Here is a 62,438-nt window from a genome sequence, read left to right on the forward strand (position 1 = left end):
TCCATGTGACATACATTTGCCTGCAAAATAATATGAGATGCTTTATAGTTGATTTTACACCCAAAAACAATGTAAAACGTTATGTGAACGTTTTGAAACCAATCGGGACAGTAAATACATGCTTACTACTCTGATTGACATGTAGAAAGTTCCATGGATATACAACTTGTTTGATAACGGCGTTAGCAGCTACACCACCGGGAAGGTCGCTTACATTAATAATAAAGAAGTGAATGTATATCCATAGACCTTTCCCCATCGTTGAACGCATGCTTCACTCAGACCAGTACACTCCGTTAGCCCACACACGTCCTATTACCTGGCAATTAAGGACGAAGAAACATCCATTTATAGGAAAAACGAAGAGCCTGGCTGTGTAATCAACAGATCGATTCAAAAACGTTATAATTACCTGTAACCGTGAGTTCAACAAATAAGTAATCCAAATCTCGTTGCGTTGCAATTGTACATCTTGGCGACCCGTACCTTAAACCGTGTCCCGTTAAAGCGTCAGTCTTACAATAACCCGTAACCACCCCTAGTATACACTCAAAGGAGACACACTGAAAAGGAATCCATTTGTATGGAATGAATACCACCATTTACATTTGCATTGACGATACATAGAATAGCAACACCACACAGGACCAATGTTCCTATATACAAGATTAATTTGAAGTTAACTTTTAATATATAGGGCAGTGTGTATTGAACTCGCACCTCCAGTTGTGGTCCAAGTCAAACGTCACGTAACTTTGAATGTGAGAAGCCAACGAGGCAAAAAGCGTCGATTGAAGATTGTTTTGTTGACAGATACGCAGAGTGATAAAAGGGTCTGTGTGCCTCATTATATTCTCGGTGGAGGCTATAAACTCATATATGCTTGTCACTGTTTTTATTGTCGTTTTGTAAGTTCACAAATGTGGCTAAATGGTGCTGGAAGTCAGCGACCTCGTTTCTCTGTCGGTGAATGACTTCGTTCAGACGCGGGCATATTAAATGTGTAGATGTGTGGTGGTTGACAAGCATATGAAGAGTGAAAAGAGTTTTCAGCCGCTTTCGTGTGACAATTTCCCGTCAATATCACTGCGGGGAACAGTATGTTTATCATGTAAAAACATATGAAGGGTGAAAAGAGTTTAATGCGCTTTCTTATGACAATATCCCGTTAATATCACGGCGGGGAACACCATTTTACCATGCAACACATATGAAGAGTAAAACGAATTTTAAGCCGCTTTCGTATGGCAATATTCCGTCAATACCACGGCGGGGAACACCATTTTTCCCTTGTAAAAACATATGAAGAGTGAAAAGTTTTTTTCAGCCGCTTTCGTGTGACAATATCCCGTCAATATCACTGCGGGGAACACCATCTTTACCATGTAAAAGCATATGAAGAGTGAAAAGAGTTTTAAGCCGCTTTCTTATGACGATATTCCGTCAATATCACGGCTGGGAACACCATTACTACCAAGTGTATCAATGTGGGGAGTCGAACCCATGTCGTGTGTGTTAATCCAGAAGGCTAACTGGCCGCTTTTCGCACAAGGAGAATGCTTAATAAGTTTTATATTAGTGGAGACATCTTGAATTTCATTTTCAATAACCGCTGATATGATCTGGCAAGTGGTTATAGGCGTATATGCCTACATAAGTATTCTATCTGCTAATGCTTGTCGTAAGAGGCGACTAACGGGCTCGCTGACTTGATTGACACATGTCATCATATCCCATACATCGATGCTCATGTTGTTGATCACTGGATTGTCTGGTCCAGACTCTATTATTTACAGACTGCCGCTATATAGCTGGAATATTGTTGAGTGCGGCGTAAAACTAAACTCACTCGCGACTACCGGGATGGGGTGGACAGGCTCGCTGACTTGATTGACACATGTCATCGTATTCCAATTGTGTAGATCGATGTTCATGCTGTTGGTCACTGGATTGTCTGGTCCAGATTCGATTATTTACAGACCGCCACCATATAGCTGGAATATTGCTGAGTGCGTCGTTACACAGCAAACAAAGTTTATGTACATATACTCATGCCAATAATAGTTGTCACCCCCTTCAATTTTTTTAATTGGAGAGGGGGTGTGGGTGGGGTGTGGGTGTGGGGGTTGTGGGGGTGGGGAGGGGGTGACAACCATTATTGGCATGAGTATTTTACACAAAGTAAGCGTCCGCATATTGAATCATTGTTTCATGGTGGCCTGAAACGATGTCAAGACCAAATCATATCGATAAATCTTTTCCAATCAGTATGCTGAATAGGACATTTTAATAGTTTTGTTGTTCGTGCTATAACAGTGTGAGTGAGTGAGTTTAGTTTTACGCCGCTTTTAGCAACATCCCAGCAACATCACGGCGGGCAAGACAAGTGATTACATCTTTATAGGGACGACAGTTATAGTACTCATATCTCCTTTAAAACGATTGTGTCATTGTGTGAAATTAAGCTGAATTATAAGAACACAAAATTACAAAACACAAAACTGTATTTTTTTAAAGGAGTATATTGATATAAATGAAATATGCAGAAAACGTGGTGAACTCTTTGTTTTGTTTTATATTTTAATATGTTTGACTGCACACTCGAATTTAACTACATGTACTTGTGTCTATATCCTCTGATACGCGGGTAGCCATTTGTTGCCTACGAACTTTGTCGGAAGTACCATGGTACCAGCATACCTATGTGTGTGCTGTGATATATGAATATAAGGGGATATATAAATAAATACATGTTATATGTAAACGCCGAGAGAGAACCAAAGCCTGGCTAATCATTCAAGAGTTAAGCTGGCTTTTGTTTACGCTATGAGAGACATACTAGCACCACGCACGACTGTTTTCAGCCCGTATTGTTGTTTTGCTCCATTCATTCGTAAAATAAACATGGCCGTTCAGTTGACCCTTGATCACAGGCCATCCTGGATTATCTCCCCTTGAACACATGACACCGCGGGGACTGTGTAATATGCATGGGCGTAGTGAACAATAATTAATTTATCAACGTAAGGAACATACTTTAGTGATTGGCAGATATATAATAGACCCGTGAAGATCCGGGTTAGAGTTGGTCTTCAGCAACCAGTGCTTGTCGTAAGAGGCGACTAACCGGATCGGGTGGTGAGGCTCGAGACTTAGTTGATACATGTCAGTCCCAGTTGCGTAGATCGATGCTCATGCTGTTGATCACTAGCTTGTCTGGTCCAGATTCGATTATTTACAGACCATCACCATATAGCTGGAATATTGTTGAGTGCTGCATTAAACAACAAACAAACAGTGCATAAACATGAATCATCTGAGGCTTCAATACTTTGATTTATGGATTATAATAATAATAATAATAATAATAATAATAGCATATTTGTTACGCGCATATATCCATGCTAAAGCGTGCTCAAAGCGCACAAGATAAAGATGAGATTAATGGTAAAGAGCTACAGTTCAAAGGCTATCTTGAACATGTGTGTTTTTAGATTGGATCTAAAAGAATTAAAGATTACTAACTAAAGTATGGATTTGACATCGTCTGTGATATTTCGTCGATGTTTTGTAGTAATATTATAGATGAAACGCAACAGACACGCACGCACGCACACACGCACGCACGCTCGAACCGAAACACCTACACAACAACACTAAAACATCCTCTGATTAACTCACTCACTCACACCACACAAGCAAACACCCACAGATCCACTTATAAATTCATTCACTCAAATACTCCAAACTCCCAAACATCCACACACAACCAGTTAGATGGGCCGTAATTGTTTCTGAACAGTCAAGCTCGATAGTCCTAGGTTCGAATCCCATATTTGCCCCTGTTTGCCCCTGTAGCGCACGGACCTCCTCCGTGGTGTAGTGGTTAGAGCGTCCGCCTGGAGAGCGGAAGGTCGCGGGTTCGATCCCCGACCGCGTCATACCAAAAGACGTTAAAATATGGTACTTGTTGGTCCCTGCCTGGCGCTCGGCATTAATGGGTACAACAAGGACTGGTCGGCTCGGAGTCAGTATAATGTGTCTGAGTGGGGTATTCATGCCTTAACTGTGGCATGGTATCTCAGTGAGCTAGTACTATAAACACAGCTTAAGCCTGGGCTAGTACAAGCAGCCACACACACACGCATGCACGTCGTCATATGAGCGAAATATTCTTTAAACCCCATTTCACCTCACCTCATCTCACTTCACCTGTAGCGCACGTCCGCGGACTGCGCCACCATGAGTCTAAAAAATCAGATCGGCTTTGACATATCTTAAAATCTCTTTCAACATACTCTGTCTTCAAATTGTACAAATTACTCTCCAGCTGACGATAAGAGAGTAAAGTAATCAGTTCAGCATAAAAAACATAAGCGTCGCGATCTCTCTCCTTCAGTCGTGGAAATTACCGAGGACAGTCGACCACACATCTCGCCATCATGGCCCAACGCTGTTTGCTTCTATGTATTCTCCTCAATGTCATTGCATCCTTGGACGGAAGTTTGAGATACGCACAAGTGGTGAGTTACAGCCTAACAGCACGATGATATTTATCAAATACAAATTATATTATTTCAATACCACTTCAGAATAAAGTTAGGAACATTAAATACACAAGCCATTTATTCTAATTCATCTGAGCGGTGGGGTAGCCTAGTGGTTAAAGCGTTGGCTCGTCACGTTGAAGACCCGGGTTCGAATCCCCACATGGTACAATGTGTGAAGCCCATTTCTGGTGTTCCCCGCCGTGATGTTGCTGGAATATTGCTAAAAGCGGCGTAAAACCAAACTCAGTCAGTCAGTCTAATTCATCTTCATTTTCTCTTAATACCAGCCGGGTGGGGTAGCCCAGTGGTTAAAGCGTTCGCTCTTTACGCCGAAGACCCGGGTTGTGTGAAGCTCATTTCTGGTGGCCCCAACCATGATTTTGCTGGAATATCGCTAAAAGCAACGTTTTCATAAGAAACCCCATCACTCACTCTTCATTACAATATATGTTTTAGACATACGTCAAAGCTTTTAATATAAAAGATAAAATTATTTATGCATTTTAAAATATTTTTCAACACAACTCATTAATTAAAATAATTAATGCATATGTCATTCACTCTTTTGTCTTCAATTTTCCCTTCAGTAGGATTTTTATCTGAGGCACTGTATTCAAATTCTTGAATTCAAAATTTCAAGTAAATTCAAAATTTCAAGTAAATACACCAATCCAACACAGACGGGTCGCGTTGTGCGGTTGTAAGGCTAATTATGTTCACTATCTCCGCCTATCTTCAGCATGGTTCCCTCGTGTCTTCAATACGTCCATATTTCGATATGGTTGCCGTCGGGTAATGATCGAAATAGGGATCGATCCAGGGAAGTCTCTTGGGTAGACATTTCCTTCTGTGCAATATCGGTCTAGATGAAAATGAATGTAATTTCACAATCTAATGTTGTGCTTAATTTATTATGATAAGAAGACAATGATTCGATGCCGATTACTGGAAAAACAAATTGTACGCTTGTAATGTTATGGTCATAAAACTAGTAAGGTGAGGTGAAAATGGGTTTTACGTCGTGCTTGAGAATATTTCGCTCATATGACTACGTGCATGCGTGTCTATGTGTATGTGCGGCTGCTTGTACTAGCCCAGACGTAAGCTGGTTTTATAGTGCTAGCCCATTGAGATACCAAGCCGCGGTGAAGCATGAATACCCCACTCAGACACATTATACTGACTCCGAGCCCACCAGTCCTTGTTGTACCCATTAATGCCGAGCGCCAGGCAGGGACCAACAAGTACCATATTTTAACGTCTTTTGGTATGACGCGGTTGGGGATCGAACCCGCGACCTTCCGCTCTCCGGGCGGACGCTCTAACCACTACACCACGGAGGCAGTCCATAAAACTAGTACTTTTGTAATGTGTTACATTGTGTAATATTACGCAATTAAATTGTATAAGTTTCTTCATCAGTAATTGCATTTCAATAATGTTAGTTTAGTTTTAAATTAATATTTTCATGAAAGGATTGGGCGCAGGTTATCACAACGCAACATTCATTGACGTGAGTGTATATTTACAATGACACCCGTGAAGATCCATGTTTGAGTTTGTCATCACCAACCCGTGCTTGTCGTAAGAGGCGACAAGCGGAATCGGGTGGACAGCTCGCTTACTTGGTTGTCACATGTCATCGTATCCCAACTGCATAGATCGATGCTCATGCTGTTGATCACTGGATTGTCTGGTCAAGACTCGATTATTTACAGACCGCCACCATATAGCTGGAATATTGTTGAGTGCAGCGTTAAACAACCAACCAACCAACCAATTGCATAGATCGATGCTCATGCTGTTGATCACTGGATTGTCTGGATCAGACTCGATCCTTTACAGACCGCAGCTATATAGCTGGAATATTGCTGCATGCGGTGTAAGCAAACAAACAAATAAACAAACATGACAGTAATACATGCACATAGCTCAGATGACGTTGGTCTAGATATTGCTTCATAGTCCTGTATGTTTTAAATTGTTTTTTTCATATCATATATTGCATATGATAAATTAGTTGTTTTTAAACCAGACTGAGTATTGTTTCATGAATCCTGCGGCAGACATAAATGTATATTTTTCATTTAATGTAATTCTCTGCCATGGCACGCCGACAATTATGTACACATGACTAAGCATTTCAGTTTCATTCTTAAACAGCATTAAACCTGAAAGACAAATGATTTGTGGAGTACGTTAATGTGGTTCAGCAAAACGTTTATGTTTTGCACAATACATGCTCTCCTTTAGAAATCCGACGATTTTAAGACGTCCCCAAATACTTATCCATGGGTTATCCTTTTAGTTTAAAGGATTCCGTCCTTCATTTGACCTACGTTCTTTGTGCAACCTATGTTTTAAAGGATTCTGTCCTGTGTTTCATTTGACCTATGTTCTTTGAGCAATATATGTTTTAAAGGGTTCCGTCCTATGTTCTATTTGACCTATGATCTTTGTGCAACATATATTTTAAAGGTTTCAGTCTTATGTTCTAGTTGACCTATGATCTTTGTGCAACATATATTTTAAAGGTTTCAGTCTTATGTTCTAGTTGACCTATGATCTTTGTGCAACATATATTTTAAAGGTTTCCGTCCTATGTTCTATTTGACCTATGTTCTTTAAGCAATATATGTTATACGTGAGTGAGTTTAGTTTTACGCCACACTCAGCAATATTCCAGCTATGTTGCGGGGGTCTGTAAATAATCGAGTCTGGACCAGACAATCCAGTGATCAACAGCATGAGTATCGATCTACGCAATTGGGATACGATGACATATGTCAACCGAGTTAGCGAGCCTGACCACCCGATCCGTTTAGTCGCATGTAACTACAATAATGGGTTACTGAAGAGCAATTCTAACCCGGATTTTCACGGGTCCAGTAATGTACATATTCTTGCACAATTCTACTGAGAAAGCGTAATCCCAAATATATGATATGCTGCATTTGACCTCTTTCTAAATGGCATTATGTATTCTGGGTTCTTTGTCGTAATTATATCCCTGATCAAGGAGACGTTGGCGGACTATTTCTAAAAGCGGCATAAAACTATGCGAACTATATTTCTGTTGCAGTTGTTCCGCCATGGAGATCGATCACCCGAACACACCTATCCGAATGACCCCTATCAAGAAGACACGTGGCCACAGAGGTGGGGAGAACTCACACAGGTAAGTATCTGAGGGGTAAGGAAGAGGTATGGACTTCAACTTAGTCGCCAATAGAATCGACTTTTAAATCGACTTTAAGCTACTCTTATCTCTGTGCATTCCATTGCTACTGTCCCAGCAGAACCCTTCGGTCTGAATTCACTTCCATTGTCTGTTTACCCTTCCAAAATTGAAACATCTTTATTTATGGGAAGAAATCGTTATGGAAGAAATCGTTTGCATATGCTGCAGCCATTGCCTGGAACAATCTTCCCCTTGATGTTCGCCAGTGTCAAACCTGTTCTGCCTTCAAAACAGCTATCAAAACCCATCTTTTCCGCCAAGCTTTCTTCTGATCAAATCTCACTGCGCTTTGAGCATAATATCCAAGTATGGAAAAGCGCAATACAAATCTACTATTATATTATAAATCTTCTATTATAATAGCCGCACAATTGCTGACGTGGCTTAAAGCAACATTTATTCACTCACTCACTCACTCACTCACTCTACGTCAACCAAAGGGAGTTGTCTTGTCCTTGCAGGTACGTTGCAAATATAATGTGGGGCGGTGGGGTAGCCTAATGGTTAAAGCGTTGGCTCGTCACACCGAAGACCCGGGTTCGAATCCCCACATGGGTACAATGTTTGAAGCCCATATCTGGTGTCCCCCGCCGTGATGTTGCTGGAATATTGCTAAAAGCGGCGTAAAACCAAACTCAGTCAGTCAGTCAGTAAATATAATGTACATTGTGAGCCTCTTTATATGTGAGCAAATTTATTTTAAGAAAGAGCATACCCATGCTTTATAGCAGCTAAGCATGAAACAAACAACAAATGGTTGAGGTACTTGATACGAGTACCATGTTTTTAAGACCATAAATCTGTCGTGTTTCGGCGCTTGTTTTCAACCTGATAAAATCTTCATAAGGTTTGCATTTGTTCCGTCCAGATCTCAGGACATACATTCTTTTGCCGGGTTGTTTAGAACAATTTCCGGACGTTTCTACACTTAACACTGCTTTTATTTTATGTGCTCCCCCGGAGGAGGTTATTATCGATCATCCAATGCAAACGTTGCTTTTCCCACAACGAGATTACTATTAGGTGTTTTGATGCTTTTCTGTGCATACGTTCTGATCGTATTGTGATGTACGACGTTAGGGCTCCGGCCTTATAATATCGCTCGGTGTCTACCTTCAAGCATTTCAGTTAATTCAAACGTCATGTTTATCACAGGAAGGCATGAGACGGGAGTATGAGCTGGGCCAGTATTTACGACATCGCTACGTCGACGGCGGTTTTATACACGGAAACTACACTGCAGATGAGGCAAGCTTAAAGCTAGAGAAATCAATTGAGTTTTAATCAATTACTTGCTTGTCATCGTATCGCATGGTGACAATCACTGGATTGTCTGGTCCAGACTCGATTTGTTTACAAACAACATCGTACATCTGTAATACTGCTGAAACAAATATCTGCTCATGAGATAGTCACATTTGTACAATCGACTCTGTAAGCAGAGATTTCTTATGGATGTGGAAAGGATTTAGTCGCTTCTATTGTATAGAAAAATGCCATCTTTGTTATAAGGCTATAAAGTTTCTTTTATTTTTATATCATCCATAATATTCATTGTTAAAGATTATTGTTTTATAATGATTTTCGTTTTATTTGATTTATTACTGGTGAGGATTAGTGGTTAATGTGTTTGCTCATTGAGCTGAAGGATCGATTCCTCACACGCGTAAATATGTGAGACCAATGTTACGATTCTTCTTAAATAATGTGTCCCCCGCGGGAATATTGCTAAAAGTGGCGTAAAACTATATTCACACACTCACTCTTAAATATGTCGCCAACCATTCTCTCAGATTAATCCTAATATATTTAATCTGAATGTTTTTGAAATATATCGAAAACTTTCACTTAAGTATTGTGTATTTTTGTATTACAGATTCACGTTCTTGCAAGTTATAAGGACCGCGCTATAATGAGCGCCTACTGCATGCTGGCTGGCCTGTTTCCCCCGACAGGTGATCAGATTTGGAACCCCGCTATACCATGGCAACCCATTCCTGTACACACACTGCCGAAAGAGGATGATTTTGTAAGTTTTTATATCTTTGGTTATGGTTGGATAGCCTCGTGGTTATAGCGTTCGTTCAAAGAGTCGAAGGCACGGGTTCGAGACCAAACGTCGTTAAATTAAACATGTTTGTGACCCTGAGAAAATCATTTTCAACTTTCCGTAATTTCTTTACCATAGGATTCGATGTATTGATTTCAGCGAACGAATACAGAACACAGTTATTCCTGGCAGAACCTTTTAGATGTACATGCCATGGCGCTCAGAAACGACAGGGAATATAAGATACCCACAATATAATTGTTAGGTCTTAACTGTTTACATTCGAAACTGGTCATTTAAGTTCGCTTTCAAGGGAAATCAAATATTATGTGAAAATAAATCGCTTAGAGATGTCAACGCTGATTGGCAGATTAGGAAGACATCTGACGTCACCAACAGAGTATCCCACCCGTGAACATCCGAGTTAGAATTGGTCATCAGCAACCAATGCATTCGTCACCACTCGCCCCTTTCCGTAACCTGCAAGAAGACTCATCCCCCTCTCGATGCTTGTTATGTGCGAAAATACGACAAACCAATCAGAACACGCGTAAATGACTGCGGTGCTTTGGTAAAAATAATCCTGAGTACTTAAATCGTTTATGGCATTATGTCATTGTTTAAAAAATCATGAAAACTATATATCGTCATATTGCTGCCTATTATGGTGTTTTTGATAAGAATCATGCGATTGACGGCGAGAGATTCAAATACACGCACGTGCGTTTGTTGACATAACGGCTCTCGTGGGTCCAACTGATGGTGTTTCTGACGATCTTGCGGGCTTGCTATGGAGATTGTACGTGCGCTTCCAACAATTTTAGGAAATGTAATTATAACTGACTGACTGAGTTTGGTTTTACGCCGCTTTTAGCAATATTCCAGCAACATCACGGCGGGGGACACCAGAAATGGGCTTCACACATTGTACCCATGTGGGGATTCGAACCCAGGTCTTCAACGTGACGAGCCAACGCTTTAACCATTAGGCTACCCCACCGCCCCATGTAATTATAAATCGCTACGAGTTTCAAAACAATACATACATACATACATAAATCTAATTGCTCAAAAGCGCTATCTGAGTACTATTATATCTGTATGTAACTAACCAACTTTAATCTTTAACATTGGGCATATATTTCAATTCTCTGGGAATATTTTAGTCTGACCTTCTTGTGGTTATACATATATTTTTCAGCGAATTCAGTTAAAAGTCCACTTGTGGTATGACAGCAAGGTTACACGTATGTTCAGTTTGATAAATATTATAAAAGTCATTTTTTGAGTTTCTGCTTTGGGATTTAATGTAGCGGGTTTTTTTTACAAATTTTATTTGCATATTCAATAAAACAAATCCCATTTGTGATTATTAAACCCTTTTCAGAAATATAATTGGAAATATAAGGTGAATATCTGGTAATAATTACGTCAGAATATGTCTTTAACAAATAGGTTTTTTCCTTTCTTTTAGTTGTACCAAGGAGGTTAATTCTTTAGAATAAATAGCAAAAACAAAAACAGCAATACAATGTATGAGTACTTCGGTGATATTAAGTACCATTGGAATCAAACAGTAATAGAGTTATCGTTCCTGTTTGAAGTAGTTCTGATGTTCCTACGCCAATATGAAATCCTTCAAGAGGGGCACGAGTCGCTATTCGGCTTGTCCCGGAATAACACGAATGCAACCAATGCTTGTCGTTAGAGGCGACTAACATAAACGGTGAAGCCACGTCACTGATTGAAGACCCGCGAGGATCAGGTTTAGAACTGCTCTTCAGTAACCGATGCTCGTTGGGGGAGGCGACTAAGGGGATTGGGTAGTCAGGCTCGCTGAACTTGGTTGACACATGTCATCGTATCCCAATTGCGTAGAACGATGCTCATGCTGTTGATCACTGGAGTGCCTGGTCCAGACTCGATTATTACAGGCCGCCGCCATATCGCTGGCATAGTGTTGAGTGAAGCGTTACACAACAAACAAATCCAGATATCCAGTTTGATCATCATTAAGATCCGTATTATAATGGGATGAAAGATCAAACTTTGACATTGTGGTTTGTCTGATCAATTAAATATCAACCAACTTAAATATTTCATAAAATACCATTTCAAACTAGAAGAACATATTTTCGGAGAAAAGGATGAAATATTTCGTATGAAAAAAAAGAACAAAACATTGCACTTTTGATTTGCGATTGTGCGCTTATAATTTTGTTTGTGTGTTTTTTCATAAACAGCAATGTATATTATATGTCATGAATAAAAAAAAGAAAAAAGAAAAAAAAAAGATTAATTTATTCAAAGGCCTTCGTGATGTATAGCTGGGGTAATCTCCACACAACAAACAAACTGCCACCAGCATGATCGTGGCATGGCTATCACACTGTGTCAGTCATTTCTCTCGGTAACCTAGTGATAAAAGTGTCAGCTCATCACAACAGCGACGCTAGTGGTGGGATAGCCTATTTATTTATTATTATTATAGGATATTTGTATAGCGCACATATCCACGCACTAGTGCATGCTCAAGGCGCTGGTATTTTTTTCCCTCGATCATTGGATGTCAATCTCAGCGGCACATCGCATTATCAATCTCAACTCCCTGAGGAGTATACAACTCTTGCAGCCACTAGGCGCACCGAGTTATTGTGGCTTTCTCATCCTAACGAGCCTAGTGGTTAAAGCGTTTGCCCGGCACGCCGAGGACCCGGATTCGATTCCCTACATGGATACAATGTGTGAAGTCCATTTCATGTGTCCCCAGCCATGATATTGCTGGAATATTGCTAAAAGCGGTGTAAGACCAGACTCACTCTCTCACTCTAATCACCGAATGGATACATTCCTCGGTTTAACAAAGTTCAACATCTGTGCAGATTACAAAATGTTTTTTTGGCTGTCCCTTATCAAGTGAAGTGTTTTCGAAATTACGCATTTATATAAAACATGTGAATGCCAGCTGACAGAATCGCACAGTTCTTCGTAAGGTAGAAAAAAATGCACTCAGTCAACTGGCGCTTGGAGTGAGAGAGTGAGTTTAGTTTTACGCCGCACTCAGCACTATTCCAGCGGCGGTCTGTAAATAATCGAGTCTGGACCAGACAATCCAGTGATCAACAGCATGAGCATCGATCTACGCAATTGGGATACGATGAAATGTGTCAAGCAAGCTAGCGAGCCTGACCACCCGATCCCGTTAGTCGCCTTATACGACAAGCATGGGTTACTGAAGATCAATTCTAGCCCGTATCTTCACGGCTGGGATCAATAACAGAAACGCAAAATATAAATTTCAGATATTTTTGGCGCTGTGGTATATTTACACTCGCCCGTTACATCAGCCTCCAGAGGGGCGGTGGGGTAGCCTAGTGGTTAAAGCGTTGGCTCGTCACGCCGAAGACCCGGGTTCGATTCCCCACATGGGCACAATGTTTGAAGCCCATTTCTGGTGTCCCCGACGTGATATTGCTGGAATATTGCTAAAAGCGGCGTAAAACTAAACTCAGTCAGTCAGTCAGCCTCCAGAAAATACATACCAGGGCCTCGATCCACAAAGCGTTCGTAATGTTACGACCTGTCGTAACTATAGTTTATCATATGTTTACGAATGTCGTAGCGCTACGAACGCTGTGTGGATCGGGTGCCAGGACATTATGCGAGTGAAGTGGCTAAGTGGCTATCGTGTTTCCTCTCAACCCGAAAGGTCCTGTTCGCCTCTAAGCTCATTACCATGTATCATACCCGCATTAACGTATCAACGGAAGTTTTAATTTTAATATGTATTTTGAAATGTATTTCTATTTTCAGATATTGGAAATGGATTGCCCGACATATGATGCTTTGAAAAAATACACTGTGGAAAACGAATTATGTGAAACATCTCGAGACACAGAATCAGGTATTTTTTCCATCTTTCTAGTAACTATGATGCTTGAGCGAATATGCTGCGAGTGTCCAGCTGTTGTCGTATACTTCCAAAGGAGCGGAGAATAAAAGTCATCTGCCCATGATCCATTGTCAGGGAAGAACAAAGACGCGTTGTATGCATGAGTGAGTGAGTTTGGTTTTTTACGGCGCTTTTAGCAATATTCCAGCAATATCACGTCAGGAGACACCATAAATTGGCCTGTACCCATGTGGGGATCGAACTCGGGTCTGCGGTGTGACGAGCGAACGTTTTCACCACTAGGCTACCCCACCGCCCCTGTATTTGTGAATTACTTCTGGACTGGATGCGTGTTGGACTAATGTTCATTGACAAAATTGGTAAACGTCTGAGTGATGACCGTGAGGTGACTGAAGTACTGTGACAGCGTTGTCAATTAAATCTCTTTAGCTCACTCACTCACTGGTTTGTTTTATGTGTTCTCGACTTCGTCGTTGTTCCAGGATCTGATCGACCTCCTCGGAAAGCATTCGGGATATCCTCCTACCTTTGAAAGTTTGGTCGACATGTTTGACCCCATATTTGTTGAGGTGAGAAGAACGTAACGTACAGTAAGGCCTAGGTGTGAGTGAGTGTGTGAGTTTAGTTTTACGCCACGCTCAGCAATATTCCAGCTATATGACAGCGGTCTGTAAATAATAGTCTGGACCAGACAAGCCAGTGATCAACAGCATGAGCATCGATCTGCGCAATTGGGAACCGATGACATGTGTCAACCAAGTCATCGAGCCTGACCACCCGATCCCGTTAGTCGCCTCTTACGACAAGCATAGTCGCCTTTTGGGACAAGCATGGGTTGCTGAAGACCTATTTTACCCCGGATCTTCACGGAACTCACAACCTCAGAGTCAGGCACCTAATACATAATATAATATCACGTTACATTTGACCACTTTCTAAATGGCACTGTGTAATCATAGCTTTGGGCCGTGGGAACCGTGCCAATGAACCCTTATCAGAGGGGTGCACAACGCCCGCAGTCTAGACTACCGGTTGTCCGACTTCCATTTCTGTGGAAGTCGCGGTAGCTGAGCGGGTTAGGCGGCTGACTTTGTGTGCTGGCGATTAGGTGCCTGACTCTGAGGGTGTGAGTTCGAATCCCGGATGGGGCTCAAGTCAAACAGTACTAGAATTTGTACTTTACTAAGAAAGTGTAATCCCAAATATAACACGTTACATTTGACCACTTTCTAAATGGCATTATGTAATCATTGTTCTCCCTTGTCTCATTGTTCTCTCTGATTTGCCCCCTCTTATTCCCTAAAGCCCCCTCTCTCGTCTGCTCCCTCTGGCACCCTTTACCTTGTTCTCTTGCCTAGGGAGAACAAGATAGAGGGTGCCAGAGGGAGCAGACGATAGGGAGAGGAGGCTACACAGAACACGGGGGTGCTAATCAGAGAGAACAATGAAACAAGGGAGAACAAGATAGAGGGTGCCAGAGGGAGCAGACGATAGGGAGAGGAGGCTACACAGAACACGGGGGTGCAAATCAGAGAGAACAATGAAACAAGGGATAATATGAAAGTGAAAGTTCAACAAATATGTTAGTTAATTAGATGGGGTGGCACAGGTGGGTGTTGGTGTGCAGAGTTGCCAGAAGCCGATTATCGTCCCAAAAATGCTTCTTGTTTCCTCAGAACAAAACCATGCTGTTGGGTTTCACAAACGTGGTAAGCATCCGGACCCTGGGTCGCTTTGGACTCTCCTCCCAATTCAAGCTGTCGAGCTGTGATATAAATGTAATATAACTCCGTTATACTCCCACAGAACGACAACAACATGACGTTTCCCCTGTGGCTCCGACAAAATGACGTGTACAAGAGGTTCCGGGCACTCAAGAACATGGTGGCTCAGCTCAAGTTCCACACTAAAGCAATGGCCAGGATACGAGGAGGTAGACTCAAGCAAACAAGTTTCACAAACTTGATTATCTGACATATAATTTGCTGTATAGGGTTACTTCTATCAAGTGTAGCAGGATCTGCTGATCATGGGTTCGAACAACTCGAGTCATGACCAAAGTGGCACTCTCCACGAACTCATTCAAACATCAAACCCGTCCTTCCATCCACTCACTCACTCTCTGATGTTCCAGGTCCACTTCTGGGGAAATTCATAAAGAATATGGAAGACGTTGTCAACTTTAACAACATCACACAAAAGATTAACTTCTTCTCAGGCGTAAGTAAAGCATGCCACCCACGAGGTTTTGTTTGTGTATTGTTTAACACTACACTCTGCCATTATCTGGCCATATGAAATAAATAAATAAATAATCCTGTCTGGACCAGACAACCATGTGATTAATGTTCGGAGAATCGATCTACGCAATTGGGATACAATTATATATGTCAACAAAGTCAGCGAGCCTTACCACCCATCCCGTTAGTCGTCTTTTACGACAGGCATTGGGTTGCTGAAGACAAATTCTAACCTGGATCTTCACGGGTATATGTCCAACGAGAGTTGGACAAAAGATGTTATCGAGTCTGCGGAAGAAATAAGGATTATAACATTCCGTTGAATGTATCATTATGTTTGAGTTACGTTGGCAATAGCCTTTCCAAAAGAAAGGACGCTCTTGATGAGAGAAGCGATAAACAACGAACACATAAACAAAATGACAGCGCTCACTTCAATAACTGAAATGAGCAAAGTCTCCTTTTCTTTTCAGTAAACACGTTTTGAGTAAAAGTTTCCTTATTTTCAAAGAACGCAATAAAAAATTGTCATCTGTGATGCGGTAATATTAGCATACATTTTCTTATAACCATGGCAACACATTCTGTACGTCAGCACGAAACCAACATCAACGCTCTGTTGTCGGCAATGGGGATGTTCAACCAAGTGCATATCCCATATGCCTCGGCGGTGCTTGTGGAGCTCCATCACGACGATACTGAGGGATACACTGTCGAGTTCCACTACAGAAATGACACGACTGTTCAGCCGTACTTTCTGACAGTACCAGGTATGTGCACCGTCAGTAGTGATGAGAGAGTATGCTTTTTACGCAGCTTTTAACAATATTCCAGCAATATCACCGTCAGTAATGGGGGCGCTGAAGAGAAGTAATCATCCGTGCAGAGTTGCGTCCCTTGTGTGTACGAGGCACTCGTGATTGTGAGCTCGAAATCTGTTGGCCTCGATTATGTTTCCGGGTTTGTTAAAACCATGTTCGTGCTAGCTGATAAAAATAACCTGGTATACGTTTAAACGCATGTTTTGGTCCTTAAATGACATATAAATGGAAAGTGGGGGCGTGGTGGGCGAACTGGCTTAAGCGCCAGGCTAGTGATCCAACGAGCTTGAGGTGTCGGGATCGAGCCCACCTATGACCGGGTGTAAAAACCTTGGAGTCATCTTTGTGTGCAGGCTCTTTCAGTGTTGTCACAACCCTCCCAACCCCTAGTGTACAGTACACAACCCTTTGCATTTAAAAGAACCCACGAATCCGTTGGTATATGACCAGATGGTGTTCACATGAATACGTGCAAACACCAAGTTGCGGGTACAGCAACGTGCAGTAAACTTTGACAAAGTACTGTGACTATGTGTTCCAGTCCACCCAGCTGTTAATGGGTACCTTGTAAGGATGGGAAAGCCACATAAACTCGGTGCGCCTAGTGGCTGCAAGAGTTGTATACTCCCCAGGGAGTTGAGACTGATAATACGACGTGCCGTTGAGATTGACATCCAGTGATCGAAGGGAAAACAAAGCGCCTTTGAGCAGCTGAGCTATGTGTGTGTGTGTGTGTGTGTGTGTGTGTGTGTGTGTGTGTCTCTCTCTCTCTGTTTGTCTCTGTGTGTGTCTCTCTATCTCTCTCTCTCTCTCTCTGTCTCTCTCCTCTGTCTCTCTCTCTCTCTCTCTCTCTCTCTCTCTATCTCTCTGTGTGTGTGTGTGTGTGTGTTGTATGACGAGTCGACACAATGTGTTATATCAGAAATGCGGCTCAACGATGAAGTAAACTTACCATGTCCACTCTTTCGTTTCAGGGTGCGGTTCGTCTTGTCCACTCTCGAAGTTAAAGGTATTGACACGTGACGTCATTCCAGATGACCCAGTGGCCACGTGCTTGGGGCAACCGCCCACGCCCCCGTGCTCATCACAAGGATCCAGCGTCACAGGCAAGACTTGCTCGTGGATGCTCAGGTGGCGGTGGGGTAGCCTCGTGATTAATGCTTTCGCTCTTCACACCGAAGACCCGGGTTTGATCCCCACATGGGTACAATGTGTGAAGCCCATTTCTGGTGTCCCACGCCTTGATATTGCTGGAATGTTGCTAAAAGCGGCGTAAAACCATACTCACTCACGATCTCACTGTCGGTGTCAGAGCACAGTCAGATGTTCATGTGTATTGTAAGCAGGTTGCACAGACGACATTGTACACGTGCATCCACAAACGAGGTGTCCGTGCAAATCTGGAGGAAGCTGATCTTACAGCTTCACCACTCTATACGGTGTATTGAAAGGAAACATTGTACGTCATGTGTACGGGATTTGGCCTTCTATATTTAGTGTTATAGAAAACGGATTAAAGCAAGGTTCCAAAATGATAAATCTTTAGTGATAAATCTATTTCAATATAATTTCAGAGATGACAGTTCAATTTTTTTCTGTTTTGGATGACCCTGATGATCTTGATCGTGTGTCACAGAGGGTTGCTCATGCTATCGACCTCTGTTTTATCTGTTCCAGCTTAAACACGCTATAATATAGCTGTAACATATATACTTATATTTTTACGTTTTGTGACTCTTCAATTTTTCATTTGAAATTTATTTTGGAATTGCACTTGCTTTCATAAACATTAACATTGGACCTGACGTTTCTCAATTGACTTCACCGTCTGCTTTCTCATGTTAGTAATGTGAACATCAATTAACATATATAGTTATATATGAATTGAAGAAAGTATACACCCGATAATTGGACTGACGAAAAGCGTTATGAAATCTTTATGAACTAATAAGTCGCCGAAACACTGGTATTATTTTTTTTGAAATTTGTTCCTGGGAGTTATTGTAGTAAATACTATTTCTGTTTCTTCTTCACCACGAAAATTCTTCGCCCCAGATGAGTGAGTGAGTGAGTTTAGTTTTACGCCGCACTCAGCAATGCTCCAGCTATATGGCGGCGGTCTGTAAATAATCGAGTCTGGACCAGACATTCCAGTGATCAACAGCATGAGCATCGATCTGCGCAATTGGGGTACGATGACATGTGTCAACCAAGTCATCGAGCCTGACCACCCGATCCCGTTAGTCGCCTCTTACGACAAGCATGGGTTACTGAAGGCTCATTCTAACCCGGACCTTCACGGGTCTCCGCCTCAGATGGTGTACGCGTAGTTCAAATATTTGTTTTACCTCTTTCGATATCACTATGAAAAATTATACATGTATGTGTGAATGTCAAATTAATAAGTGTGTTATTGAACTGTGTCAAGCATCGGTGTTACGAAAATCCGCGTACGTCTAATGAACTGATCGAAATATGCTTACTACGTTTAAATGTGTGTTGCCTTTAAATATCAATATCAGCTTTAAATCAGTTACCATTTAGGAAATACACCTATTGATCGAATGAAATCAGTACCATGCTGTTACATTTAAATTTCTTTTACAATTTCAGATATGACACAACCGACCCTGATCCATTAAGTCTCCTCTTACGACAAGCATGGGACCGCCTGCGACCCGGCTTCATCTCATTGTTTATATAACCACAGTCAAATGCCGTTATGTCGAATCTGGATGTGTCGAATTGGTTGTTGCTTGGCAAAGGTTTTGCGCAGTGTATTCCATATTTAGCGAATTTTTTAGTTTTGTCGAACCTCGAATAACTCGAAGAATTTTCATGGGTCTATTTAGCTTCGATACAACAGTGTTTAACTTGCAGTATAATGTGATATTAGATTCAAAGGTTGTGATGTTTATTTTGTGACTTACATGTTTTAGGTGCAAACAGAATCATCTGTTGTGTTTGTCGTTAATGCACATGTTTCAGGGAATCCGTGAAGATCCTGGTTAAAATTGATCTTCAGCAACCTGTGCTTGTCGACTAACGGGATCGGGCTGTTAGTCTCGCTGACTCGGTTGACATATGTCATCGCATCCCAATTGCATAGAAAGATGCTCATGCGTTTGATCACTGGATCATTCGATTATGTACTGACCGCCGCCATATAGCTGGAATATTCCTGAGTAGGGTGTTAAACAAACATAAATACAAACACAAACACAGTCATTGAACCTCGGGTTTTTACCGAAAGCACCATGATGAAACATTAGGAAACGATTATTCACTAACAACCAACACGCTGAGCCTGACCAATATATCAAATCTAGTTGCCTCTTACGACAAGCAATGGGTACAATTCCGACCCGAAATCCTCATAATTTTCTAGACATGGATCACTTTAAGATGACATTGATTTCGGCTACTGGCATTGATAAGAGCACTTTATCAATTAAACTCACAATATACACTAACGTAAAACAGGAACTTTTTGTGGGATTATGTTTAAAAACACCTTCAGCTGTACAAGCCAGACCATCATCGGACAGTTCAAACATCTGGCTTTATAGCACAGGAGGGGTTCGAATCAATGTTTGGACAATATATTTTAAAATATATATCTAGACTTTTGCAGTCATATATTGCCTTTATATCTTTCTTTGAATTCCATATGCTATTAAATTCCGTACGATGTTTCAAAATAAAGTGTAACTTGTGGTTAAAATTCTTACTCTTCTCTTTTTAGAGAGTATACTTTGATTATACGTTACTTCTATCATAGGCTACTTTCATCTATATTGAAGATGAGGTGAGGTGAAATTGGGTTTAACGACGTGCATGCGTGTGTATGTGTATGTGCGGCTGCTTGTACTAGCCCAGACTTAAGCTGGTTTTATAGTGCTAGCCCACTGAGATACCATGCCGCAGTGAAGCATGAATACCCCTCTCACACACATTATACTGACTCCGAGCCCTCCAGTCCTTGTTGTACCCATTAATGCCGAGCGCCAGGCAGAGACCAACAAGTATCATATTTTAACGTCTTTTGGTATGACGCGGTCGGGGATCGAACCCGCGACCTTCCGCTCTCCGGGCGGACGCTCTAACCACTGTACCACGGAGGCGGTCCGTGTGCTACAGGGGCAAACAGGGGCAAATATGGGATTCGAACCTAGGACTATCGATCTTGACTGTTCAGAAACAATTACGGACGCTCTAACCACTACACCACGGAGGCGGTCTATATGAAGATACTTTTATATACGTATACTCGTTATCTTCGTATCTCCCTATATACTCATGCCAATAATGGTTGTCACCCCCAGCCTGTTAATAAAATTGAAAGGGGTGATTACCATTATTGACATGAGTATATGTTATTACCCGTGAAGGTCCGGGTTAGAATATTGATTTTCAGTAACCCATGCTTGTCATAAGAGACGACTAATGGGATCGGGTGGTCAGGCTCGCTGACTTGGTTGACACATGTCATCGCTTCCCAATTGCGCAGATCGATGCTCATGCTGTTGATCACTGAATTGTCTGGTCCAGACTCGATTATTTACATACCGCCGCTGTATAGCTGGAATATTGCTGAGTGCGGCGTAAAACAAAACTCACTCACTCACTCCTTATATGTTATAATCGTGATAACCTTATAATTAATTTGAGCGTGATGTTATCTTTCAATGTTGCGACCTTAGTTGATTATTTGAGCAACTCAATGACATCATTTCAAAAATCAAATTGTCGAACGATCCGCATTCAAATAAAAAATCAAATAAATTCACTTAGAATTTGTTCAACCTAAATAAAGAGTTACTTTATTCCAGTCGGACCATGAAGCAAAAAATGGTGAATAAGTTTAGTTTTACGCCGATTTTAGCAATATTCCAGCAATAACACGGTGGAGGCCACCAGAAATGGGCTTCACACTTTGTACCCATGTGGGGACTCGAACCCAGGTCTTCATCATGACAAGCTACCCCATGAACCTGTCCACAAACGATATACAATTTAAAAGGTCCATTCTTCTCCACGCCGGAGGCGAGGATGTACCTTGCTGGCTTGTGATGAGAAGCGCCAATGATTAAGTGAGTGAGGTTTTACGCTGCTGTTAGCAATATTCCAGCAATATCACGGTGGGAACACCAAAACATGGGCTTCACACATTGTATCCATGTGGGGAAATCGAACCCGGGTCTTCAGTGTGACAGGCTGACGCACTAACCACGAGGCAACCCACGCCCTGGAATCTCTTCGTCTAAAAATCTGTGCAATGAAGGAAGAGTAATTTTCTGCAGGTTTTAACATATTGTCAGACACATGTTGTGATATACATATTCGTTCAATAAACTTAAACATATTTCCTAATTTCATATATTATACAAATGTATTCGAATTTTTAGGGGAAACGTAGCTGCTGTTGCTAAATTTACGATGTTCATATTATGTATGATAGTTATAGAGGCCATTGCCAGATTATCTCCGTTTTCGCTTATGGCCTGGCAGTGCTGTACATCGTGACTTATTCAAGCCGTGAGCTGACACTGTGATTATCAACCTACCAATAGCTCTGCTATTCGTCTTATTCTACGTGACGACCTCGGTATGAAGCAAATCAGGATCGGAATGAAAAGAACCAATGTCGCGATCGCTCGCCCTTTCCATCACGGAAATTACCGAAGACAGCCGACAGCGGACAACCTGTGATCATGGCGCGACTCTGCTTTCTTCTGTGTGTTCTCAACGCCATCTCATCCTTGGACGGAAGTTTGAGATACGCACAAGTGGTGAGTTACACCATATCCTCACAATAATGCCATTTATCACACGTAAAATATATTCCAGCACCCCTTTAAATTAATTTACGAGCATACACACATCAGTCATTTATTCTGTCATCTTCATTTTTCTCGTCAGTACAAGTTTTATTTGAGGCATCGTAAAGCAGAATTTAAAAATTTGAAAGTTAAAATTATTTATGCAAAATATATTTAAATGCCAATATTGAATTACATTAGAAAATTATATGCATTGGCCATTTATTATGTTTAACCTTCATTTTCATAATAAGCATTATTTGAGGTACCGTAGCTCACGTTTCTTGAATTATAAAGCTCATATACAACACTACACTGACAGGACAACGTTGCATGGTTACAAGGCTAATTATGTTTAGTGTTCCCGGCTGTCTATGGTATGGGTCGGCTTTCAGCGTGGCCTCACTACGGACTAACAGATAAGACGTCACCGTATACACGACATGTGATTCACACATGATGTGACTAGGTTAACGCAGAAGATCACATATCCTGTGGCATGTGCACATGAGTGAACTTCGAGGACGTGGTTCTAGACCTTTGTGACACTCCTCTTGTTTATTGTTTTTAACACAATGTCAATAAAAATAGTAATTAGTTTTTTGATTCACAGAATTTGTATCATGCATTCACGTAACATATTATTATCCATATATTTTATAAAACTAGGTTTGTGTCTATCGTGACACTGGGATAAAATACGTATATCTGATTAAAAGCACCTCTTTTATTTCATAATACTTGAACCTGAAGTCAAATCCTTTACGCCTTTTCAAATGCATTTTTAACAAAACGTTTATGCTCTGCACAGTACACGTTCGCCTTTACATAATCGGTGATTTTTTTTTTCGCTAGACATTTGTGGAGACATTTCAGAATGACTCTAATTCATTTAATGTTCATCCTTAGCTTATCCAGTAAGTTTAGAAAGGTTCTGTCCGTTTCAGTTTCTGACACAATTTTTATTTGTTCCTTATGTTAATTATGTCTCCTACCCACGTGATATCCTGGACTGAATTTAAAAACGGTGTAAAACTATACTCACTCACTTTATGTCACAGCTTTTCCGCCATGGAGATCGGACACCTACACACGCATATCCCAATGACCCCCATCAAAAAGACACGTGGCCACAGGGGTGGGGACAACTCACACAGGTAAGAAGCTGAGGGGAGGGGACACTGAATGCGTTTCCACCAAAGAGAAACGCCGAAGACCCGGGTTCGACTCCCCACATGGGTACAATGTGTGAAGTCCATTTCTGGTGCCCACCGCCGTGATATTGCCGGAATATTGGTAAAAGCGGCGTAAAACTAAACTCGCTCGCCTCCACCAAAGATATGTATGTCTTTTCAGTATAGGTAAGTTGTAAATTATGTACAATGTGACTACAAACGTGCATGCATATATGTACACATGGACAAAAGTATCGCAACACCTTTTTAACTCCTGTATAGCCATCTATATTCATATCATAAACTGACATACAAAAGAAAGTACACGCCTGGTGTTTGGGGATTATTTGAAAAGTGTTGTGATTTTGACTGGCAACTTCGCAATTGGGCACGATATCGGTGGTGTTTTGGCAACATATTAGGAAAGTCTGTGACTTATATTTCACTGTAAAAACTCTTTTTAAAACATTTACGTCGCTTGATCCAAGAGTACCGGGTGTGTACTTTCATTTGCATGTCAGTATATTTATTCTTGTTATGAATATGATGACCTTGGGGGACACCGTACATTGATTTTAGATATGCACGTGCTGCGAGCAAGGGCGAGCACCACGTTAAACACGTGTATCTCCCTTAGGCAAATATCAACTTCTTACGTTGGATGACTAGGAAAATCAATTGATTTCGTTTTTGATAAGCAAATATTGGGTCTCCACAACTGACAACTTCTCAAAGACAGCAGTTTTGTGGTATGTGGAATGCTGGTGCGTCATTTAAGGCTACTGCAAGAGATATGGATCGTCATCCATCGACCTTCAGCCGATTGGCCAGAAAACATCACCAAACTAATGACGTTAACGCCCGTCAGCATACGTCCCTTTTCAGAATCACAAGACATCATCTGTTCGTATCAAGTGGTGTGGTAAAATCAGAGTGGCTTCCACATCGTCGTGCATCCAACAGAACTGTCTGAAATCGCCTGAAACCGACCAGGTATAGCGCCAGAAAATTTATCAGACGCCCGTTGTTATCCCCAGAGTACAAAACAGCATGAATAGCTTGGTGTCACGCTCGACGTCACTCTGATTTTAAACAAAGGTCAACCAGTCGGACGAAAGTTGATTTCGTTTGTTCATGACTGATGGCAGAGCTTCTATTTGGCGCCACAGAAACATGCATATGCACAAAGGAATATTTTGGAACAAGTACCGTTTGGTGGAAGTCCATTGATGGTGTGGGGTGCCTCATTAACGGCTCTAAATCTGACGATCAGACAGAACTCTGAATGGACAACGGTACATCGATGTGATATCACTGACATGCACAACATGGTTGTTATACAACGTTTCGATGTCCATCCTCTGGACACAGGGCCACCTCGTGCACGTACCTATGGTGACTTCTTACGTCATGTTTGGGATATTATGGTCACAGAATACGCCAGTGAGATCCCCAATCCAATTCAACGCCTGACAGAGTCAGTGAGGAGGAGGAGGGTCTTTGATGCTAGATGCTTTTGGCGAAGGTTACACCAGATCTTGACATTGTGTTCGGTTATTGGTACTTGTGTGGTACGACCAATTTTGTCAGCATTATAAAGTAATTCTGTTTCGGCTATTTTTGCGCCTCTAAATAATATACTGTCTTTACTTCTTAATGCGCTTCGATATACCATTTAATTATTCCTTGACGACCAGTTTATCCAGATGGTAAGTTACATTGATGTTTGAATAAGTTTCCCTGGAATGAATAAATGGTAAAATATTGATACTACGCCAAACATGGAGTGTAGCGATGCTTTTTTTCTCTGTGTATTCATGTTCGATCGGGCTGATAAAGAAACAAAAAAGAGACGGTTGTTCGACAGAGAGTACCATATATGTGTGTTTCGTGCCTTACGTTGCAGCGTATCGGCGAATGTTTTCAACCTAATAACATTTCGTAAAGTTTGTAAAAAGAATTCCAGATTTCAAGTGTATAGTTCTGTTGTTTAGACCAATTTCATAAAGTTCCAACAACATTTACACTTAATACTGCTTTCTTCTTGAATGATCTTTGAATGGAGGCTACCATCGATCGTCCAATCCAAACGCTGCTCTTCCCACAACGATACACACATTACCGATATACTGATTAATATCACGTGTTTGGGTTGTTTCGTTCATAAGTTCTAATTATAACGTTGGCTTTGATTTCATCTATAGTAACGTTTTACGTTAGGTGTTCCAACCTTCTAATATCGCTCGATGTCTACCTTTAAGCAATACTTTAAATTCAAACGTCATGTTTATCACAGGTAGGCATGAGACAGGAGTATGAGCTGGGCCAGTACTTACGACAACGCTACGTCGACAGCGGTTTTATACACGGAAACTACACTGCAGATGAGGCAAGCTTAAAGCTAGAGAAATCAATTGATTTTATTAAATTCATTTATAACATCGAAAACGCGTCGCAGGAAAACGTTTATAACCCTATTATGGACTGTTTCTATTTTGTTTGTGGTAATAGGTTTAAGTCTTCAAAATTTTCGTTTCATAACAAGCTCTTTTGATGGATCATTTATAAACGCCTTTGCTTGTCACGCCCAAGGAGCGGGTTCAATTCCCCCGAGGGCCATGTTGACGCCCGTTTGTGTACAGTGTTACAATATTGTTGAAAATACGTTCACTCACAAATATATTTCAGTTGTTTAATCGAGATTTGATTAATTTGATTATTTCTAAGATAATCAAAAACTTTTCTTGACTGATTATTTATTTTTATTATTATAGATTCACATTCTTGCAACTTATAAGGACCGCGCTATAATGAGCGCCTACAGCATGCTGGCTGGTCTGTTTCCTCCGGCAGGTGATCAGATTTGGAACCCCGCTATACCGTGGCAACCCATACCTGTACACACACTACCGAAAGAGGATGATTTTGTAAGAGTTTGTATATATCTTGTGTATTTTGTTATGTTGATGATCTTCTATCTAGTGGTAGAAGTGGGTATAAAGTTTGCTCGCCGTGCCGAAGGCCCAAGTTCGAGACCAAAGGTGGGTACCATGTCATATTATGTGTGAAGGACATGTCAGGTCTCGCCTGCATATTGCTGGAATATTGCTGGAATATTGCTATAGGTGGAGTTAAACCTAACTCTGCTATCCATTTCGTGTACATTTATTCTTCCTTGATCAAACGCTGGCTAAATAACATGAATTTAAATCAATCCATAATGAGTATGGGATGAAATGAAAATTGTCATCGTGAACCAAAGACGGGGTCCTTATGCTTCCAGACAATCTCAGCAAAATCATATGCTTTATCTCGATGTGATATCTCTGTGCGTGAAGCTCTGATTCCCTCAGTAGACAGTTGCGAACATCGGCAATCCATCGCTAAATTAAACATATTTTTGTCATTGAGAAAGTCGGATGTCAGTATTCAAAAAACTCGACTTTGTTTATTTCTCACGTAGGTTCGAAATATTTTTTATACCAGGTAACACAGATGACAAAATCCTTTGATATGTAGATGTCATGGCGCTCCGAAACGACAGGGTGTAGAAAATACCCACAGTATAATGGCTATATCTTTACTATTTACATTCGGAACTTACCAGTTAGGTTCGCTTTCGTGAGACAGAAATCACATACACTGACAGAATATGTCGATTAGAGGTTTCAGCGCTGATTTGCTGATTAGAAAATTCATTTGACGTCACGGCAAGTGTAGGGGTCGCGATATCTCCACACAGACATAGACATCATGCCGAAATGAAACATCCTGTTTGAGTCACATTGAGGATTGTCTGATTCAGACTTGTTTACACAAACACTGACTGACTACCTGAGTTAAGTTTTACGACGCTTTTAGCAATATTCCAGCAACATCACGGCGGTGGACACCTGAAATGGGCTTCACACATTGTACCCATGTGGGGATTCGAACCCGGGTCTTCAGTGTAACGAGCGGACGCTTTAACCACTAGACTACCCCACCGCACCTGTATACACAAACACCTTCGTGAAGTAGCAGATATATTACAAACTGTGTCTTCACACAACAAACTTACACCCGGGACGGGATCGGGTGCCTTGTTGAAGTAGCAGATATATTACCATCTGTGGCTTCACACTACAAACTTACACCCGGGACGGGATCGGGTGCCTTGTTGAAGTAGCAGATATATTACCATCTGTGGCTTCACACTACAAACTTACACCCGGGACGGGATCGGGTGCCTGGTTGAAGTAGCAGATATATCACCAACTGTGGCTTCACACTACAAACTTACACCCGAGACGGGATCGGGTGCCTTGTTGAAGTAGCAGATATATCACCAACTGTGTCTTCACACAACAAACTTACACCCGGGACGGGATCGGGTGCCTGGTTGAAGTAGCAGATATATCACCAACTGTGGCTTCACACTACAAACTTACAACCAGGACGGGATCGGGTGCCTGGTTGAAGTAGCAGATATATCACCAACTGTGGCTTCACACTACAAACTTACACCCGGGACGGGATCGGGTGCCTTGTTGAAGTAGCAGATATATTACCATCTGTGGCTTCACACTACAAACTTACACCCGGACGGATCGGGTGCCTGGTTGAAGTAGCAGATATATTACCATCTGTGGCTTCACACTACAAACTTACACCCGGGACGGGATCGGGTGCCTGGTTGAAGTAGCAGATATATTACCATCTGTGGCTTCACACTACAAACTTACACCCGGGACGGGATCGGGTGCCTGGTTGAAGTAGCAGATATATCACCAACTGTGGCTTCACACTACAAACTTACACCCGGGACGGGATCGGGTGCCTTGTTGAAGTAGCAGATATATCACCAACTGTGTCTTCACACAACAAACTTACACCCGGGACGGGATCGGGTGCCTGGTTGAAGCAGCAGATATATCACCAACTGTGGCTTCACACTACAAACTTACAACCGGGACGGGATCGGGTGCCTGGTTGAAGTAGCAGATATATCACCAACTGTGGCTTCACACTACAAACTTACACCCGGGACGGGATCGGGTGCCTGGTTGAAGTAGCAGATATATTACCATCTGTGGCTTCACACTACAAACTTACACCCGGGACGGGATCGGGTGCCTGGTTGAAGTAGCAGATATATTACCATCTGTGGCTTCACACTACAAACTTACACCGGGACGGGATCGGGTGCCTGGTTGAAGTAGCAGATATATCACCAACTGTGGCTTCACACTACAAACTTACACCCGGGACGGGATCGGGTGCCTTGTTGAAGTAGCAGATATATCACCAACTGTGTCTTCACACAACAAACTTACACCCGGGACGGGATCGGGTGCCTTGTTGAAGCAGCAGATATATCACCAACTGTGGCTTCACACTACAAACTTACAACCGGGACGGGATCGGGTGCCTGGTTGAAGTAGCAGATATATCACCAACTGTGGCTTCACACTACAAACTTACAACCGGGACGGGATCGGGTGCCTTGTTGAAGTAGCAGATATATTACCATCTGTGGCTTCACACTACAAACTTACACCCGGGACGGGATCGGGTGCCTTGTTGAAGTAGCAGATATATCACCAACTGTGGCTTCACACTACAAACTTACACCCGGGACGGGATCGGGTGCCTGGTTGAAGTAGCAGATATATCACCAACTGTGTCTTCACACAACAAACTTACAACCGGGACGGGATCGGGTGCCTGGTTGAAGTAGCAGATATATCACCAACTGTGGCTTCACACTACAAACTTACAACCGGGACGGGATCGGGTGCCTGGTTGACACATGCCATCGCATCCCAATTGCGTAGATCGATGCTCATGCTGCTGATCACTGGATTGTCTGGTTCAGACTCGATTATTTACAGACCATCACCATATAGCTGGAATATTGCTGTGTGCGGCGTAAAACTAACTTCACACACTCACTACAACCTGGATGATAGTGTCATAGCTCTCATACAATGCTAATCATTTCCCTGGTGATACCCGTGAAGATCCGGGTTAGAGTTGATCTTCATCAACCCATGCTTGTCGTAGGAGGAGACTAACAGGATCGGATGGTCAGGTTCGCTGACTTGGATGGCACATGCTAACACAATAGGCCAGGTATGGCCTATATTCAGACTCGTATCAAAATATAGACTCATTGTTCATCAAACAACAGGCCAGGTGTGATCTATATTCCTAACAATAGGCCAGGTGTGATCTATATTCCTAACAATAGACCAGGTGTGATCTATATTCCTAACAATAGGCCAGGTGTGTTCTATATTCCTAACAATAGACCAGGTGTGTTCTATATTCCTAACAATAGACCAGGTGTGATCTATATTCCTAACAATAGGCCAGGTGTGATCTATATTCCTAACAATAGGCCAGGTGTGATCTATATTCCTAACAATAGACCAGGTGTGATCTATATTCCTAACAATAGGCCAAGTGTGATCTATATTCCTAACAATAGGCCAAGTGTGATCTATATTCCTAACAATAGGCCAGGTGTGATCTATATTCCTAACAATAGACCAGGTGTGACCTATAATTCACGACATCGTATCACTATTGTGTAGATCGATGCTCATGCTATTGATCACTGGTTTGTCTGGTCCAGAGTGAAGCATTTAGAGACCGCCACCGTATAACTGGGATACTGCTGAGTGCGGCGTTAAACAACAAACAAACAAAAGCCTGATGATACAAGTGTCTGTTCATCACAAGCACAACCCAATGTTTATTCCTTCAGTACAGAAGACGCAGCTTATTAGGCTTACCCTCTATAAATGTTTTTCGATATTATGCAGTACACGTAGGGCCAACATTGCGAAAACATGACTACGAGATACAGACAGCACAATCCTCATTGGTGACATCATTGAAATATTTCTTTTCGACGAATACAAATGCTCTCACTCAACTGGCGAGGCGGTGGGGTAGCCTTGTGGTTCAAACGTTCGCTAGTTACGCCGAAGACCCGGGTTCGATTCCCCACATGAGCACAATGTGTAAAGACCATTTCTGGTGTTCCCTGCCGTGATATTGCAGGAATATTTCTAAAAGCAGTGTAAACCCAAACCAACTCACACATCACTCAACTGGTTCTGAGATCAGTAACGCAACAGATTACACTGTGTGTAATTTACCCACGCCCGTGGTATCAACATCCTTTGAAAACCACATACTTGGACATTATACAGACGAAGTGGCCTAGCGGCTAAATCGTTGTCTTCTCAAGCCGAAAAGATCTGTTCGATTCTCTACACATTACCCCAACGTATCAACGAAACCTTTAATGATCAATTTTAATATAACTTTTGAATATATTTTCTCTTCAGATATTGGAAATGGATTGCCCGACATATGATGCCTTGAAGTATAAATTCTCGAAATCGGATTATGCGAAACATCTTGAGGCACAGTATCAGGTATTTAGTTTTTCATTTTTAAGTAATTGTGAGGCCTGTGTACCCAGTCCGGCATTATGTTACCGTATACATCACAGGGAGCAGCGGATGAAATGTATTTTTAAAATAATCCATCGTTTGGAAATAATGAAGCTTTGTCAGCATGGATGACACAGTGTACAAGTTCATTGACAAAGATGGTCAACGTCTGAGACCCGCATCATTCACGGCTTCAATCTCGCATGAGGTTGACTGGAGTATTGTAATCAATTACACTTCCTCACTCGGTTTCACTCACTCACTCGGTTTCACCACTCGGTTTTACTCACTTACTCTTTATCACTCACTCGGTTTCATTCACTCACTCGGTTTCACTACTCGGTTTCATTAACTCGGTTTCACTCTCAGTTTCACTCATTCACTCGGTTTCACTCACTCGGTTTCACTCACTCGGTTTCACTAACTCGGTTACACTCTCGGTTTCATTCATTCACTCGGTTTCACTCACTCGGTTTCACTAACTCGGTTACACTCTCGGTTTCATTCATTCACTCGGTTTCACTCACTCGGTTACACTCACTCGGTTTCACTCACTCGGTTTCACTAACTCGGTTACACTCTCGGTTTCATTCATTCACTCGGTTTCACTCACTCGGTTTCACTAACTCGGTTACACTCTCGGTTTCACTAACTCGGTTACACTCTCGGTTTCATTCATTCACTCGGTTTCACTCACTCGGTTTCACTAACTCGGTTACACTCTCGGTTTCATTCATTCACTCGGTTTCACTCACTCGGTTTCATTACTCGGTTTCACTCATTCACTCGGTTTCACACATTCACTCGGTTTCACTCTCAGTTTCACTCACTCACTCAGTTTCACTCGCTCACTCGGTTTCACTATCTCGGTTTCACTATCTCGGTTTCACTATCTCGGTTTCACTATCTCGGTTACACTCTCGGTTTCATTCATTCACTCGGTTTCACTCACTCGGTTTCATTACTCGGTTTCACTCATTCACTCGGTTTCACACATTCACTCGGTTTCACTCTCAGTTTCACTCACTCACTCAGTTTCACTCGCTCACTCGGTTTCACTCACTCGGTTTCACCACTCGGTTTCACTAACTCGGTTTCACTCTCAGTTTCGCTCATTCACTCGGTTTCACCACTCGGTTTCACTAACTCGGTTTCACTCTCAGTTTCGCTCATTCACTCGGTTTCACCACTCGGTTTCACTAACTCGGTTTCACTCTCAGTTTCACTCATTCACTCGGTTTCACCACTCGGTTTCACTAACTCGGTTTCACTCTCAGTTTCACTCATTCACTCGGTTTCACCACTCGGTTTCACTAACTCGGTTTCACTCTCAGTTTCGCTCATTCACTCGGTTTCACCACTCGGTTTCACTAACTCGGTTTCACTCTCAGTTTCACTCATTCACTCGGTTTCACCACTCGGTTTCACTAACTCGGTTTCACTCTCAGTTTCACTCACTCACTCACTCAGTGCCACTCACTCACCCATAACTAAGTGTTATACTGCCGGGGAGGACAGAAGCTTGGTTACCCATCCACCTACACTTCGCCGTCGGCGTTGTTTCACCTCACTCATGACCAGAGCCTAAATAGGATCATATTTAGAAATGCTTTGTTTTATGAATTCTCGATCTTGTCAGGATCTGGTGGACCTCCTGGCAAACTATTCGGGATATCCGCCCTCCTTTGAGAGTTTGATGGACATGGTTGACCCTATATATGTTGAGGTGAGTAGAACGTGGGGGCTTCCCAGTATATTGGGGCAAACAGAGCGAGAACGAGGGAAAGTGAGCAAGAAGAGATAGGAGTTGTACAACAGAGAGAGATGAATTGTTCGTTTAGTTGTTGTTTAACGCCGCACTCAGCAATATCCCAGCTGCATGGCGGCGGTCTGTAAATAATCGAGTCTGGACCAGACAATCCAGTGATCAAGAGAATGAGCACTGATCTACGCAGTGGCAAACATCCAAGTCCTGCATTATTTTGGACTTCTCCCCTACATCAGGCTGCCGTGCTGTGATATGATGTAATGTCACAACGTTGTACTGCTTCAGAACGCCCACAACCTGACGTTTCCCCTGTGGCTCCGACAAAATGACGTTTACAAGAGGTTCCTGGCACTCAAAGACGTGAAGGCTCAGCTCAAGTTCCACGATAAAGCCATGGCCAGGATACGAGGAGGTAGACACAACCACAGATGTTATACAAGCTAGATTATCTCGCGCAAAATTCGCTGTAGGGTTACCTCCATTAAATGCAGCAGGATCCGCTGAGCATGTGTTCGAAAAACTCTGCACGATGCGGCATAGCTAAATAATAAAATGACATTCTTTCTCTCAGGTACTCACTTTCCAAACCACAAACACTTTACCCGCTCACTCACTCACTCTTTCAGGTCCCCTGCTCGGGAAATTCATACAGAACATGGATGACGTTGTCAACTTTAACAACATCACACAAAAGATTGACTTCTACGCAGGCGTAAGTGTGTTGAATATACGACAGAATCATGTGGTCCACGAGACGTAGCAGTAAATAATAGTCTGTTGGCAGTGAAAACGAACCGATGAATTTCACTTTAAACAAAACAGTAAATCAAATAAAGTGAAATTAAGATTGCGAATCCTCATAATTTTACCTTGCCAGTTGAACATTTGAATCTCAGATTTTATTCATCTTCGGATAAAAGTTGTTTAACAAACGATCATAGATTCAAATCGCTATTATTTGTTTGTAGTACAAGGGGGGTAAGCGCAGTAGTTGAAACACTGAAACAAATGCACGTGCGGTACGTGATGAGCGTAAGCTAAGGCCACCCCTACCTGTTCTCGGTGTTTCATTTAATGTGCATACCCCCCTTGTGTTACAAACCAATAATAACGATTTGAAAATATGATCGTTTGTCAAACAACTTTTATCCTAAGTTTAATAAAATTATGATATTTAAATGTTCAGTTGGCAAGGTAAAATTATGAGGATTCGCAATCTTAATTTCACTTTATTCGATTTACTTTCTTGTTTAAAGCGAAAATCATCGGTACGTTTTCACTGCAAACAGACTGTAGTAACGAAAGTAAATTACATTCTGACCATATCACCACATTTTTTATCTATTTATTTTAAGTTATCTTAACTTTGCGGTAATAAATCCAAAGTAGAATAAACCGTATCGGTACTAAATTAAATGTGCATAACACACAACTCATGACTGGTATCTCAGGCAACTCTTTTTAACAATTAACAAAATTGCTTTCTTCGATGGTTGAGGTCGTACGCTTTCAAATCCATTCCTTACTCCAGTCTTCAGTAAGCTTATTGGGGGGGGGGGTTTCCACACAAAATAACCCAGCCACTAGGGCTAGATATCCAAATAGAGATCGATAATCGTTAACTGAATATCGATCGATTATCGAGAAATATCGAAGACGTAACATTGAGCAAAAAAATGTCAAAACGAAATTAATATCACTTGAGGGCTGGAGTATGTTTTTGCTTGGATTATTAACAAAACAACGTCATGAACATAATTTAGAAGCAGACCAAGAATAAAGTCCTTAATTTGTGTATTGTATGATAAAATCATATTTTTTTATCACTGACGTTGATATAGTATAGTATACATGTAGATAAAACAATTTTCATATTGGTAATCAATAATTATATTTCCTATCAACGATATTTCCTATTATCGATAATTTTAGCCAACCCTACTTTCTTTTGACAGTTTGTCATCCTGCTATAAGGATTGAAAAAACCCACATTTTCATGAAATAGCTGACTATATCTCTCAGAAAAAAATATTTGGTGAAAAGACTCAGGATAAAATCTAATGCACAAGACAGTCGAGAGTCAGCAGAAGAAAGAATATATATATTAGCATTCTATTGGATTTATCATTAAGTTTGATCTTTCTGTGATAAGCTAAAAGTTACATAATAGCTAATAATACATTTACCCATAACCATGGCAACACTTTTTTGTTTGCCAGCACGACACCAACATCAACGCTCTGTTGTCGACAATGGGGATGTTCAACCAAATCCACATCATGTATGCTGGAGCGGTGCTTGTGGAGCTCCATCACTACGACACGGAGGGGTACACTGTCGAGTTCTACTACAGAAATGACACGACTGTGCTGCCGTACTTACTGACAGTACCAGGTATGTACACTGGTGTTATACTAGTATATGATGGGAATGGATAAGGCGCTGAAGAGTTGCTTCCCTTAGTCACGGCAGACAACTGTGATGGTGTTTTGCCAGTTATTTTTCAAGGTTTATCAACGCCATGCTCCTTTGTTTGAACAAAGAGGTGAAGAGGCATGCTTCTTTTCGTCACTGTTTATGTCCTGTCAACATAAATCGAATAATGTTCAAAGAGAGTTAAAGCTCACTCACTCACTCGGGCGGTGGGGTAGCCTAGTGGTGAAATCGTGTGCTCGTCACGCCGAAGATCCGGGTTCGATTCCCCACATGGGTACAATGTGTGAAACCCATTTCTGGTGTCCCCCGCCGTGATATTGCTGGAATATTGCTAAAAATGTCGTAAAACTAAAACTCACTCACTCACTCTACCACGCAATATAATTTTAGGCTCATCTGGTCCATTGCTTTAAGCCTGTGTTTCACCAAAATAGGAGATTGTGGGTTCGAAACCCGATTGTGTTCCAAATTGGCCTAGACCCGTGAAGATCTGGATCTTCAACAGCCCATACTTGTAAGAGACGACTAACGGGATCGGATTGTCTTTCTCTGTGACTTGCTTGACAAATGTCATCGTGTCACCCTTGTGTTAATCGATTTCATGCTGTTAATTTATAATCACTGGATTGTCTGGTCCAGACTCGAATATTTACAATATTAAATAAGAAAACAAACAAAATCAAGGGTTTTTTTTAACCATAACCATACTTCTGGGTTTCAACGTGTCCACGTTTAAGAACTTTGGTCTTCCTCGCACATAAAACTGAAATGACATGATATAGACGAAAAACTGCTCGATGCCGCGTTATAACGAAGCCACTTATTCCCCTTCTATACACGTTTCTAGGTTTGTCTGCACCCTAACATTATGCGCGGATTTCAACAAGGTGATACACATTTAAGACCAGCCGACACACTTTTGTATATTATAGCTAAAATACATGGAATTATCATGACATGAAACAAAATTTATGACGGCATTATGGGGCGTGACGTCACCCGCTGTGACGTCATTGACAACAGAACAGATAGTGGCTCGTAGTTGAGGAATCACCTGGCCATTATCATTTGCAGCGGCCCGCTCATTTCTGAGGGCGGTTTCATGATAATTCCGTCCATTGTAGCTATAACACTATAATTTATTCATCAGTGTTAGAGTTAGTCAGTGTGCACGTTATAAACGTGTTGAAGTTTCAAAGGGAACTACTTTTTCTGGCGATGGTGTAAGTTCAGGGAGTGATATTATTTACCTTTGACCTAGAAACACTTTGACTTGGTTTAAATAATGAACTTCCTTCACGAAAAAACAGCGTAAAACGAGTTGAATTAGAATGGGGATAACTGTACGGTGTTTGACGGGACGTATACCGATGGTTACATAGCAGCAAAAGTTATATCGGCGACGCGTAATTATCTCCTATTAAATGTTGCTTAGCGATAAAATAAACCTACTATTTCCACTCTTTCGTTTCAGGGTGCGGTTCATCTTGTCCACTGTCGAAGTTAAAGGTATTGACACGTGACGTCATTCCAGACGACCCAGTGGCCACGTGCTTGGGGCATCCGTCCACACACCCGTGCTCATCACAAGGGTCCAGCATCAAAGGTAGGACTTGTTTTGTGTTCCTGGATGTTCAGATGCAGTCACTTATATCAGTTCGGGGCATCATCTGTATCTTAGACCGGCTCTCAATACGTTTATTTGTATGTGTGTTGTTTAACGCCAAACTCGGCAATATTCCAGCTGCATGACAGCAGTCTATAAATAATCGAGTTGGACCAGATAATCAAGTGATTGACATTGTATCGTACTCAGTGTTATGAATGAAAGGATACTTAAGTAACATTCACATATGCCAACAAGCGTTAATAGGTCTAACAATGTAATTAACATGACTGAGGACCAAGTCGCTTGTCACACCGACTGGGGCAATTCTATTGGTTGTGTCTATCACAATAATTGAGGGCTATCATGAAACATGAATATGAAAAACGTGTCTGAGCATTTGGCGTTAATTCTAAGACTTCAGGCCACGCCAGACTTCATGAAAATACCGCAATAAAACAATTTTGCCTTGAAACGAGATAAACGAGAGTTTATATATATATTGGTCATGATGGTTGATCTGACCGCACGTCTGTGAATGTTGCTCATTCTGTCAACCTCTGGTTTATCTGCTGTACTGTAATATTGCATTTCATTGTACCTTTTGCCATTTCTACTTATTATTTAAAATGTTTCCATTTTATATTTTGATATTCTCTTTTCAATATTCACATTTTGCTATCATAACAATGACCATTTTGCCCTGACATTTGACATTCCACATCTCCATCCTCATCCTCGTGGTGATAATATGAACATCATATTACATTGACCATATTCATTCCGTAAACGTTTCAGTCAGCATTTTCTTCAACAGCGTCATTGTAAGGACAGAATATACGCACCTGCCGGGCAAAACAAAGTATATTAACTCTTTCGAGTCTGAGAAGAAATTGAAACTTGAGCCGAAAAATGAGTCTCCAAGAGCTTGCCAAAATGTCAAAAACAATTCTATTTCACTCGCATTAAATACATCACTGTCAAAATCATTTTCCTGTTTCATATTTAGTCAGCATCAATCAAGGGTGTATACTTTCTTTTGCACATTAGTATATATCTGATCGCGATTGCCACCTGTCTGATCTATTACAGTGCATAGTATCTCTGTTTCTTCATCACAACGAATATTTAACGCTTCAGGTAGTATATGCGTATTTTAATGAGCTTGGCAAATATGTGTTTTATCTCTTGTTGTGTCACGGTGTACTGCTTTAATATATTATGGTCGATCGTCGCAGTAAGTACTAACTTGATGGAATAATTTTAAATGACTGGGTGTAATTATGAATACATGTTTAAGTGTCACGATAAGAATATCGAATTAATAAGCGCGGAGTGTCAAACATAATATGGAATTGAATATTACATAATGCTAAGTTTGAATATGTGTTACATGTTTATATTAATATCAGCTTTATAAACATTTACTTTTCACGACAAAACTTATTTATACTAGTTCCGTGCTGGAACTTTTCAATCTCCTCTTCTATTTCAGATATGGCACAATCTGTTCTACTTCTCCAAAGCATGATAACAATCATCTTCCTCGTATAATGACATGGTTGTACGTTGTGTGTTTGTAGTCTATTGCCACACTCAGCATTATTCCACCAATATGTGGGCAGGCTGTAAATATGATTGACATGATGAGCATTGATGACGCAATCGGGATGCGAGGACATCGTTCAACGAAGTCAGGGAATCTGATCCCAGATCCATTATACGCCTCTTAAGACGAGCATAGAACCAACTGATCCATTAAGCACCTCTTAAGACAAGCATAGAACCCAACTGATAAATTAAGCACCTCTTAAGACAAGCATAGAACCAACTGATAACTTAAGCACATCTTTAGAGGTGCATGGGGCCAACTGATCCATTAAGCACCTCTTAAGACGAGCTTAGAACCAACTGATCCATTAAGCACCTCTTAAGACAAGCATAGAACCCAACTGATAAATTAAGCACTTCTTAAGACAAGCATAGAACCAACTGATAACTTAAGCACATCTTTAGAGGTGCATGGAGCCAACTGATCCATTAAGCACCTCTTAAGACGAGCTTAGAACCAACTGATCCATTAAGCATCTCATAAGACGAGCATGGGACCAACTGATAGCTCCTCTTGAGTCGAGCATGGTACCCACTGATCCATTAAGGGCCTTAAGACCAGCATGGGACCAACTGATAGCTCTTCTTGAGACGAGCATGGTACCCACTGATCGATTAAGGGCCTTAAGACCAGCATGGGACCAACTGATAGCTCTTCTTGAGACGAGCATGGTACCCACTGATCCATTTAGGGCCTTAAGACCAGCATGGGACCAACTGATAGCTCCTCTTGAGACGAGCATGGTACCCACTGATCCATTAAGGGCCTTAAGACCAGCATGGGACCAACTGATAGCTCTTCTTGAGACGAGCATGGTACCCACTGATCCATTAAGGGCCTGAAGACAAGCATTGGACCAACTGCCGCTCTGAATCTCATCCATGTCCATGTAAATACAGTCAAACACCGTTATGTCGAATATTTATATGCCGAACATACGATGACGACCTTTAGCGTGATCCCTGCATATTCTCATTTAGTCACTATTTTGTGGTTGTGTCGAAACATCGGATAACTCGAAGTATTTACAGAGGTCGATTCAACTTCGACACAACAGTGTTTAACTGTTCCTGGAATTGAACTTTTGAGTGATAGCCTCTGGGATTCAGAGCTAATAATATATCATTTTGTGACTTTTCTTTTACGGGGAGAAGAGAATCATTTGATGTGTTGTTCAGTATAACACACGTATCAGGTTTCTCCACATGTCTCTCTATCGCCACAAGGGACTGTTTTACACCGTTTGGCCTGTTTACTTTGTCTTTTACATAAGGTCAACTCCATTGTGCACTGATATAATGTTTATTAAACATCGAAATGTATTATTATGTTTGCAAATAAATATTTTTGAATCTCGTGTTTGAATCTACTGTGACTGAACGCATGATCATACCTTGGGGAACAATTATTCACACACAACCTAGTTACGCAGCCTGACTGTTAGATCAAATCTACTCGCCTCTTATAACAAACGTTCTTTACTGGAAACCAATTCGAACCCGCAATTCAGTGAGTGCACGAGTAAGTGAGTGAGTTTGGTTTCACTGTACCCATGTGGAGAATCGAACCCAATTCTTCGGCGTGTCGAGCGAACGCTTTAACCAATAGGCTACCCCTCCGCCACAATTCTCACGAAGTACATACATTTTGTATTTGAAATTATTGACATTAAGTAAGAGCATTTAATTTAATTATTTAATGCAAGGTCATATCATGCTCACAATGTATATGCTGGGCAGTGAGGTAGTCTTGTGGGAAGACGTTTGTTAATCAATCCAAACGCCTGGGTTCGATTCCCTACATGGATACAGTGTAGTGAATTCGGGCCCATTCCTGGATCTCCTCGCAGAGATGTAACTACAATGTGACATTGTAAACCCTCACTCAAAATGTATGTTAATCCTTGGAATGAATTCTTGAACCCAAAATCATCAACAGGTTCTTTCTCCACTTGAGAAGTGGACAAGCGTTGTTGCAAGCCGGGGATAAGGGATTACTTTGCTTGCTCTGAGCAGTTCAAGGCCTGCAACCCCACCCGGATATGTAACACCACACGAGAATGATGGCAGAAAGTTAATAGTGTGCCTTAAAAGGTTCCGTCCTTATATACTACTCACAATTTGCTAAGGATCACAAAACTTCACAACTTTACTTAATCGTAGATTCATGATTTGAAATTGTATCCATTTAAAACTGGATAAATAATAATATGGTAACCCATCTTTAGGCAAAAGGTCACTTTAATCTAACCTTTTGCGCTTGATACATGAGTAACCATAAAATGGTTTTCATGGCACCAATCAACCATTTTGCAAATCATGGAACGAGTCATTGACAAGTACATAGCACCTGTCAATAGTAGGTATGGGAACCACCAGATGAAATGACACACTGAAACCTGGTATCCATGCTTACAATAAGCTTAGATATTTAAGTCCAATTTGACCCCACATCATACTTTTCTGCTGAAACCATGATTTGATCCTTAGCAAAGTGTGAATAGTACATAGTATACTTCACAAACGTATACGCTGTCATTTGGGCGAAAGAAAGTTGTGAATTTCCATTACAAGTTATCCAACCGGGTACCCATTCCCTGATAAGTGGGGCGGTGGGGTAGCCTAGTGGTTAAGGCGTTCGCTCGTCACGCCGAAAACCCGGGTTCGATTCCCCACATGGGCACAATGTGTTAAGTCCATTTCTGGTGTCCCCCGCCGTGATATTGCTGGAATATTGCTAAAAGCGGCGTAAAACTAAACTCACTCTCTCACTCACTCCCTGCTAAGTAAACATAGCCTCGCATTAGGTCACGTGCTTCAGCAGACTGGGCACCCCCGTAACCCCTGGGGGCGGTGGGGTAGTCTAATGGATAAAGCGTCCGCCCGTCACGCTGAAGAACCGGGTTCACTTCCCCACATGGGTACAGTGTGTGAAGCCCAATTCTGGTGTCCCCCGCCCTGATAGTGCTGGAATATTCCCGAAATCCATACTTACTCACTCACACACTCATTGATTTTACTGTGGTGGTTGAGGTCTGAGACCTCTGTCAGTTCAGGCTGCCTCTTACGTGAAGCTGTCAAGCCGTGATAGTAATGAAAAGCTATTTACATCGGAGTTAAACTCGCTCACTCACTCACTCACTCACTCGTGACTTGTGTTATACTGCTGGGGCGGACGGAAGCACCTCGCAGGCCCAGCACGGTTACCCATCCACCTACACTCCGCTACAACATTGTGTCACCTGATATAAGACCGGAGCGTGAATAGGTCTACGCCCAGTTATATTTGTGAACAACGAAACATTTATGAAAACAAATAGACAAATCATAAACAGTATTTAAGTCTCATAAGGATTTATTGTTGGCATTTATTGCTGACAGGACTCTACGTTCTCCATTACCGCCGGCTGTTCTTCTCGGTTGCTATAAACTCATTCTGAAAACAAATATGCGTTTCATCATTTTCTAATTTGACCTATACAGGCGTTACATGTGCTTCCATAACTAATGTGAAATCACGAGCTTTCAAAAGATTTCTCTATAAGTCTGATTTCATTTCAAATGGAAAAAGACATATATCTTAGCAAAGACACATATATCTTAGCAAAGACACATATATCTTAGAACCGCCTCCGTGGTGTAGTGGTTAGAACGTCCGCCTGGAGAGTGGAAGGTCCCCGACCGCGTCATACCAAAAGACGTTAAAATATGGTACTTGTTGGTCCCTGCCTGGCGCTCGGCATTAATGGGTACAACAAGGACTGGTCGGCTCGGAGTCAGTATAATGTGTCTGAGTGGGGTATTCATGCATCACTGCGGCATGATATCTCAGTGGTCTAGAACTATAAAACCAGCTTACGTCTGGGCTAGTACAAGCAGCCGCACATACACATAGACACGCATGCACGTCGTCATATGAGCGAAATATTCTCAAGCACGACGATAAACCAAATTTCACCTCACCTCACCTCACCTCACCTCACCTCACATATATCTCAGCAAAGTGAGTGCTTAACAAATTCTTATTTTGGTGCAGTTGAATCCCTGACATTCTTGTCAACGGTTGACTTTTAAAATACGTTTCATATATAATATTGATGTTACACCTTTCCCATTAAAGATTGTTTTCATGACAGTTTTATATAAACTCTTCAAAAAAGAGTACAGAAACCTGAACTTTCAACTTGGATAGGAAGTATAGCGTTAACAAACTTTCCAAAAACAGACATGTTATGAACGCCCCGCCATTTCTCTTTATCACCACCCAAAACACAACGCATTGGATGCGCGTGGACAATGCAGTAGCCCCATACACGTGCATGGGGTGTCATTCTTGATTTTGACGGTTTTCAAGAAGGTCGATGAATCACTGTAGATCAATAATTTTGACAATCATATTGCATCACACAGTTGTTAGTGTTTGTTTGAAGCGGGTCTTTTTTTTTGTGTGTGTGTAGGGGGGGTGGGGGGTGTGTGTGTTTGTTGTTGCTCTTTTTTAATATGAAAATTGTACACATGCAAATTTCACGCCATACACCAATCATCTTTAAAGAGCGATTGGTGTACACACAACTATGGTCAAAAGGAAGTGCAAGAGGTGATGTACTCTCAATACATTCATTCTTATCATATCAACATTGATTGACTCCGATATATCTCCCACTGTTTTCAAATGGAAATTCAAAATGAAGTTTTTTTACAAGTATATATGTTTATCTAATCTTAAAAAGTTACTGAAAACCATCATGAATTCCGTTATATCTGGTCGTCACATGTATAAGCTAACGTGTTCTTACCTCCTTTGGGCAGTATATGGGGACGTTCATGTCCCAGTCTCGATCCTTCATACCCACCGGCTGAAACTGCAACAGATCACTTATTTTGTTTATTATGTAAGCATATTTTTCTGGCTACCTGATTGGTCTAAAGGCGGTCACGTGACCGTCGACAGAAAAGCATTTTGACACCAACCCAGGTCCGACCAAAAGTCATATTGACTTGAGTTACTAAATTCTATTGTTTACATGTTCCAGTACTGTTGACATAACGTTATTGGTTTGTAGCGAAAATAAAATTACTTTTCTTGACTAAATGGACATGTTTTGGTTTTTAGAGGCTTTTTTTCGGTAATTACATAATATAACAATTATGAACTGGTGAATTCGGTCAATACCTGTTTATATGTCGTGACCTCATCACCAGTCTGTGATTGTATATTGTTTGTTGTTTAACAGCGCACTCAGCAATATTCCAGCTATATGGTGGCGGTCTGTAAATAATCGAGTCTGGACCAGACAATCCAGTGATCAACATCATGAGCATCGATGTATGCAACTGGGATATGATGACATGTGTCACCCAAGTCAGCGAGCCTGACCACCCGATCCCGTTATTAGCCTTTTACAACTAGCATGGGCTGCTAAGAACCAGTTCTTATCTGGATCTTCACGGGTCACGTGTTTGTAAACGGGTTGAGTAATTATGGCTTTAAGGTGCTTTTAACAATATTCCGGCAATATCAAATTGGACTACCAAATGTATAGTACACAATGTACACATGTAGGGAATCGAACCCGGGTCTTCGGCGTGAAGAGAGAACACTACAACCATTAGGCTACCCACCAACATATTTGTATCGGTGGAGTTATTCATTGCATACTACAATCAAAGAGTAATGCATAACAAATAATTCAAATAAAGACTTTTACAGAAAGTGACAATGGAACCACGGTCACGAGAGTGAGAGAGTGAGTGAGTTGCGTTGGTCCTATTTTTGAACAGTAATCCGTCTGTATTACTGCGTGCACGTCAGTTATTATTTGCGAGAATTATCATTCTTTTGTTAGACGTTCACCAGTCAAGTGAACTCAACATTTGTTTTATTTGTTTCCTCTTTTAGCGTCGCACTCAGCAATATTCCAGCTACATGGTGGCGGTCTGTAAATAATCGAGTCTGGACCACACAATCCAGTGATTAACAGTCAGCGAGCCTGACCACCCGACCCCGTTGTTTCTAACAACAAAACACTATTAGACCGGATATGGTGCTTTCAAACCTAGGAAACATACTCAGGTCCAACGGGGAATCGAACCAAAAATGGGAGGCAACTCTGCACAGCGACGTGCGGTGCCTCATGCGACAAAGCCATTAGTGCCCTTAAATGTAAATTATTTCACGAGAGTGCGTGAGTGAGAATGGTTTTACGCCGCTTTTAGCAATATTTCAACAATATCACGGCGGGGGTCACCAGAAATGCGCTTCACACATTGTACCCATGTTGGGAATCGAACCAGGGTCTACGGCGTGACAAGCGAACGCTTTAACCACTAGGCTACCCCACTGCCCCTATATCACGCGAGACAAAGTGTGATACTGACCATGGCGTTCCACAGGTTCTTGGCCACCATCTGGTGTCCCATCCGGCTGAAGTGGAAGCAGTCAGGGGCGAAGAACGCGGTGTCCAAGTTTCCGTCCGACTGCAAAGCAAGGAATAAGGTTAGATAACCATCATCTCACCGAGAACGAATATACTCGTTTCTGGTTGACTATTGAAGGACAATTTATGTTATGTACAGCACTGACGGAAAAGGCACGAATTCATTTTAGTTCATTTCATGTTTGGAGGACAATCACCTCAATTAAAGACATATGTCATAGTTGCTGTCAATTGCAAATAACATGAATATTAAACATTTAATTGTATTTTGGGAGAAAAACATTCTTCCTTTTATGAAATTTGAATTCACCCAGTTTTACTAAATACACCATTGTGATACGTACACCAGTGATAGATATTAGATCATATGATAGTGTACCACAGACAGATCATAATGTGTCAGAATTCAAGCATACCACGTCAACTTTGATGAATTTCAGTACACTGGCATTAACCATCAACTATGCCCTCTGCTTGAATGTTGTTTGTGTTTGTTTGTTGTTTCTAGGACATCGGTCCTGCCCCACAACGAAACACACGTGATACATATGGTGTCGCCTTAGGCAAGTATGTTTGTTTGTTGAAAACTGCCTCTGTTCACCCAGCAGAAAAATGGGTACCCGGTGGGATAAGTCATGTGACTATAACCTTCTAGCGCCTCAAAGGTAGCTTGGGTTATCCGGGGTAATAATAATCAGATTATAACAAATCTATAGCGTTTTGAACATGCAGTAATGGAGTCTAAGCTCTACATATACACTGTATTATTATTGTTTAACGTCGAATTAAGCATATTCCAGTAATATGGCTGCATTCTATAAAGCTTGAATAAGCCTGCCCATGTTACTTTGCGTAAGGTGTATACTCATTTTCGACCTTTTTTGCAATTTATTAACACCGATCGGTCTAGGGGTACCTATTTGATGATATATACGAAGGCAATAGATGAAGTCAACGCAGCCAACGTGGCAGTCATTTTGTCTCACGTGACACACTGAATGACCCTGACCTTTCTTGGTGGGTCAGCATCCTCCAGGAAGGGCTGCAGCACAACAGTGAAGTCTTCGTGATTGTGGAACTTTGAACTGCTGACAACTTTCTCGGTCTCTCGCTGGTAGTCAAGGGTCAGTATACTCGCCTTGTCCCGTCCTGCCTGGTTTAGTAGACAGTCACAGGCGTATCTGGGGATGGCAAAACGGTAAACGTGTAGCATGAAGCAAGCTCGCATTAAAGAATGTACTCAACTAACTTCATTGGATACATGTCCATAAAAGAATACAATTAAATAGGGCTGACTAAAATCATCGATAATCGAAAATATCGTCGATAGAAAACAACTTATTTTTTTCTCACACAATATACCAATATACGACTTGATTCATGGCCTGCTTCTAAATTATGTTCAAGACGCTGTTTCAGGGTATTTCGATGTGAAATATGTCCATTTCTTTCAGACATTTTTGGCAGTTTTGCTCAAAGTTACGTTACATTTATCGATAATCAATCGATGATTAGTTAACGATTATGGATCTCTATTATCTGTATCGATAGCCAGCCTTCGCTTGAAGCAAGCTTGTATGAAGGTTACCGTAAAGGCCGTACGCATATCACTTCATTGGCTACAATTCCATGAAAACATGCAATTTAAAGTCTCGCCTACCAATCAGTCTACAAGATCTCCCCTCCATAGCTTCAAACTCTTACAGTAGTGTATCCACCTCCGTGAAACATTCGTTCAGCTGACAAATTCCTGCTTTTTGTACCTCAGTTCACTAAAACACGCTCGCGTGCTGGGGAAATAACGTTATAAATACACTGGTTTATGAAACGGAAAAGATATAACGTCAAAACGTACCCGGCCACCACACCGAGTGTGTCACGTAATGAGAGGGAATCCTGAACTGACATAGGTCTCAGACCCCAACCACTACAGTAAAATCAATGATAGGCATTGAGAAGATACTTTTGTATAAATGACAACATCTTATATTCATTGTCTACTTCCGAAACAAGGCAGGATCCCGGCTCCCTTTGCGCGCGCCAATTTGCGATATAAGAGACGGGGCCCAGTTTTCTTCCGGTACCAGATTTCCTGTGACACGTTAATGTTCAAGAACCAGTTCTTGTTCCAAATTGCGCAATCGCCAAATATGACTTTACTAGACCGTACCAAGTGTGCAACCATTCTTAGCTGTCACAGATGTTAAAAGTCGTAATAGTTGGCTAATTTGGGGATAGTTGGATCGGAAATGTGTTATCCCTGCAAGGATTATCGGCTCCGTACTGTCAACTGACAACCATGAGACCATTTGAAAAGGTATGAAACGTTGTTTGTCACCGGAAGTACTAAGGTCTCGCGAAATGTCCTGTATAGAAGAGGCCTTTCAGTGAGCAAATCTTTACCCAGACAAACCAGACAGTTTTGGCACGATGCCATGCAATCACCAAGTCACCATAGTAACCGTTTAGTCGCCTCATACGACAAACACAGGTTAATGTTCCAGCGTGGACCCATTCGTAAACAGAGTAATTAGTGAACAAATATTGACTTACACGTGAACAGTGGAGCAAATGAAGCCACCCATTTCTGTAAGAGGACCGATGTCGAAGATGTTGACGACCTGCACGAGGGCGCGGGGGACGTTGTCGTAGAGGATCTGTAATGCCTGCTCGATACGGCTGGCGTACATCACAGCGGTGTGGTCCGGCTGTGGAATGAGTGAGTGAGTGAGTAAGTTTAGTTTTAGCAATCTTCCAGCAACATCACGGCGGGGACACCAGAAATGGGCTTCACAAATTGTACTCATGTCAGGAATCGAACCCGGATCTTCGGCGTGACGAGAGAACGCTTTAACAACTTGGCTACCCCACCGGCCCCCGGGCTATAGAAGATATATAATACGTCACTAAGCCCGTTTGTGTACCTGTGGTCATGTTTAGTTTTATTATCATGTGAAGATCATATGTCCATATACATTAAAAGGTCACCCAGCGCAAATACTGCCAGATATTAGTCTCTGAGAAGGGAACGTGTATGGAAGAATGGGGATTTGGGTAGGGCTGGATAGAAAGATTATTAATGATTATCGATATGAAATAGGGGCATGGAAACTATCGGACTAACATTTTTGTGATAGAATAAAGTTGAATTTACGCGAACAAAACATAAAGTTGAGCTGTTTCTAAATTATGTTCAGGACGTTTTGTTAGTAATCCATGCATAAACATATCATCCCTCACCTGTCGTGGGAAATATAATATTATTTATTTATTTCAGTACATTTTTCGGCTTTTTTGCTCAAAAGTTACTTTTCATACATTTACCTATAATCGTTCTATATTGATATATTATCGATCACTATTATCTGTATCGATAGGCAGGTCTAGATATTGGTTATCGACTTCAAGTCCACATTTGATTGGGTTCAAATTTAAGAACACGTTTACTAGGTGTTTAAGGCCTATTCAGCTATGCCCAAGCTATATGAGGGTGGTCTGTAGTGAGTGAGTGAGCGAGTGAGTATGGTTTTACGCTGCTTTTAGCAATATTCCAGCAATATCACGGCGGGGGACACCGGGTGGTTTGTAACTAATTGGATCTGAACCAAACAATCTAATGACTGACATCACGAACATCAATCAACCCAATTGGGGTACGATGACTTCCATCTGCCAACTCTAACCACAACGACCAGTTAGCCGCCTTTTGCGCGGAGCAAGAGTTGCGTCAAGCAAGGCCAGTTCTAACCCGGATCTTTAGAGGTAAGTGAACAAGTATCAGACGGGGACACATCCTCGATAATCTCCAGGGTATACGTTACGATCACTCTCCACTATACCCTGGATGCATCACGGCTTGGCCCGAAAATTTTATTACCTCCCTTGGCTGGCTATTTATCCAATCAGGTGTCTACGCTGGGACGTTGAGCGAACCAATCTCAACTCACTTTCGCTTCTTAATTTATCTAACCGTTTAAACTTGGCAACACAATTGATGCACAGGTACTCTGAAAGAGGTAGAAGGAGTTCTTTATTTATTTTTTAAAGTTTCAGATCTGTCAATTTGTCTGTATTATTTGCCCCAAATTCTGAGTGACACTGCGAACAAACCTTCGCGACTGTGACCGCTATCTTTTTTGACACTGGCAAGCTCGGGTGTAACAGCGGCTTTGCTGATTGGCTACTGTGAGAATGCGGAGCCAGCAAAGGGAGGTAATAAAATGTTCGGGCCAAGCCGTGGATGCATCGAGGGTATAGTGGAGAGTGATCGTAAGGTATACCCTGGAGATTATCGAGGATGACGGAGACATTGCATTTGTGTAGTGTGTGAATAATCATCAGCTTTCGGACTGATAGCTGAGATTGAAACAAACGAATGGTTGATATTATGAACACTATCTCACATCATCGGGCTACAATTACACACAGTGAGCCCTTCACCGGGCTTGACCACAGTGCTAACGACAGGTTCGAACCCGGAATCCAAAATGGCTGACTGTGCGATCATCATTCTATCTGCCAACTTCTTACCTCATCTGCACAGAACTGACACAGGTCGTTCCCCCCGATGAAGATGGTGATGAGTTTCCAGTCGTTCTGGAAGTTGATGTTGGGGTCGTTTCTGAGCCTCTGCACCAACAAATCAGCCTGCTCTGGCATGTGCCTGTGGGGACACGGCATTAGTATAACTAATAAGGGGATTGGTTGTATACAATGGCGTCTTAAGATTGTTATCTCGCGCAGTACCTTGGGTTCCATGAATTCACCAGTGACGCCTGTGGTTTTTTACTAAGCACTACAAGTAGGATAGCATGACATTGACATGAAAAGAAGCTCCTTTTTCGATTAAGCAGCGATCATAAATAACGTTCGATGATTATCTTTAATGTTACCACGCACATGCTCTTGTCGCCCGATTTAGCTACGTTGAATCGCTTGTTGGCAGAGTCTCGGTCACCTTGGCCGTTGGAGAAGCCGTACACGTTTGGGTTGAAATAGCGCAATATATCTGACGAAATAAATATAACAGACATGTAGAGCATGAATGTTAAAAAACATATGTTTGACATATACACCTGTAAAACAGAAATTTGAAATTTTTTCGTCTGATTTCAGCCACGTAAGGTTCTGATTTTTAATGGTTTTTCTAATTATCAAAAATACTTCAAGAGCCAACTATCTCTTTCCTGCCAGTGAATTTATATGTTTCCACCGGTTTGATATCGAGCGGGAAATGGCGTCGGGGTTCTTGGTACACCTGTCACAAAAAGACAGCATAGCCAATGAAAATAGTCCTGTGGTTTGACATTTCTTCATGTGTTTACCACTCTACTGATTAGGCTATGGCGCAGTCGGTTAGATGGTTGGACCGTTCAAAAGTTCGGATGTGATCCCACACATAGGTACAATGTAGGAAGTTTATTTCTGCTGTGCCTGCAGGATGGTAGTTATGTATTGCTTAAAACGTGGTAAAACCACACTCACTCACGAACGCAGATTTCACGGACAGAAAGAAGTATGCATTCAATGGTGGAATGTTCACTTGTTCAAGTGAGGAAGATTCTCGCTCTCAAAAAAGCGCACACCACTCATCCCATGGAAGGAAGTGGAAGCGCTATTGTCTAACAGACTAAAACTGAAGTGTCAGTTTTGACTGTCAACAAGTTCAAACAGAGTGACTTACTTGCAACAGTTATACCATCACTTGTAATGCTCCTGTCGCCACCAATACTGGAAATAAAAATGTTGATGTTACAGCAAACTACGTTTATGCCGAACATGCTAATAACGAACTGGCGATATAAAGAATACAGTCGGGCACCGTTGTGTCGAACTCTGATAACTCGATATCTTGCTTGTAGCTATCATTTTTACTTTCAGTGGATCTGCCTTTATCGAACTACCGTTATAACGAACTAAATTATTGTTCCCTTCGAGTTCGTTATAACCGAAGTTTACTGTGTGTATGTTTTTGCAAAAGAGGACGGGTGTTTTAGAAGATTCTTTAATGGCATTTATTTCTGGAGAGGAGCCAGTTATTTGATTTCACCAACAACACACTCTAATAGAACATCCAGCGAAAACCGATGGCAGCTTTAAGTTAGTTTGTTTCTTAACATTATCGGTACTTTATCTTTATATATCGCTATAGTTATTGTTGTAATAATTCATACCTCCAGGACGTGCCTCTGTATTCTGTGAGACAACCCAGAATGGTCCAGGCGTCCGCGCCATTGGCTGCCTGGAACATGTGATCAGAAATGTGATAAGAGACCAGAATCATGTTGAAACTACACGTGTAATTTTCATGAACAAGTTAGATTAGCTTTGATAATGTGTTTTCCAGGGATGTCATTTCTAGAAATGTGTTATTCGCCGATTCGTATGGTATGCGGCAGAACGAGGATCCAACAAGGGAAGTAGCTCTTTCGTTACTTCCGGCTAAGTGGCTCTGATGGGTACTTACTGTGAGAGAATCACCCAAAGCTGCGACGACCTTTATGTCACCAGCTCTCAGCGCGTGCACTTATAAAAAAAATAACTGTTTTTAAAATATGGTTTACGCTAAGTAACTGATTCACAAAAAAAGAATGTGTTAACGATTAGACTGTATCTACAACGGCACGAGTATAAGAATCCTCTTCATGAATATTCATGAATAATGTTCATCCTCAAACACAATTAAGTCCCCACATGTCTACGTGCTCCAAAAGGACCCAATTGTACCATGCAAGCAATCATCACCATCAACACTATCAACCCTCCCAAGATTTTACTGCCGAAGCAAAACACTGTGACCCTTATCTTCCCCAGCGCTCCCCTCAACCCCCTCCCCAATGCTATCACCATTGTCATCCGGTACACTGCTCACTCGTCACCCAACTGACCATTGTCACCCTTGTCAACCTCGTCAACACTGTAACCCTCGTCACACACCTCTACACTGTAACCCTCGTCACCCACCTCTACACTGTGACCCTCGTCACAAACCTCTACACTATAACTCGTCCCCACCTCTACACTGTCACCCACTCTCACACACTCTGTGACCCTCGTCACCCACTCTACACTGTAACCCTCGTCACCCACCTCCACACTGTAACCCTCGTCAACCACTGTAACCCTGTGTCACCTCTCTGTAAGCCACGTCCCCTCTACACTGTGACCCTCGTCACCCACCTCTGCACTGTAACCCTCGTCACCCACCTCTACACTGTGACCCTCGTCACCCACCTCAACACTGTGACCCTCGTCTGCACTGTAACCCTCGTCACCCACACTCACCCTTGTCACCCTCATCACCCACCTCCACACTGTAACCCTCGTCACCCACCTCTACACTGTGACCCTCGTCACCCACCCTGTCACCCACCTCTACACTGTGACCCTCGTCACCCACCTCTGCACTGCACAGGACCCTCGTCACCAACCTCTACACTGTAAACCCTCGTCACCCACCTCTACACTGTAACCCTCGTCACCCACCTCCTACACTATGACCCTCGTCACCCACCCCACACTGTGACCCTCGTCACCCACCTCTAATATTTTGTAACCCTCGTCACCCACCTCTACACTGTGACCCTCGTCACACCATCTCGTACCCTCTACACTGTGACCCTCGTCACCCACCCACCTGTACACTGTCACCTCTCGTCACCCACCTCTACACTGTAACCTCTGTCGTCACCCACCTCTACACTGTGACCCTCGTCACCTGTAACCTCGTCACCCCACTGTCTACACTGTAACCTCGTCACCCACCTCTGTAACCCTCGTCACCCACCTCTACACTGTGACCCTCGTCACCCACCTCTACACTGTAACCTCGTCACCCACCTCTACACTGTAACCCTCGTCACCCACCTCTACACTGTAACCCTCGTCACCCACCTCTACACTGTAACCCTCGTCTGTTACCCACGTCTACACTCCTCTGACTCGTCACCCTCTTCACCCACCTCTACACTGTAACCCTCGTCACCCACCTCTACACTGTGACCCTCGTCACCCACCTCTACACTGTGACCCTCGTCACCCACCTCTACACTGTAACCCTCGTCACCCCCTCTACACTGTGACCCTCGTCACCCACCTCTACACTGTGACCCTCGTCACCCACCTCTACACTGTGACCCTCGTCATCCATCCTCTACACTGTGACCCTCGTCACCCACCTCTACACTGTGACCCTCGTCACCCACTCTACACTGTGACCCTCGTCACCCACACTGTGACACTCGTCACCCATCTCTACACTGTGACCCCCCTCGTCACCCACCTCTACACTGTGACCCTCGTCACCCACCTCCACTCTACACTGTCACCCACCCTCGTCACCCCCTCTCTACACTGTGACCCTCGTCACCCACCTCTCACACTGTAACCCTCGTCACCCACCTCTGCACTGTGACCCTGGACACCAACTCTACAATATTTTAATGTGTCCCTCGTCACCCACCTCTACACTGTGACCCTCGTCACCCACCCCACACTATGACCCTCGTCACCCGACCCACGCTATGACCCTCGTCACCCACCTCTACACTATGACCATGGTAACTGTGTCTGTAACCCACATCCTACCCATTCCTGCACTGTTACCCTCGTCACCCACCTCCACATTATGACCCTCGTCACCCACCCCACACTGTTACCCTTACCCTATGACCGTCACCCACCCCACACTATTACCCTCGTCACCCACCCCACACTATGACCCTCGTCACCCACCCCACACTGTGACCCTCGTCACCTTCCTCTCCACTGTGACCCTCGTCACCCACCCCCACACTGAGACCCTCGTCACCCACCCCCACACTGTGACCCTCGTCATCCACATCTACACTATGACCATGGTTACCCACACCCAATGCAACTCTAAACTTTGACCACCAGCGCCTAGTCCCTGCCATACATTCTTACTCCAACGCACCGTACCCACTCTGCATACTGTCCTCGTCTAGTTTACCTGATGTTGGTACACTTGGAGATGTTCCCCCAGGGCATCCAAAGTTCCTGCCAGCTTGATCCAAGCTTCGAAGCTGCAACACAGAGAAGGTCCTTAGAGGCCGACAGATGATATTGTGGTTGGGTCTTATTGACAACTCCACACTACTCATTCTATAGCACCAGATCAGCGTAAAGCCATCTCACTCACTCATTCACTCACTCACTCACTCACACACACACACACACACACTCACTCACTCACCGGACTTGTTCTCTCCGCCTCCCGGTACGCCTTCATGTGCGACTCCACCATCGGCCGGAACAACGTGTTGTTTGCCAAAAGACGTATGGCTGCCTCATACCTGTCCCAGCTGTTGGACGTGGCTGCAATGCATCACGGGAAATAAAAGACACGCTGGATTGAGGTGAATTTTGTTAGTTTCCTTACGTTGGTTGCTTGGGTTTTTTGTCACGGATGTTCAAGGAGGAGACAAGCATAGGTTGATGAAAATCAATTCTAGCGGATTTTCAAGGGTACATGTATGAAACGGGTGTAATGTCGCATTCAAGTTTACTGCACGTGTCTGTGGCTGTATAGAATCTTCTTCACAAACGCCTATTGTTTCTGTATTGAGCCACTGACTGACTGAGTTTGGTTTTACGCCGCTTTTAGCAATATTCCAGCAACATCACGGCGGGGGACACCAGAAATGGGCTTCACACATTTTACCCATGTGGGGCTTCGAACCCGGGTCTTCGGCGTGACGAGCCAACGCTTTAACCACTAGGCTACCCCACCGCCCCTTTTGAGCCACTGAGAAACCATGCTGCAGTTTTAACATGGGTACCCTATACACTAATCAGACACATCGGCCTTTAACCCTAGCTTCTAGCGTCCGGCAGGTAAACCCCAAGTACCTCCTATTAATGCTATCGTACTATCCGCTATCCCGGCAAACGCTCTATCCGCATGACAATAAATATATTACTCATTTAGAACAAACGTCTCTGTATAGCTAAACTGATGTACAAAAGAAAGTACACACCCGGTGTTTTGGGAATATTTGTTAAAAATACAAAGTTCATTAAATAACTGTTGAAACTCTCGTGAAATCGGGTTAAAATGTACCTAGCAAACACACCCAGGTTCCACTACACTAAATCAGTATCACATGCTCCCTGCGCGAGAGCCTTATGTAAACAAGTGAAGAGAGACAGAGACATGTGACAGATGTGATTGGATGAAATAGTGTAAGATGTTTGTTTTTTCAAAGCACATCTAACCAGTAATTAAAACTGACCACAATTTTAAGTATTTAGTGCTGTCATTTTTATCATCATCACTTATGCATATTGTATGTACAGATATTTTGCAGTAGGTGACATTTGGTGCGGAACTGGGGTTGATGTGTTCCGCTTCCTGTGCTCGCAAAACGAGCCGGACAAGTTGGCCTGATATTTTGTTTTAGGGTAGTTTAAAGGGCAGAGTGTACCCATGTGTACATGGAATGGCTGTTGATAGCCTGGATATTTTTAAAAAAATATAAGGTTACTATAGAAGTCTATTGGAAAACATTCGATGGTGTGTAACCAGAAGTGCCAGACCGAGAGTGACCACCCCGGAAGATGACCATTTCCTGCGCATTTTCCATCTGCGCAGCCGGATGCTCACAGTGACGTCATCAACATCAACAGTGTTGGATCACCACAGTAGCGTGAACGCAGTGATGAGATGACTGCGTGCTGTGGGCAACCGGACCTGTCGACTATTTCCTTCACGTCATGAACACGTCATCATCGACTGAATCGTCAACGTTGAGCTGTGAACGTTATGCGCAGTCAACGTTGTATTTGGCTACGATATCTGTGGTGGTTTGGCAACACGTAGGGTACTTGTAAATCACAATCAAGACACAAAATTTTGTTTTGGAATATAAATCTCGAAGCCCCAGATGTGCACTTTCTTTTGTATGTGAGTATATGGTGATTTGTATCCTTCCTCGTTGAACTAATGTCTTTTTAGAATAAAACTATAATATGGTAGATAATGGACATTACGATTTTTGGACATATTTATCTCATACTGACGTTGAGTCATTATCCTGTTTCAGCAAGCAATCTGCAAAAAGAGACTATCACAACTCCCAGGCATATAGAAAGGAGTATATGATAAAGTCTCTGCTTACCAAAAACCAAAAAAAGCGATCCTATCGCTACTTAAGACGCGGCTTATACCACATTATTCTTCCTATAAAGAAATGGAAATCAGAGCTAGTGGATTAAATGCCTTCATGTGCATCCGATACTTCTTATATCTGTGTACCCGTGAAGGTCCGGGTTAGAATATTGATCTTCAGTAACCCATCCTTGTCGTAAGAGGCGACTAACGGGATCGGGTGATCAGGCTCGGTGACTTGGTTGACACATGCCATCGGTTCCCAATTGGGCAGATCGATTGATCACTGGATTGTCTGATCCAGACTCGTTTTTTTAGAGATCGCCGCTATATAGCTGGAGAATTGCTGAGTGCGGCGTAAAATACACTCACTCACTCACTCTTATATCTGAGGGGCTGGTGTGGTTAAAGCGTTAACTCGTCACTCCGTAGGCTCGGTTCCATCCCTCATATGAGTACAATGTGTGAAGCCCATTTCCGTTGTCCCCCGCCGTGATTTCGCTTGTATATTTCTAAAAGCGGCGTTAAACCCAACTCACTCACTCACTGTAATACCTGAGTTAAACGACTTAATTCAGAGTTACAAGCTATACTTTGTTTGTTGTTTAACGCCACACTAGCAATGTCCATCCTCCAGAGTTTGTCTTCCTCTCCATTCCAAATGGTTTCAATTTTAGACAAGAGTGACAAAACTCCTCTATGCGACAACTGTTTTCACGTCAGTGTTGTACGAGTCGGAATAACTAAAGCTATAAAGACGGTTGAAGGTTCTTTCTGTAATAATCTATATCCAAACTATTTTAGCTAGCACTAACTATGAATAGAGACAATCTTACCGTCACAGACGCAAATGGCCAAGGCAAGAACGACTGCAATGTACTTCATGCTGTTGGCGATGCGAGTCGACGGATGTACGGCGATATCTGGCATATGGTGTTGGGCGTTCTCCAGTCGTATTTATACTGTTTTATTTATACGGGTTCCTTGTCTATGTGCGAGGTCCCCGAAACGCTTTTCAAATTCAGGGTACGTCATATTTAGTTAAGGAAAACCTGACGCTGCAAAACGTGACAGACATGTTATGGCGCGTATGATCGGAACATATCCCAGAATGTCAAGAATTATGGCTCTCTCAACCAATCAGTGTTGGAAATTTCGTTACTGTGCGTCAACGAGCTGTTACTGGTAGACAGGAGCCCATTCTGTCCACAGACCTCGATTTGGTAACTTCCATGGTGCAAAGTCTAGTGTCCACAGTAATTTATTAGCTATTGTGTCAACGTATTATCTGACAGCAGTCTTGCTGAAATAGATTGCATCTTGACTCACTTGTTCCAAGGTCGTGGAATCTCTTCACCTAATTCCAAGGGATTGTGTTTGTGTCGATCTCCCCTTTTCACAAGTGATGCACTAGAAAGTAAGAACGTTCGTGAGGCTTGTAGGTGTTCGCTAGGTGTTCGCTAACTATAAAGGAACGGGGTTTGGGGACACATTCATGTAACTGTGAGTGAGTTGGGATTTACGCCACTTTTAGCAATATTCCAGCAATATCACGGTGGGGACACCTGAAATGGGCTTCACACATTGAACCCATGTGGGGAATCGAACCCGAACCTTCGGCGTGACGAGAGTACACTTTAGCCACAATGTTACCCCACCGCCCCTTCATGTAACGGAACGATGACACTAAGAGATATGGGGACAGGTGCTTAACTAATTTGTTGTACACGATCCTATACCAATCAGTATGCAGCATCTCGCTCACACTTGTGAAGGTGTAGACTGTCACTTCAACTGACTGACTGACTGACTGAGTTTTGGTTTTACGTCGCTTTTAGCAATATTCCAGCAACATCACGGCGGGGGACACCAGAAATGGGTTTCACACATTGTACCCATGTCTAGATTTCTCAGCTTCAGGCTGAATGAGCCAAGTCTTTAACCACTAGGCCACCCCACCGCCCGTCACTTCAACACTTGGGGCGTGCACACTGAGTCACTCACATGTGTGCAGGTGAAACCCATGTCGCTCACACATGCACAGTTGTAAAAAATGTTCACACACATAGAGGCGAGGGCATTGTGTCGCTCACACACGTGAAAGTATAGACTTGTGACGCCCACATACATTGTCTCGACCAAATATGTACAAATATCCCATGAACATAACATGGGTGAAATTTTTGGTGATTATGTATACACATGCTGACCAGGGCCCATCTGCACAAAGCTCTTATCGTTACGACTTGTATTGCATTGTACTCCTAAAAATATTTACCGTCAAACTATTCTGGCTTTGCATGAAACATCGTATCGTTACCGAATTCCTCAGACAGGAATCGTACAGCCTGGTTCACTGAGTCGGAGCGTTAGCGCAGGCGCAACAGACCCAGGGAACCAGACTGGGAATCGTACAGATCCCTAACGAAACGACTTTGCAGACCACTGTGAAATTGTATGTATTCCCTGTACAAGGACTTGCTGACAACTGAAAGAAATTATTTCATTTCCGTATCTCAACACCGTGGTGTGAAATCGCTGAACGAGCAGATTTGAATTACACCCTCTACTTTGAACTGATTTCTCTAGACAAATAACAACCCCACTAAAGTTTGCTTGATATGCAGGTGTATGCGTTCTCACTATCCACGTGTGGGTGTACAATTTCAGTCTACAGGTGCGGGTGTATGTCTGTATACATTCTCACTCAACACGTGTACGTGTATTCAGTCTGAATCTACATATGCATGCGTATACATTCTCACTCAACACGTGTAGGTGTACATAGTCTCTATCTACACATGCATGTGTATACATTCTCACTCAACACGTGTATACAGCCTGTATCTATGCCTGTGTATACATTCTCAGTCAACACGTGTACGTGTATACAGTCTGTATCTACACATGCATGTGTATACATTCTCGCTCAACACGTGTAGGTGTACATAGTCTCTATCTACACATGCATGTGTATACATTCTCACTCAACACGTGTAGGTGTATACAGTCTGTATTTTCGCATGCATGTGTATACATTCTCTCTCAACACGTGTAGGTGTATACAGCCTCTTTCTACACATGCATGTGTATACATTCTCACTCAACACGTGTAGGTGTATACAGTCTGAATCTACATATGCATGCGTATACATTCTCACTCAACACGTGTAGGTGTACATAGTCTCTATCTACACATGCATGTGTATACATTCTCACTCAACACGAGTATACAGTTTGAATATATGCATGTGTATACATTCTCACTCAACACGTGTACGTGTATACAGTCTGTATCTACACATGCATGTGTATACATTCTCGCTCAACACGTGTAGGTGTACATAGTCTCTATCTACACATGCGTGTGTATACATTCTCACTCAACACGTGTAGGTGTATACAGTCTGTATCTTCGCATGCATGTGTATACATTCTCGCTCAACACGTGTAGGTGTATACAGTCTGTATCTACACTCATTTAATTGCATTTTCGTCTTTTCATTGTAGTTCCGACCCGTGAAGATCCGGGTTAGAATGAATCTTCAGTAACCCATGCTTGTCGTAAGAGGCGACTAACGGGATCGGGTGGTCAGGCTCGGTGACTTGGTTGCCACATGTCATCGTATCCCAGTTGCGCAGATCGATGCTCATGCTATCGATCACTGGATTATCTGGTCCAGACTCGATTATTTACAGACCGCCGCCATGTACCTGGAATATTGCTGAGTGCGGCGTTAAAGAACAAACCAACCAAGCAGTTGCATAGATCGATGCTCATGCCGTTGATCACTGGATTGTCTGGATCAGACTCGAGCCTTTACAGACCGCAGCTATATAGCTGGAATATTGCTGAATGCGGTGTAAGCAAACAAACAAATAAACAAACAATGAATACATCTCATGATATGAAAGAAAGAAGAGAAACAGGGAAACAGGGACTCGTTATTTACAGACCGCTGCCATATAGCTGGAATATTGCTGAGTGCTCTCATTGTAGTTCCTGCATTCTTACGAGCTCAACTGGTCACGTGTTAATGCACGGCGTTACCAGCGGTAGGTATTTCCTTGTGGGGCAACTGTATCATAAGGCCAAGACTTACTAGGGAAAGGCATACAAATCCATTGTCTCAAACAGAAAACATACTTCGCCTAGTTTCTGAAATTCTTTATCTTCTGGTTCCATTTCTAACTTTTTCCAAGTAGATCTTCCCGTTGCCAGGCAACTCTTGTTTGTATCTAATCATGTTATTTGTGTACCAAAGTTGAGAAATGGTGGATAAAAAGGCAGGTGACAGGTGTTTTCAAAACACTAGTCATGTTACATATATATATATCCTATACATTGGTGAGTGAGTGAGTGAATATGGTTTTATGCCGCTTTTAGCAATATTCCAGAAACATCACGGAGGGGGACACCTGAAATGCACTTCACGCACTGTACCGGTACCCATGAGGGGAATCGAACTCGGGCCTTCGGCGTGACGAGGCAAACGCATTAACCACTAGGCTTCCCCACCTCCCTTTGTTTCTTTGTGGTTAAATGTATCGGTCAGCAATATTCCATCTGTATGACAGCGATCTGTACAAAATTCGACTCTGGACCAAACAATCGAGTGATCGACAGCATGACACGATGGTAGATCGATCTACGCAATGTAATACGAGGACGTGCATGAACGAGCCTGGCCACTAGTGCTGGGAATTGGTCAAAATCTCATAATTGATGACATGGCACTCCAATCAAAGTTGTCAAGGAGGCCAAGTTCTTAGGTCTAATTTTCGACTCTCATTTAACTTTTCTTCCGCATATTAAATCACTTAAAGCTAAATGCCTGAAGGCCCTTGATTTGTTGAAAGTTGTTTCCAATTCAAAGTGGGGAGGGGATCATACTACCCTCCTCCACCTATATCGATCATTGGTCCGCTCGAAACTTGATGATGGCTCCATCGTATATGGTGGGGCCTGCAAAAGCAACCTCAAACTACTTGATTCTGTCCACCACCAAGGCCTAAGACTTTGTCTTGGGTCCTTTAGAACCTCTCCTATTGATAGTCTCTATGTTGAGGCTGATGAGCCATCCCTTACCCAACGTCGTATCAAAGTATCTTTACAGTATATAACAAAACTCTATTCTAACGAGTCTAATCCTGCATTTAACTGTGTTTTCAATCCTCTTTATGAGGACTTGTACAACAAAAAGCCTTCTCTTGTTCCGCCTCTTGGTTTAAGAATTAAACCATTTCTTTCTGCTGCCGGCATTGAGCTAGAAAATATATCTCCTTCCCGTCTTCTTTCTTCTCCTCCTTGGCAACTGGTGAGGCCTGAAGTTGACCTAACTCTGACAAAGTTTAAGAAATCTAAAACTAATGAATTACAATATAAACAAGAATATAATCAATTAAAAATCAAATATAATACATACAAAACCTTATTTACAGATGGGTCCAAGGACGGTGGCGCAGTGGCGTGTGCCACTGTCATTGGATCCAGAACAATATCTTCTAGACTACCTGATAACAGCTCTATTTTTACAGCAGAAGCAAACGCCATCTTAACAGCTCTTAAATATATCCAAAGACATTCCAAACATAAACAATGCATAATATTTTCAGACTCTCTTTCTTGTCTTCAGGCTATTAAAAACTTATCCTGTAAACATCCACTTTTAATAGAAATTATTGAGTTATATAATGAACTTGCTACTGGCCAATGCGACATCGTCTTCTGTTGGTTACCCAGCCACGTTGGCATTTCGGGGAATACAATGGCCGATCTTGCTGCCAAGGCAGCACTCAACAAATCTGTGACACCACTTCTTATTCCTTACTCTGATTACAAAGCTTGCATTAGAACTTATATCCGTGATCTGATGCAGAAGAAGTGGGACACCCAAGTCGGTATTAATAAATTACATGCAATAAAACCAACTATCGGTTACACCTACTTGGGTTGTCAGTCCAGATTTGAAGAGGTCACCATGCGACGATGTCGTATTGGCCACACTAGATACACGCATGCGTACCTATTGAAAGGTGAGGATCCTCCGTTTTGTATCCCTTGTGATGAGAGAACCACGGTCAAGCATATCCTGCTTGACTGTGTTGAATTCTCCATCATAAGGGATAAATACTTCAATGTGAAAACAGTTAAGGATCTTTTTACTACTGTTAATTCTCATTTAATTATTG

General features: G+C 42.3%; 3 protein-coding genes across 3 annotated transcripts; 2 read left to right on the forward strand and 1 right to left on the reverse strand.

The window, feature by feature from the left end:
- The first annotated feature begins 7,608 nt into the window (after window positions 1–7,608).
- Window positions 7,609–15,728, forward strand: LOC124290429 (prostatic acid phosphatase-like). The gene is made up of 5 exons (XM_046727128.1): window positions 7,609–7,728; window positions 8,947–9,039; window positions 9,668–9,820; window positions 14,237–14,323; window positions 15,561–15,728. The coding sequence occupies exons 1-5, from the start codon at window positions 7,609–7,611 to the stop codon at window positions 15,726–15,728; spliced, it is 621 nt and encodes a 206-aa protein (XP_046583084.1).
- A 6,733-nt stretch (window positions 15,729–22,461) lies between these two features.
- On the forward strand, window positions 22,462–40,039 carry LOC124290444 (prostatic acid phosphatase-like). Its single transcript, XM_046727151.1, has 11 exons — window positions 22,462–22,607; window positions 23,699–23,794; window positions 26,109–26,201; window positions 26,587–26,739; window positions 31,153–31,242; window positions 32,900–32,986; window positions 33,314–33,440; window positions 33,655–33,740; window positions 35,248–35,422; window positions 36,939–37,070; window positions 38,566–40,039. Exons 1-11 carry the CDS (start codon window positions 22,530–22,532, stop codon window positions 38,622–38,624), a joined length of 1,176 nt encoding a protein of 391 aa, XP_046583107.1. The 5' UTR covers window positions 22,462–22,529; the 3' UTR covers window positions 38,625–40,039.
- Window positions 40,040–42,018: 1,979 nt separating this feature from the next.
- LOC124290442 (phospholipase B1, membrane-associated-like) lies at window positions 42,019–54,442 on the reverse strand. Its single transcript, XM_046727150.1, has 12 exons — window positions 54,333–54,442; window positions 54,090–54,162; window positions 51,585–51,643; window positions 51,292–51,359; window positions 50,802–50,848; window positions 50,018–50,126; window positions 49,649–49,781; window positions 47,672–47,826; window positions 46,128–46,299; window positions 45,060–45,158; window positions 43,478–43,543; window positions 42,019–42,117 (listed from the first exon to the last, which is right to left on the reverse strand). Exons 1-12 carry the CDS (start codon window positions 54,381–54,383, stop codon window positions 42,079–42,081), a joined length of 1,071 nt encoding a protein of 356 aa, XP_046583106.1. The 5' UTR covers window positions 54,384–54,442; the 3' UTR covers window positions 42,019–42,078.
- Window positions 54,443–62,438: the final 7,996 nt, after the last annotated feature.

Source organism: Haliotis rubra, unplaced genomic scaffold, assembly GCF_003918875.1.
Source record: "Haliotis rubra isolate DU_JTF1 unplaced genomic scaffold, ASM391887v1 Scf465, whole genome shotgun sequence".
In the NCBI taxonomy this organism is placed as follows: Eukaryota; Metazoa; Mollusca; class Gastropoda; order Lepetellida; family Haliotidae; genus Haliotis; species Haliotis rubra.

What these genes read in the sequence shown, in the direction of transcription:
- LOC124290429 (XM_046727128.1), top strand. Translation starts at nt 7,609, where the DNA reads ATGCGAACTATATTTCTGTTGCAGTTGTTCCGCCATGGAGATCGATCA. An exon ending in GGTGGGGAGAACTCACACAG is followed by an intron (nt 7,729 to 8,946) that starts GTAAGTATCTGA and finishes TGTTTATCACAG; the next exon opens with GAAGGCATGAGACGGGAGTA. An exon ending in TGCCGAAAGAGGATGATTTT is followed by an intron (nt 9,821 to 14,236) that starts GTAAGTTTTTAT and finishes TCGTTGTTCCAG; the next exon opens with GATCTGATCGACCTCCTCGG.
- LOC124290444 (XM_046727151.1), top strand. Translation starts at nt 22,530, where the DNA reads ATGGCGCGACTCTGCTTTCTTCTGTGTGTTCTCAACGCCATCTCATCC. An exon ending in GTTTGAGATACGCACAAGTG is followed by an intron (nt 22,608 to 23,698) that starts GTGAGTTACACC and finishes TTTATGTCACAG; the next exon opens with CTTTTCCGCCATGGAGATCG. An exon ending in TTGACCCTATATATGTTGAG is followed by an intron (nt 32,987 to 33,313) that starts GTGAGTAGAACG and finishes GTACTGCTTCAG; the next exon opens with AACGCCCACAACCTGACGTT.
- LOC124290442 (XM_046727150.1), bottom strand. Translation starts at nt 54,383, where the DNA reads ATGGTGGAGTCGCACATGAAGGCGTACCGGGAGGCGGAGAGAACAAGT. An exon ending in AGGCGGAGAGAACAAGTCCG is followed by an intron (nt 54,163 to 54,332) that starts GTGAGTGAGTGA and finishes TCTGTGTTGCAG; the next exon opens with CTTCGAAGCTTGGATCAAGC. An exon ending in ATGCTGACCCACCAAGAAAG is followed by an intron (nt 45,159 to 46,127) that starts GTCAGGGTCATT and finishes CTTGCTTTGCAG; the next exon opens with TCGGACGGAAACTTGGACAC.